Genomic DNA, 71,548 nt, shown 5'->3' with positions numbered 1-71,548 from the left:
AGTATACATAATGAACCATCTCAGGCAACTCTATCCTCATGCTTGAATGTTAAGCTAAAATACCTTTGTTCAGCTCACAGGAACATCCTGACCCAGCCCACCTCTGAATGGCTTCAGGTAAGAAGGAATTACTGTATCCCCTCCCAAATATGGCCAAAACCAGAAGATATTTGCAACAATTTATGTCCATGGGGTCACAAAGAGTCAGCAGACATGACTTAGCAACTGAACAAGAACAACAAATAACCTATATTGCCCATCTTATAAAATTCTCGTTTCTTCGAGTTGCCAGTCCAGGTTCGATGCACGATACTGGATGCTTGGGGCTGGTGCACTGGGACGACCCAGAGGGATGGAATGGGGAGGGAGGAGGGAGGAGGGTTCAGGATGGGGAATACATGTATACCTGTGGCGGATTCATTTTGATATTTGGCAAAACTAATACAATTATGTAAAGTTTAAAAATAAAATAAAATTAAAAAAAATAAAAAGATAGAAAAAAAAAATTCTCGTTTCTCACATCATATTAAAAAGCAGAGACATTACTCTGCTGACAAATGTCCGTATAGTCAAGGCTATGGTTTTTCCAGTAGTCATGTATGGATGTGAGAGTTGGACCATAAAGAAAACTGAGCGTGAAGAATTGATGCTTTTGAACTGTGGTGTTGGAGAAGACTCTTGAGAGTCCCTTGGACTGCAAGGAGATCCATCCAGTCCATCCTAAAGGAAATCAGTCCTGTATATTCATTGGAAGGACTGATGCTGAAGCTCCAATACTTTGGCCACGTGGATATGAAGAACTGACTCATTTGAAAAGACCCTGATGCTGACAGATAGAAGGCACGAGGAGAAGGGGATGACAGAGGATAAGATGGTTGGATGGCATCACCAACTCAATGGACATGAGTCTGAGCAAGCTCCAGGAGATGGTGAAGAACAGGGAAGCCTGTTGTGTTGCAGTCCATGGACTTGCAGAGTCAGACACGACTGAGTGACTGAACAGCAAACTGCCTCTCCACTGACCTTCTGCATCCCCCGAAAGGAGTTCGTGGTGGAGATCAGGAATGAGGTACTCCGTGCTCAGGGGAAAAATAATTGGCAGAACAGGCCTTCAGATAGTTAGATATTTTCAGAAGAAAGTCCAAATTCTTGCATCTTCTCATATATAGAAAAGCATTAAAATTACTAATGGTGACATCTTCTTTGGCCATTGAGATGAGAAATGCTTTTGGAAGTAAAAATGGAGTAGCTATGTCAGACTCAGATGCCATCAACCATTAATGTGGGTACCTTTATCAAGTTTATGATTAACCTCCTTATCTGAACCTTTATTTCTTGTCTTGTTCAAAATGTGTTGTCCTGAAGATTGAGAAAATTGTAACCAAACAGTACCCTATGGAGCCTTGCCAGGACAGGCCTTCCCTATATCCTCTGCCGTAGCTCCTCTCCGAAGTTCCCAGATAACAGTATTTGATGCACATTTCCTGGGTTGTTTTACAGATGTGAAAGTGAAGTGAAGTTGCTCAGTCGTGTCCAGCTCTTTGCAACCCCATGGACTGTAACCTACCAGGCTCCTCTGTCCATGGGATTTTCCAGGCAAGAGTCTGGAGTGGGTTGCCATTTCCTTCTCCAGGAGATCCCGACCCAGGGATCAAACCCAGGTCTCCCGCATTGTAGGCAGATGCTTTATCATCTGAGCCACCAGGGAAGTCACAGATGTGAAAACCCCCCACCAAATGGAAGATATTAACTACTTAATGACCATAAGCACATAGCCCCAGGCCTCCTGGAGCCTAAGGACTGATAATGTTAACTCCTGTGACACCACCAATCAGAGAATTGTTCACAGGACTGATCACACACCCTGCACCCCTCAATCCCTCCCCTGGCTTTTAAAAATGTTTTGCTAAAGCCCTTCAGGGAGCCATCTCTTCTCCTTTCATTGCCCTGCAATAAACCTTTCTCTGCTTCAAATCTTTCGCTGTTTTTGGTCTCACTGTGTGTTGGGCACATGAATTTGCATTAACAATCTCACAGAAGGTGCTGAAGCAAATAGACAATCTATTAGAAACAGAAAGCTTCTATTGCCCAGGCTGTTCAGGGAAATTAACTTTTTATTCAGTAACTCTACTTCTGGCTGACAATAGTAACATTTTCAACTCCCAGATGGCTTCAAAATAAACAAAAAACAAAATCCTATAGTGATGATATTATCAGTTGATCAGCTTAGACTACTCTTGGTAATTTCATTTCCCTGCCAGTGATCAACTTAGGAAATAGCTGTGGGTCCCAGTTTTGAAATGAGGTGAAGCCTAAAGTGTTCTTCTCAAAATAGACCAAAAAGAAGTTTGTCCTTCCTCTTCTTCTCCTGGTGGTTATGATTAGATATGATTTGGGGAAAACTACAACCTGCCTGGAGATGAAGCCAACACAGCAGGAGGGGGCAAGGGTGGAGACAAAGAAACTGAGTCTCTGACCAACTCCCTGCACCCAGCTCCTGTTATGGACAATTACACCTCCTTTTTCTTTCACGTGAATCTCCACATCTGGTGGGGAAGCAGGGTGGGGTGCATGGGGGCAGGTATGATTTCCCAGATTTACTGAAGTATTACTGACAGGTTAATCTTTATATATTCAAGGTTTTACAACAAAATGGTTTTGATCTGCATATACATATGTATTAAGTGAAATCACTCAGTTGTGTCCGACTCTTTGTGACCCCATGGACTGTAGCCTACCATGCTCCTCCATCCGTGGGATTCTCCAGGCAAGAATACTGAAGTGGGTTGCCATTTCCTTCTGCAGATGTTCCCAACCCAGGAATCAAACCCGGGTCTCCCACATTGCAGGCAGACGCTTTACCATCTGAGCCACCAGGGAAGCTCATACATATGTATTAATTACCCTGAGGTCCTGAATGAACTGGTATTCCTCAGTAGCAGGTTTTCTGACATGCAAAAATGCGGCTTTATAGAGAAGTCCCTGGCAGTCCAGGAAGATCCCACAAGTGGCAGAGCAGTTAAGCCCACAGCCACAACTGAAGCCCTAGAGCTCCATGCTCCACAACAAGAGAAGCCACCGCAAGGAGAAGCCTGCAAAATGAATTGAAAAGTAACCCCCACTCTTGGCAATTAGAGAAAACTTGAGTGCAGCAAGGAGGACCAGGCACAGCTAAAAATAGAAAATAAATAAATAATAAAATGGGGACTATTTTTTAAGTTAATTTATATTTAATTAGAGGATAATTACTTTACAATATTGTGATGGTTTTTTTTTATCATATATTGACATGAGTCAGCCATGGGTGCCCCTATCCTGTGAGAAAGCCCTTCTCCTGGATTGCCACTTAGAGCAGAACGTTCCAGAAGAAACACCTAAGGCTTCTTGTGTTTCATGACATCTTCCTCCTTACCTTTCATCCCCTGGACATATCCCAATTCCTGCAACACCGCTCACTGGAAAGTGATGTCACCTGTAGGTGGGGTTACCCTAAGCAAGGAGGTTGGATTGGGAACTTCACCAGGGACTAGGCACCCAGGGGACTCCCTCAGACCCAGGATACTGAGCCTTGGGACCCAAGCCTACCCAAGTTCCAGGGATGTCACACCAGCCCTGGTCACCATACCTAAGGGGAATAGAGCCAGCATTTCTTTTCCACTTTTTTAAGATATAATTTTTCCTTAATTTGTTTATTTTTAATTGAAGGATAATTACAATATTGTGTTGGGTTTTGCCATACATCAACATGGCTCAGTCATAGGTATACATATGTCCCCTCCCTCTTGAGCCTCCCTCCCGCCTACCACCTCATCCCATCCCTCTAGTTGTCACAGAGCCCTGGTTTGAGTTCCTTAAGTCATACAGCAAATACCCACTGGCTATCTGCTTTGCATAGGCTAGTGTATACGTTTCCATGCTACTCTCTCCATCAGTCCCACCCTCTCTTCCCCCGTGTCCATCAGTCTGTTCTCTATGTCTGTGTCTCCATTGCTGCCCTGCAGACAGGTTCATCAGTACCATCTTTCCAGATTTTATATATATGCAATAATATACGACATTTATTTTTCTCTTTCTGACGTACTTCACTCTGCAGAATAGGCTCTATTTTCATCCACATCATTAGCACTGACTCAAATACATTCCTTTTTCTGGCTGAGTAAAATTCCATTGTGTATATGTACCACAACTTCTTTATCCATTAATCTATCAATGGACATCTAGGCTGCTTCCATGTCCTAGCTATTGTAAATAGTGCTGCAATGAACATTGGGATATATGTGTCATTTTCAATTCTGGTTTTCTCAGGGTATATGCCCAGTAGTGGGATTGTTGGGGAATATTGAAGTTTTATTCCTAATTTTTTAAAGGGATCTCCATGCTGTCTTCCGTAGTGGCTGTCTCAGTTTACATTCCCATCAATAGTGCAAGAGGGTTCCCTTTTCTCCATACCCTCTCTAGCATTTATTGTTTTTAGATTTTTTGATGATGGCCATTGGGACCAGTGAGAGGTGATATCTCACTGCAGTTTTGATTTGCATTTCTCTAATAATGAGATGGTGATGGAAGCCATGAAATTAAAAGATGCTTGCTCCTTGAAAGAAAAGCTATGACCAACCTAGACAGCATCTTAAAAAGCAGAGACATTACTTTGCTGACAAAGGTACGTCTAGTCAAAGCTATGGTTTTTCCAGTAGTCATGTACGAATGTGAGAGTTGGACCATAAAGAAAGCTGAGTGCTGAAGAATTGATGCTTTTGAACTGTGGAGTTGGAGAAGACTCTTGAGAGTCCCTTGGACAGCAAGGAGATCCAACCACTCCATCCTAAAGGAAATCAGTCCTGACTATTCATTGGAAGGACTGATGCTGCAGCTTAAACTCCAATACTTTGGCCACCTGATTCAAAGAACTGACTTATTTGAAAAGACCCTGATGTTGGGAATGATTGAAGACAAGCGGAGAAGGGGACAAGAGAGGAGGATGAGATGCTTGGATAGCATCACCGACTCAATGTGAATGACTTTGAGTAAACTCCAGGAGTTGGTGATGGACAGGGAGGTCTGGCATGCTGCAGTCCATGGGGCTGCAAAGAGTCAGACACAACTGAGTGACTGAACTCTTCTGAACCTTTGTTGGCAAAGTAACGTCTCTGCTTTTTAATATGCTATCTAGTTTGGTCATACCTTTTCTTCCAAGGAGCAAGTGTCTTTTAAAATAGATGTCTTGTAAAATAGACAGATAAAATAAGGGACAAATCTTGAGATTTGTTTGATGGGAGCTGGCTTACTAAACCCCAGGCTTAACAACATTCCAAGTTTCACAAGACAAAACAGATAGCATTAACGTGAAACCAGAGCTGCAATTTGGTCACAGATTGATGAAGATATCAGTTTGCATTCTGGGGTTAATAGCAGGAACTCTGAACTGCAATCTTTGATCTCTCACCCATAGAGCGGACTTACAGCCGGGGACCTTTTCCCAATTGGGACTCCAGATGTGCTGTGACAAGGGACTTCCCAGCACTCTTTGAGTCTGGATGTTGGTCAAAACCCAATTTAGTGATGTATCCTCTGCTGTTTCTATTTCTCTTTTCTTTTACTGTTAGTATATTGAAAATCAGCTAGATAATTCTCAAATAAATATTGGTATTATTTATTTGTATAGAACAAGTGGCTTATTTTGTTAACAAATCCTTTGAACCTGAAACGAAAGTGAAAACTTTCAACAAAACAATAGCCCCCGCTGGGAGGTTGTTTGTATTTTTGATGGAGCTGCACGAGCTGTTTGTCTGCATTGCAGACCAATTCGTTGTGGGTATCTTTGCCAATATTTTTCCTATTCTGAGGTTTGCCTTTGTCTTTCCTTTAGGGTTTCCTTTGCTGTGCAAAAGCTGTTGAGATTAATTAGGTCCTGTTTTCTTATTTCTGGCTTATTTTCCATTATCCTAAGAAGTGCATGTAAAAAATATTTGATGTAACTGATGGCAAAGTGTGTCCTTCTGAAATATTCCTCCAGAATTTCCCAGGATCTGTGCTTATACTTGGAACCTTATATTACTTGGAGTTTCTTTTGGTGTATGGTGTTAGCAAGTCTTCCCATCTCATCCTGTTTTTCATGGTTTGAGGAACCTCCACAGTGTCATCCATCATGGCTCTTACCAAGTTCCATCCTCAACCTCAATGGAGGTGAGTTTCCTGTTGTCCACACCATCTCCACAACTTACTGTCTATGGAGGTTTTGACAATGGCCATTCTGACGGGTGTGAGGTGATACCTCGTGGTACTTTGGATTTCCGTTTCTCGAACACAGCGATGTTGACAACTTTTTGTGGAACTTGTTTAGAAGGGTGTGATTGAAACTCACCTGTTGGAACCAGTCTCTTGAAGGTCTGCCCAAGTTGGACTTCCTTTTCGCAGACGAGCTCTAGGACACTTTGTGAGGGGAGATGTTTCTTACTGGCTGCCCTTCGGGCCTTGTGAATATGGAGTGCCGGTCCACACACCTTTGCAAGTGGTTTTATGGCAGAAAACCACAAGGCCACCGCATGTCTTCAGGCCTCATGCTAATTCTTTTTTTCTACTGTAATTTCATTGTTACTGTGTGTTGGAGTAGAGTTCATTTGTATTGTCCTGTTTGTTTCCGGGGTACAAGAACTTGATTCAGTTCTGCTTAGACTCCTCTGTTCTCTTCCAGGTTCTATTTTCCTGTGAGGTGATTACTGTGTGTTCTCTAGCCTTCCGTGTGGTATTCAGTAGTCCTCTTGTCTTCTCCATTTGATATCTGTTAAAGTGAAGAGGTTCATTCCAACGTCTTAATTGCTTCTTCTGCCCTAACATTTTCTTTTTAAGAATCAGAAGTTGGTTTTGTAAGTTTATGAGACTTTCTCTTGTGTAAACGAGTCCCTTTGTATGAATTTTGAGATTCCACCAGTCAGGGTTATAGTATGTTATTTTTGTCTCTGACTCACTTCCTTTAGAGTCCAGTCTCTGGGTCCATCCATACTGTGGCCACTGGCATTATTCTGTGCTGTTTTATGACTTAGCAGGATTCCGGTGAAGAGACGTACCTCTTGGACTTCAGTTTCTGTTTTTAGACAATTGGTTTGATTCCAGTGTCTTGGTTCTTGTAAATCTTACTGCCCTGAAAACAGAAGTGTGCGTGTCATCTCAAATTCTGATTTTCTCTGGATCTAAGCCCAGGAGTGGAAGAGTAAGATAGCCCAATCAGAAGTGTCGGCTAAAATTTATAGTCCCAACCTGGAATGCTATGCTATGCTAAGTCACTTCAGTCGTGTCCGACTCTGTGTGACCCCATAGACGGCAGCCCATCAGGCTCCCCCGTCCCTGGGATTCTCCAGGCAAGAACACTGGAGTGGGTTGCCATTTCCTTCTCCAATGCATGAAAGTGAAAAGTGAAAGTGAAGTCGCTCAGTCGTGTCTGACTCTTAGCGACCCCATGGACTGCAGCCTACCAGGCTCCTCCATCCATGGGATTTTCCAGGCAAGAGTACTGGAATGGGGTGTCATTACCTTCTCCAAACACAACCTGGAAGGAGTTATTTTATTTGGTGGGAATGTTTAGGACTCTGAGCCCAGGAGATAGCACCTCAGTAGCTCTGAGAAAACTGCTGCAAGGAGTCAGGAGGGTTAAGTCAGGCTACATGAAAATTTGTAACAAAGGCAGCAGGCACTCTGAATATCAAAGATCAGGTATCAAATTAAGGGACTTAGCATTCTGTGTATGGGAAGATGCAAGCCTCTGGGCTCGCTGAATTTGTATGCATCTCAGCTATCTGGGGCGAATCACGTTTCCTTGTTCACCATGCTTCTCGCATTCCTCCAGCTCCTCAGCAATCACCATGATGGGGTGGCAGCCTCTGCAGGCCTGCAGTTTGGGGAGCCCTCATTCACATTTGGAGGCCAGAAGCTGTTGATGGCTGGGACATTTCTTGTTTATTAATATGGCAGGAGGTATTTTCATTTCACGGGAGGTTTTCCTATGCTTAGTTTTTTTGTTTGTTTGTTTAAGAAATCCTATGCTGCTTTGCATAATTCCTGTACCCATTTACATTCCAGCAAAGAAGGAAGGTGGATTCCTTTTTCTCTGAGCCCTCTGTGGGACTTAGTTTCAGTAGATCTTTTTGATACTGGTCTTTCTGAGCAATATGGGGGGTAATCCCTCACGGTGGGTTTGATGGGTCTCACTTTAGGAGGTAGTCATGTGACGTATGTTCCCAAGTGTTTTGGACTTTAGACAGTGTGAATACAATGTACCTCTTGAAACTGGGTCCCACTTTGAATTCTTTTTTGATGATTTTCTCAGGGATGTTACTTGAAGGGCAGGTGCCATTTACAGCCTCTCAGGCCTTTTGAATAAAATTAGGCTTCTCTGGTGGCTCAGTCAGTAAAGAATCTGCCTGCTATGCAGGAGACCCGGGTTCGATCCCTGGGTCGGAAATTTCCCCAGGAGAAGGAAATGGCAAGCCATAAAGAGTTGGACACGACTGAGCACTCAACCACCACAGACTTTTTGAATAGAAAGACTCCTTGAGAACAGGTTTCAAGGTTGTTTTACTGGATGTAGCCACAAGGTGGCAGCAGCTCCTCATGTTCCGCTCTGGTTCCTTGGGCAGACAGAGCCTCAGGGAAAAGCCTGTGTGTGCACGGATTTTCAACTAGAGTGGAATACTTGGACCACCTGATGCGAAGAACAGACTCATTGGAAAAGACCCTGATGCTGGGAAAGATTGAAGGCGGGAGGAGAAGGGAACGCCAGAGGATGAGATGGTTGGAAGGCATCACCGACTCGATGGACATGAGTTTTGAGAAAGCTGTGGGAGTTGGTGATGGACAGGGAGGCCTGCCGTGCTGCAGTCCACGGGGTCGCAAAGAGTTGGACATGACTCAGCGACTGAACTGCACTGAACTGAACTGGGCCAGGAGAAACACCAAACACGCAAAGGTTTGTGTTTCATTACTTCTTCCCCTTTACCCTTGATCCACAGGACACATCCTAACTCCTATTCCCTGGGCCGGGAAGATCCCCGGAGAAGGAAATGGCAACCCACTCCAGTATGCTTTCCTGGGAAACCCCACTGACAGAGCAGCCTGTCGGACTACAGTCCATGGGATCACAGAGTCGAACAGGAGCACACACGCACTACGGGGAACGCAAACCTGGTTCGGTAACACATGTAACTCAGATAATTAAGAGTCGCAGTGTCTGTGAATTCCTAATACCGAGCCTAGTGTGTTTTAAATGCAGATAAAATGCTCCTATTTCTCACGCAGCTCGGAGGAGCTCACTGAAGGGTGTTGCTGCCTACACCAAGGGGCAGTTCATATGCTCATCTTGGTGTGTAAATAAATAAAGCCCAGGTGAATCCATGTTAAATGTTACAGTGTAGAGGGATTAACTTTTATTATTTATGTTGTGTTTCCAGTAACTATTTGCTCCAGGAAAAACATAAACAATTCTGAATAATGAACATTGGGTATCTGATTAGCTATTACTTCTGAAATCCACGGTTTCTCTGATGGTTCCAGGTGGCTTCTGAAGTGGGTAAATTGTGAACATGAAGAACCACTTTGACCCACATCCTAGTAAACAGGCAAAGCTAGTGAAAAATATAAAGAAAAAAAAAAGAAAAACACAGACCATTGCAGGTCCTAGAAATTGGCCAGTTCTTCTCCCATCCCCAACTTCATGTTAGAGGGCTCAATTCAAGGGTAAAGTTAAAGGTGCCATCTCCTGTCTGTCTCTTTGGAAGCAGGAAATAAATCTCTCCTGTGAAAGGAACACTCTGGGAGCTGAGTGAGACCTGATGGTGGAGGGCTGCAGGCCCAAACATCAAAGTGATTAAGCTAACCAGGTTAATGCAAATGATTTTCAACCCTTAAGCTAGATATTTGAGTATGTCATCTATCTCCTGCATGGTGTAATGTTGATTGTTCTCAGTTAATGTCTCTATCTGATCATGTTCAACAGGTCTACCCACACTGGGGCTTCCTCATAGCTCAGTTGGTAAAGAATCAGCCTGCAATGCAGGAGACCCAGGTTTGATCCCTGGGTCAGGAAGATTCCCTTGAGAAGGAAATGGCAACCAACTCCAGTATTCTTGCCTGGAGAATCCCACGGACAGAGGAGCCTGGCGGCCTACAGTCAATGGGGTCGCAAGAGTCAGACACGACTTAGAGACTAAACCACCACCACCACCAGCCACATATGGAACATCGTCCAACGAGAAATCTCCAGCATAAAACTTCACAAACCACTTTGGACCCATTGAAACAGTGAAACAGTGTGGGCTCCGGAGATGCCGGGAGCTCAAAAAACTGGCAGAGGCAGGAAGGACCCTTGGCTGGAGCCTCTGAAGGCACTGCAGCACTGGGAAACCCTGACCTCAGACATCTCCAGGACTGAGTGGACAGGCTTCTGTTACTCGGAGCATCCGTGTGTGGTCATTTGTCACCGCTGCCCCAGGAAGCTCATGCAGCTGGTGGGAAGTTCCCTGCCCTGATCTAAAGCTCCCTCCCATTAGGGGCAGCCCCCTGCACCTATGCTGTTTGCACTAACCGTGAGGCTCACGCTGAGCCCCGGCTCCCCTTCTGGGCACTTTGGAAGGTGAGGGCAGACACCACCACATGACCAGCTTCCAGCTGGGAGCCAAGTCTCTGGTGAGCTTCCCTGAGGGGACAGGGGTGCGGGTGACTGTCAGGGTTCCACCCTTCATCCCTGGGGGAAGAGACACCCTAGACACCCTTGATGGAGGACAGGCAGGATGCAAGGTGAGTGACCAGTGCCTCCCCACTGCGCCCTGAGGCCCGTCTCAGCTGTGGGAACACTGGCCTGTGCCGAGCCCTGGAGCCTCCCTGCAGGTCCCAAGATGAGGTGGCCCTGCAGACCCCGCGCCTTCCTCCACATCCAGTAGGTGGGACACACCTTCTCTTTGTCACTCCAGGAACCCTGCAAACTCCACCCCTTCCTACATTTCTAGTAGGTGGGATACCCCTTCTTGCCACTCCAGGAGTGGTTCTGGAGGCGATATGTGAGTGGTTCTGGGGTTTGCAGGCTGAGCCCCTGTCGCTGTGCTCCCCCTTCCCCACAGGAGCATGCAGAGCAAGCTGTCTGCCCTGCTGCCTGAACGCCCCCTCCACTCAGTAGTCTCAGGAAGGATCGGGGCTACAGTAGCAGCATCTGGCACCTCCTTTAATAAGAGTGTCCTTGTTCACAACCGTTTAGCCTTGTTCACACATTTAGTGGGACGTAACAAAAGCCTTTAAGGTAAAAGGTCTAGAGAGAAGAGAGGAAGCTACAAACAAAACCAGATGGAACCAGCTGGGACCACAATGGCAGCGAATCTGACTTCCAACAGACCCCGAGTCTCATTGTGTGTTGATTTTAGTGTATTATTGATGTAGGGGATAGATGGGCTCCAGATTAGACATTTATAACTGGTCTCCTGTAGGAATTTCATGGGACACAAAGAAATGGGCTTCAGGCTGGATGCTTACAACTTAGCATGTCTGAGAGAAGTGATAGGTGGGCTTCAGTCTAGGTATTTACAATCAGCCTCCTGTTTGCCCTCTGAAATGGAAGTAACAGCAGAGAGTAAATAGCTAGTGTTTGTCGCTTGTAAACACCTTAAGGTAATAATCATGGCAAGGACAAAGAGGGGGCAAAAGCCTGTATGAGTAAAGGATTAATGCCCCCTCCCCCTAGTCTTTTGGGACCGGGAGACACTATTACATGCACAGAAAGGCTTCTTATGGGTCAGAACTCAAGAGATAATGCCAGGCCCTAATGAGTCTTGCTCCTCCCAGAAGCCTCCACTTTGAGATCCATCTTGGCTGCAGGGTAAGTGTGCACCCAGGGGAGTGTCCCAGGGTAGGTCAAGTGTGGGAAAAGAAAGCAGATAATGGGGCTAAAGGAAGACAAAGACCCGGAAGAACTGCCCTGTATAAATGACTTAACTGCCTCTTTGCTGTGCTCACCCTACTTGAGGGGGGCCCACACGCTTTCTCTGCCTCGCTTCTGTCTTAAAAAACCATTCTCTATGTGCTCTCCCACTTGGTATGCTGTGTCTCTAATAATAAATTTTATACCTGCATTTACAGTTTCTGCCTCCAATGTAAAAACATTTTTCACTGGGGGCAAAGATCCAGGGAAAAATAGCCTCTAGCCTCTAGCCTTGCTGGTCTGATGGCTAGCATTCCTGGTTCTCATCCAGGACTTCCCAGGTTCAATTCCTGAGCAGGGAATTAAGATCTCTTCACATTACTGCTCAATACTAACTTGATCATTATATTAAGTGACACACCAACCATTGGCCATGACCCAACATTAAGAATCAAAAAAAATGTAAAAAGGAGGTGGCACCCCACTAACTCGGAAAAACTGATAGCTTACAGTGAAGGATTCGTGATCTCCGAAGAAGATTTAGCTTTGGGATCAGGGACCAGACTTGATCACACAAGAGTCTGTGTAGCAGAGTTTTATTAAAGCGAAAAAGAGACAGAAAAAGCTTCTGACACAGACATCAGGAGGGGGATGGAGAGTGCCCCCGCTTGCTAGTCTTAGCAAGGGAGCTATATACTTTTTCAATTGGTTATTACAATAAATCAAAAGAATGTCTCAAGGTTGTAAAGATCTTACTAGATCCACTCCCACAATTTACATTTTAAGACAGGATTAGAACTAACAATAGAAAGATCTTACCAGACACTCCCATAATATACATTTTAAGATAACAGGATTAGTTAGAAGGTTTTCAAGAAAGAGAAACTGTCCTCAAGGAGGATATATTGTTATTATAAAATCCTTAGTACATAGGGAGAACAAGATGGCAGAGGAGTAGGTGGATGTAGAGTACATCCTTCTCCACGGATACATCAGGAATACACCTCCAGACACAGAAGTGCATGCAGAACACCAGCTGAGAGTGGACAGGAGGACCTGACCAGCGGAAAAGAATATATAGACGCACGCAAAACTCAGTAGGATGAAGGGACTAGGGGAAAAAACGGGAGTGTTGTTAGGACTGGACCTGCCCTCAGCAGGTGGGGAAACTGAAGCAGGGGTCCGATCCCCACAGCGGGGCAACTGTCTGAGTCACAGGAGAAACATTTAAGGCTGAGAGTGAAACAGCTGATCTGTGGCAGCCTAAATGGAATGAGAATCAGACAGTCTTTGCTACAGCCATACATACACCACACAGGGGTACAGGTTCCCTGGAAGGCACAGCAGCTAGGACCTGGGGTTTAGGGGTTATGGAGCAATCCCAGGGAGAGGGCTGCTGTTGACTGTGGAGAGACGGATTGAGGGGATGTGAGGGAGGAGTCTGTGGTGGGAAATGCCTGTGGAGGAAAGCCAGGCAGCCATGGAAGCCAGGCGATACTGCTGAGTCACGCGTGGGGGATGAAGCCATCACCGTAGCCTCTCTCCCCACTTGCCAGCAACGGCAGCTGAACAAAAGAGAGGCTGACCCATCAAACGCCTGACACACTGAACCACAGAGTAGGACCCCACCCAGGGTGCTCCTTTAAGTGCCTGACGTGCCAATCTATTGAGTAGGACTTCAGCCAGGGGGCCTCCCTCTATGTGCCTGATGCGCGGAACAACAGAGAAGGACCCCGGGCAAGGGAGCCCTCTAAGTGCCTAAACAGGTGGAGCTACAGAGAAAGACTGGCCAAAGAGGCCTTCTGATCGCCAGCTACAAGAGGCTTGAAAACAGACTCAGATAGGGCCATAACTCCTGTGGGCGGGGGGCCATTCCTGCACACTTGGCACCACCAGGGTGCCTACAAGCCAAGCAGCTGCGCCACCTTCACACTCAACTTTCACTGGGGCATAGCATTTTTGCCACAAGACAAAAAAAAAAAAATCTCGTGTCTATGCATGTAGGGTTGCTTCTGTCATGTCCGACTCTGTAACCCACACTTCTAGGATCCTACAGAGCAGGGTCTGTGTGGCTGCTCTGTGGCTTCTCTAACAAATGACCCCAAGCTGGGTGGTTTAAAACAACAGGAATTCATCCTCCCACAGTCCTGCAGATCAGATGTCTGAGATCAAGGTGGTGCAGCCCTCCAGGGGCTCCAGGATGGGGTCCTTCCTGCCTTTTCTAGCTTTGAGGGCTCCAGGAGTCCCTGGGCTTGTGGCCCCCTCCCTCCCATCTCTGCCTTCCTCATCATGTGACTTGTCCTCTGTGTCTGTGTCTCCCTTCTTTTGTCTCTTACAAGGAACCTGCTAATTGGATTGAGGGCCACCCACACCCAAGATGGCCTCACCTCAACATCTTTAAATGCATCTACAAAGGCCCTATTCCCAGATACGGTCTTGTTCACTTGTTCTGGGGGGACACATCTTTCGGGGCCACCATTCAACCCATTGAAAGTCGTGCCTGACTCTGTGTGACCCCGTGGGCTATAGCCTGCCAGGCCAGAATACTGGAGTGGGTAGCTATTCCCTTCTCCAGGGGATCTTCCCAACCCAGAGATCAAATTCAGATCTCCTGCATTGCAGGCGGATTCTTTACCATCTGAGCCACCAGGGAAATCCACTACAAAAGAGTCTAAATATTAATACGAATTCTTGCACCTTTTTAAAGTCCACTGAAACCCTGAAGTAAAACTACTTTACTTTTAAAAAGTGCAGGGTTGTTCCTTTGTAAAACACAGTGTCAGAGTTTGAGACACCATCAGGAGACTTATGAGCCCAGTGCTGCTGTGGCTTCATCAGAGGGGCTCAGGCCCTGCCCACATCCCCACTGGGGATGAAGTCCATCAGGGCACTGGGGTCCACAGACTTCAGGGAACACTTTGCCCTCGGGACTGGTCTCCCTTCTTCCAACCAGCTGCTGGTCAGAGGCCCACATTCTCACATCCTGATTCCACCCCCAGAGCCTGAGGAATAGTCCAGTGTATAGACGGACCACTCAGTCTTCACATTCCTGTTGCTGGACATTTTGGTGGACTCTGTGTCTTGGCTATTGTAAATAGGGCTTCCCTGAAAACAGGGGTGCACGTGTCATTTCAAACTGTGATGTTCTCCAGATCTGAGCGCAGAACTGGGGTTGCTGGATCCCTTGGCTCCTCTGTTTACTTTTTTCAGGAATCTCCATGCTGTTTTCCATCGTGGCCACACCCTTGGGCATCCCCACTCAGAGTGTAGGAGGATTCCATTTTCCCTGAGTTCCTCTGCAGCACTTCTTGGGACATCATTCTGATGATAGACATTCTGGCCGGTGGAAGGGGATTCCTCAGTGCAGATCTGATTAGCATTTATTTAATAATGAGTGGGTCTTCCCTGGTGTGGCTCAGCAGTAAAGAATCTGCCTGCAATGCAGGAGATGTGAGAGATGCAGGAGATGCAAGTTCGATCCCTGAGTCAGGAAGATCCCCTGGAGAAGGACATGGCAACTCATGCCAGTATTCTTTCCTGGAAAATTCCATGGACAGGGGAGACTAGCCAGCAAAAGTTGGTTGCAAAAAGTCAGACGCGACTGAGCAACTGAGCACAGTGATGAGCGGTGTTTGATTCATTTATAGCTAGCCGTATATATGTTCTTTTTCAGGTTATTTTCCTATATAAGTTATTACGGAGTGTTGCAGATGGTTACTTGTGCTATGCAGTGGGTCCTTATGGGTGATTTTTATAAAGAGCAGGTGTGTGGATGTTAATCTGAACCAGCTCATTTCTCCCTGCCCTCCTCTTTTCCTCCTTGGGAATCATAACTTTCTTCTTGGGAACCGTAAGTCTGTGAGGCCATTTCTCTTTGGCAAAGAAGTTCATCAGTCTCCATTTTTTGGATTCCACCTAGAAGTGACACCACATGAATCTTTCTCCCCTTCTTCACTTACAATGATCTCCTCTACTTTCCTCCCTGTGGCTGGAAATGTCATTATTTGGTCCTTTTTAATGGCTGAGTAATATTGTATTATGTCTAGGTGCCCCATCTCCTTTATCCGTTCATCTGTGTTCTGCACTTAGTTTGCTGCTGTGTCTTTATGGTACCTAGTGCAGCTGTGATCATAGGGCTGCAGACGTCTTCTCAAATGTTGGGTTTCTCCATATCTACACCCAGGTGTGGGATTGCTGGATCCTATGCTACTTCTATGTTTAGTTTTTTGAAAGAAACTTCATACTTTTTGCCTAATGGGTGTACCGATTTACATTCCCACCAAGAGTGCAGGGGAGTTCCTTTCTCTCCGCACCGTCTGCAACATGTATTGTTGGAGATTCTCTGAGATGGCCATTCTGACTGGTGTGAGGTGATAGCTCCCTGGACTTTTGATTTGCCTTCCTCCGACTTCCCTGGTGGCCCAGATGGTAAAGCGTCTGCCTACAATGCAGGAGATCTGGGTTCGATCCCGGGTCGGGAAGATCCACTGTAGAAGGAAATGGCAACCACTCCAGTACTCTTGCCTGGAAAATCCTATGGATAGAAAAGCCTGGTAGGCTACAGTCCGTGGGATCGCAGAGTCGGACGACTGATCGACTTCACCTTACCTTACCTAACTATTAGTCATACTGAGCATCTTTTCAAGTGTTTAATGGCCATGTGTATACCTTCTTCATGAAATGTTCATTGAGATCTTTGCCCCATTTCCTATTGGGTATTTTTGTTTTATTTTTGATATTGAGCTGCTTGATACGTTCTGGAGATGAATTCTTTGTGGGGCTCTTTGTTTTGAAATATTTTTCTTTCCTATTCTGAAGGTTGTCTTTTTCTTTCATTTGGGGTTTCCTTTGCTGTGAAAATGCTGCTAAGGTTAATTACATCCCTTTGGCCTATTTTTATTTTATTTGTTGTTACTCTAAGATGTGGATCCAAAAAGAACTTGCTGTGATTTAAAACAAAGCATTTTCTGCCTGTATTTTCCTCAAACGTTTTAGAGTGTCGTCCTCACTTAGAGATCTGTAAATAATTTAGAGCTTATGTTTGTGTACGGTGTTAGGGAGTGAGAAATGGACTATTTCCTGCTGTATCAGTAAACAAGGATATCATAGTCTTCAGCAATTGCAGCCCTGCAGTGAGCCGGTGAGCCCTCAGAGAAATCAGGAAGAGGAGAATATCTGCTCTCTAGCAGCCGTCAGACTGCAGACACTCCCTAAGGTGAGCCCTGAGGAAAGGAAGCTCAGGGTGTGAAAACAGGAGGCTGACCCCAGACAGGTGAGGTGCATATGAAAGGAATGGTTTCAGTGAGCCTCGACTCTTGCATCCTCCCATACACAGAAAAGCACTAAATTCCCTGACTGGGGATATATGGTGTTCTTTAACAATAAGCTTCTGGTATTCAGACTACCTGCCCTTGTTTACAAAGTTCTCTGTAACCTGATTCCTCTCTTTGCCTCCTGGGTGCAGGTCTCTCAGGGTTATTGAGATGGTGTCTCCTGGGCTTGAAAGTCCTAAAAATCCCCATCGAATAAAACATAACTCTCAACTTTTAGGTAGTGAATACTTTTTAAGTCGACAGGAATATTGTAATTTTGTTCCATTTCCATTGTTTAAGGAACTGCCACGCTGTTTCCATGGGCTTCCCAGGTGGTGCTAGGGGTAAAGGACTTGCCTGCCAACATGGGAAACATAAGAGACGTGGGTTCGATCCCTGGGTGGGGAAGATCCCCTGAAGAAGGGCGTGGCAACCCACTCCAGTAATCTTGCTTGCAGAACCCCATGGAGAGAGGACCCTGGCAGGTTACACTCCACAGGGTCAAAAAGAGTTGGACACAACTGAAGTGACTTAGCACACAAGCACACTGGCTCCATAGTGGCTCTTCCCAATCTTTGTCCTCAGCACAGCATGACTTCTGTTCTCAGTAGGGCCTCACCGTCACGCTCACTATGACTTGACCCTCGTTCTAAGTATGCTCTGATTCTGGTCCTCTCTATGGCTTGACTCTCAGTTCAGTTCAGTTCAGTTCAGTTGCTCAGTCATGTCTGACTCTTTGCGACCCCATTAATCGCAGCACGCCAGGCCTCCCTGTCCATCACCAACTCCTAGAGTTCACTCAAACTCATGTTCATCGAGTCGGTGATGCCATCCAGCCACCTCATCCTCTGTCGTCCCCTTTTCCTCATGTCCCCAATCCCTCCCAGCATCAGAGTCGTTTCCAGTAAGTCAACTCGACTCTAGTCCTTTCTTAATCCTGAATCTGTTCTTTCTCTGGCCTGACTCTGTCCTCTATGGCCTGACGCTTTGCCTCACTACAGCCTGACTCTGCCTCACCGGGCCATGAATCTTGTGCTCCCTGGAGACTGTTCCTCACTGGACTCTGATTTTGGTCCTCACCACAGCCTGACTCTGGTCCTCTGTACAGCGTGACTCCCGTTCTCAGTAGGGCTTGATTGTCATGCTCACTAGTACCTGACATTCATTCTCAGCGTGCTGTGATTCTGGTCCTCTCTAGGCACTGATTCTTTTACTCACTGGGCTCTGATCCTGGTCCTCTCTACGGCTTGACTGTCATCCTTTCTACATCCTGAGTCTGGTCCTCTCTACATCCTGAGTCTGGTCCTCTCTATGGCCTGATTCTTGCCTCACAAGGGAGCGACATTTTGCTTCACTTGGCCTGACCGTTCTCTACTGTGCACTACTCTTTGGCTCATTATGGCCTGAATCTTTGCCTCATTGGGACCTGACTCTGGTCCTTAAATAGTGGGTCTTCAAATAGTGAACTCTGGCAATGGACATCATTATGGCGAGAACCTGATCCTCACTAGGCTCCGAGTCTCATTGATTCCAGCTTGTGCTTCCTCCAGCCCAGCGTTTCTCATGATGTACTCTGCATATAAGTTAAATAAACAGGGTAACAATATACAGCCTTGACATACTCCTTTCCCGATTTGGAAATGCTGCTTCCTGACCTGCATACAGATTTCTCAAGAGGCAGGTCAGGTGGTCTGGTATTCCCATCTTTTTCAGATTTTGCACAGTTTGTGGTGATCCACACAGTCAAAGGCTTTGGCATAGTCAATAAAGCAGAAATAGATGCTTTTCTGGAACTCTCTTGCTTTTTCAATGATCCAAAAGATGTTGGCAATTTGATCTCTGGCCTCTGCCTTTTCTAAATCCAGCTTGAACATTTGGAAGTTCACGGTTCAAGTACTGTGGAATCCTGGCTTGGAGAATTTTGAGAGGTACTTTGCTAGCCTGTGAGATGAGTGCAACTGTGTGGCAGTTTGAGCATTCTTTGGCCTTGCCTTTCTTAGGGATTGGAATGAAAACTGACCTTTTACCCTCTCAAAGTGAAACTAACACATTCCCCTGCCTGAGGCTGCCATTCTAGGGGGCATTTGTAAGGATTTTTAACTTTGTTTCCTCACCTCCCCACCATCTCTGATTTATAAAAGAGCCTGGCAACCAGGCCCTGAGAAGATGGTTATTTCAAGGCCTGCCATCTTGGTCAGCCAGCTCCTCTATTAAAGTCTCTTCCTTGCCTCAACCCCTCCTCTCTCAAAGTCATTGGCCTGTTTTGTGGTGAGCAGAGCAAGCAAGGGCTCGGGAACAGAAGCTGTGCTGCAGTGTACGCTGGATGAATGCACGTTTTCATCAGTGGTTTTCTCAGAATATAGCCAAGGTGTGGGGCTGTCAGACCTTAGTTTTGATCTGAGGTTTTTTTTCAGGCATTTAGAGACTGTCCATCAAGCTGACTGTTGCCAGTGTATATTCCCACAGAGAGCTTAGAGGCATTCTTTTTCCTCCAGGCTCCCGCCTGCATTTATTGTTTGTAGATTTGTGAGGATGGTGATTGTGACTGGTGGGATTTATTTCCCATGGTCGTTTTCATTGGCATTCAGGCAGGAATTTGGGATCCTTAGTTAGCATCTTGTCCTGTTGTAGAAGTTTATTTTGTCTTTTTTTTTTTTTTTTCCTTTGGTGTCAGGACACTTTAACTTGGACAACTGAGTTCCTGAAAGTCAGTCGTGCTTGGAGTTATTTCTCCAACGCACTCCCCAGGACATTTCCTGAGGGCATCTGTCATTAACAGAATCCCAGCCCTTGTGAACTGAGATGCCAGTGAACACCAGAGATTAAATTTTAGTTACAAAAATTGTCCACAAGGTGGCAGCAGTGTTCAGTCCTACTTCCCTTGTGGCTCAGTTGATAAAGAATCCACCTGCAATGAGGGAGATCTGGGTTCGATCCCTGGGTTGGGAAGATCCTCTGGGGAAGGGAAAGGCTACCCACTCCAGTATTCTGGCATGGAGAATGCCATGGACTGTATAATCCATGGGGTCACAAAGAGTTGGACACGACTGAGCGACTTTCCCTTTCACTTTAGGGAAAGTTGTGGCAGAAAGCAATGAGAAACTAAAGAGCCTCTTGATGAAAGTGAGAGTGAAAAAGTTGGCTTAAAATTCAACATTCAGAAAACTAAGATCATGGCATCTGGTCCCATCACTTCATGGCAGATAGATGGAAATTTTCAAACAATAGAAACAGTGACAGACTTTATTTTCTTGGGCTCCAAAATCACTGCAGATGATGACTGCAGCCATGAAATTAAAAGACGCTTGCTCCTTGGAAGAAAAGCTATGACCGACTTAGACAGCATATTGAAAACCAGAGACATTACTTTGCTGACAAAAGCCTGTCTATTCAAAGCTATGGTTTTTCCAGTAGTCATGATGGATGTGAGAGTTGGACCATAAAGAAAGCTGAGCACCCAGGAATTGCTGCCTTTGAACTGTGGTATTGGAGAAGACTCTTGAGAGTCCCTTGGGCTGCAAGGAGATCCAACCAGTCCATCCTAAAGGAAATCAACCCTGAATATTCATTGGAAGGACTGATGCTTAAACTCCAATATTTTGTCCACCTGATGCAAAAAACTGACTCCTTAGAAAAGACCCTGATGCTGGGAAAGATTGAAGGCAGGAGGAGAAGGGGACGACAGAGGATAAGCTGGTTGGATGGCACCACCGACTCAGTGGATGTGAGTTAGAGTAAGCTCCAGGAGTTGATGATGGACAGGGAAGCTGGGCATGCTGTGGTCCATTAGGTCACAAAGAGTCAGACACAACTGAGCAACTGAACTGAATTGAACAACAGAAGGATGCAATATTTTTACGGAATCCACTTTATTGAAATATTACCACACCGTGAGCTTTTTGTTGGTTTTGGAGATGAATTGCTTGTGGGTATCTTGGTTTGCAAATATTTCTTTGCATTCTGGGTTGCCTTCTTCATTTCTGAAGGTTTCCTCTTTTGGACACCTGCTTTGAAATTGAAGCAGGTTGCACTTTCCTGGTTTTGGTTTATTTCCCATTGCTCTAGGAGATGGATTTCAAAATATCTCGCAATGAAGTCATCCAAACCCAAAAAGACCTTGTAGTTTATATCATCACATGTCCTGTCTATATTTTTTTCTTAAGACTTTCATAGAATCCCTCCTATCCTTTAGATATTTATGATTTGGAGCTCATTTCGTGTATGGTGTTAGTATTCAAACCTCATTCTCATTTTCTTTATTTTAATAAGCCTCCCACGATCCTTCACAGTGTCTCTTACCAATGTCTATTGCCAGCATAATATTCTCTTTTCTCCACGCCTTCTCCGTTAGTTGGGGTCTGTCAAGCTTCTGACAGTGGCCATTCTGAGTGCTGTGAGGTGGATTCCTTCCTGTGGATTCAAAATGCGTTTCTCATATTTAGCGAAAACTGACCTCTTTTCATGTGCTTTCTTTTCAAGGGTGAGTTCATGTTACCTCTCGATGCAGCTTCCTGTAACTTGGCCCTGTTTTAATTGTTTTCTGATGACCATCCCCAGAACATTTGTTGGGATCAGCTGTTTTTGACTTCTAGACCCTTTGACCTTGAGAGTACTCAGTGTTCATCAGCACAGCTTTTCAAGCTGTTGTTCCAGAAAATGGCATCAAGACAGCAGCATTACTCAGCCCCACACATTTACCCCTATCCCTCAGTCATTTCAGTGTGATTTTATACTGGAATAGAAGTGATTTGTGATTTTATGTGTGTTTCAGTTGTACAGGAACTTGATACACTCATGGATGAACATTTATCTATTTTCTTTCAAGTTCTTGCTCTCATCTAGGTGATTATAGTATGTTCAGTAAACTTCCACCTGCTATTCAGTAGGTCGTTTTGGATCATCTATTCGATACATATATGTGTGCCTATGTTAATTCAAATCTCTTCATTTACTTCACCTGTACTGCAGATTGAGGGCTCCTATAGAGGGCAACAGAGAAGGCAATGGCACCCCACTCCAGTACTCTTACCTGGAAAATCCCATGGACAGAGGAGCCTGGTGGGCTGCAGTCCATGGGGTCGATAAGAGTCAGATAAGACTGAGCGACTTCACTTTCACTTTTCACTTTCATGCATTGGAGAAGGAAATGGCAACCCACTCCAGTGTTCTTGCCTGGAGAGTCCCAGGGACGGGGGAGCCTGGTGGGCTGCCGTCCACGGGGTCGCACAGGGTCGGACACGACTGAAGCAACTTGGCAGCAGCAGTGGAGGGCAAAAGGCACTCCAGGAATGTCATGGGGTCACAGTGCCTGCCACATCCTCCCAGGACCCTGAGCCCCAAAACAATCCAGCCTGGGACTCAAGCCTCCCCAGTCTCCAGAGATATGATACCAGCCAAGGTAATCATGGGATGAGGGGAAATAGAGTCAGCATATGTTTCTATATTTATTGTTTATCTAGTTATTTGAATTTGAGTATATAGGTGAATTACAAGTCAGTGGGTGTTTTTGGTTTTGTTTGTTTTTTTTTTAATTCATAGTCACTTGATTCTCTCACACATTGATGTGTATATGCTATATTTCAGGAAATGGTCCTGTACAGATTACGGCAGAAAGTGGAGTATCACTCCTGGTGTTGCCCAGTAGGTCCTTGGGGCTTATTTTCTAAACAGTAGTGTGCACATGTTAGACACGTAGCTTATTTCTATATGCCCAACAGCTGTCCTTTCTGCTAACAGTAAGAGAGATGAGTTTTTCTCTAAGTCTGTGAAGTGTTTATCTTGGCTCAAAGAGCTCCTACGTATTCATTTTTAGAATCCGCCTACAAGTGACGTCATATTCTATTGTCGCTCCCTGTCTCTGACTTCACCTGCTCTGATCATCTCTACCTCTTGCCGGTGCCTGAATACAGCACTGTGTCATTCTTCCTAGAGGCTGATTCACATGCCATTGTGTGTATAGAACCCATTTTCTTTACTCATTCCTGAGTCCTTGTCCGCTTAGGTTGCAGCCGTTTCCTTCCTTTGGAAACCGGTCTGGCAGGGATGGCATGGGTACCCTTGTCTTTGAAAATGTTTCTTCTCCCTGTCTGTGTGCCCAGACACGTGATTTCTGTTTCCTGAGGCACTTCCATGTTTCATTTTCTAAAGCTCCTCCGTATTGTTCTTTCTAGTGGAAGAACCAATGGAGATTGTGAGTAATCCCATCCAGAGTAATTTCTTGATGGGAGTTTCTATTTCTAAACTTCCCATTTTTATTTTGTGAACCTTCATTCTTGATTATTTCTTGTGTTTTTAGTCATCCATCCACTCTTTTTCAGCTGTGGTACAGTTGATTCACATAACTCTGTTTGCTTTGAGATACAACAGAGGGATTCAACATTTTCATGGAATAAAATTATACCATTTAAAGATACTGCAAAATCATGGCTATATTTCTCTCTGCTGCATATGATATCCTATTATTGTTCTTAAATTATACATAATGATTTTTAAGAAACTTAAATAATTAAGAAATTATTTTTAATCTCTATTTCAATCTGGCAATACCCACAATAAAATCCCCACAGGTATCCATTCATTTCTGGATTTGTGAGTCTCTTTCTCTTTCATAGATAAGTCCATTTGTGTCTTATTTTAGATGGAAATTAAGTGTGATTTCCTACGGCAGTTTTCTCTGTGTTTCTGTGAACCTTACCTTAGATGAGAACATATAAATAAATTCTCCTGAAAGGAGTAAAATGTTCAGGAATAGTATAATGTGAAAAGGACTTTTGTCCACCTTTCAGCCCGCAGAGTTTCCAACCTGGAATATGAATTTTTCCATATTTTAACCCAGGAATCTGAGGCACAGAATTTCTGGCCTGAAATATGAACTTTTCCATATTTCAGCTTGGGAACTGGGGGCACATCACCACTTCTGGTTAATTGAATCTGCTTAAAGCTTTTCCTCTGTAATGAAGTTTGATGTCTTCTCTGCTTTTTTACAGCATGGTTTTGACATGTTTCTTTTGAAAATTATTTTACTTTCCAGTCATTCCTAGCGTATAAATAAGTGTAAGCAGCACTACAAAGTACTCCCATTTGCCATATCACATAAAATACTCTGGTGTGTTTTACCCCATACTGGGATACCCTACCAGGGAAGAAGCACATGGACCCCCAGAAAGGAAATTTCATGGTTCCACCTTATAATCCTATCCACAGGCCTCTTCAACCTTCACCCTTGCCCCAGCTATATGGAAGTCTTTTTCCCACATTGATTCCATTTTCTTTCTCTGTAACTACTGATGACACCGTCCCTCCTTTTCAAAACCTTTGTGGACTTATAGCACACAGGATGATTAGGACCTGGGTGGCCTTTTGAGTGTGACTTGTTTGACTTAATCTCTTCCATGTTCATCCATGTTGTAACATGTATCATAACTGCTTCATTCGTCATGGCAATTAGAAATACATCATATTGAGCATTTAAACCATTTCAATATACAGTCTATAGCCTTAATACACTCACTTTGCTGTATACATATTCTCACCATCCAGCTTCACAACTTATTCATTTGCCCATGAAACGATTCAATGTCTCTACATTTTTGCCAACATTTTGCTAGTTTTCATTTTCTTGGTTGTAGGCTTTCTAGTGTTGGAGGGTATGGTGTTATGGTGTTAATTTGCATTTACATCTTTAACATCTTTTTACTTGCTTGTTGACCATTTGTATGTCTTATCTGGAGAAGACATATAAAAAGGTCTATTCAAGTCCTTTCTCCATTGAAACACGTGTGTGTTTGTAGGGGCTTGCAGCGCACCCTGGCCCAGGCCAGGTCTGCCAGGCGGTCGGTCCTCTGGCCACCATTGGTCTCAGTGAGCCCAGCCTGGCATGGTCTCCATGAGGAGGAAATTCGGTCACCTGGGCATTCTTAGTGGCATTACAGGGGCTCCACTTCCTCCCTGTGTCTTGCAGGAGAAGTCACGCCAGGCCCCAAGTGCCCCAGCCCGGCAGTGCAGTGCAGGAGTGGATTGGGGGGTAGGAGGGAATCTGTGGCTCCACGTGAACGCAGTCTCTCCCCTCCACCTCTCCCGGAAGTGGGCACTGGGGCAGAGGGCACCTGGCACCCTCTTGGGCGTCTCCTCCCAGCTCCTGCAGTGGGTCCCAGGTGAACTGGCAGGAGTTTCAGGAGCCAGCATGCAGCGGCTGCAAGTGCCCATTTAGTGGGATCCCAGCTCCTGATTGGTATCCGTGCATGTAGCAGAGGAGTGTGGAGCACAGGTAAGGGGACTGGGGCCAGGTGGCAGAGGGTGGAGCAGGGAACCGCATATCACACCCTCCCTGTTGGCACAGTCTCAGAGCCCCCTAACCTGGTGGTCGCAGAAAGGGCTCGCCTTTGGAGTAAAGGCTTTGAGGACATTCCCAAGCCTGTCCCCTCGCATAAAGCTCTGTCCTGAGCAGTTTTCCCAAGCAGCCTAGGGCCCCCAGTGAGGTCTCTGCAGACCCTGAAAGGGGCCGTTGCTCTGAGACAGTCACTCTTGGCCTTTGGGAAGTCCAGGGGTTTATCCTGCCTGGTGATTTCACCTGCTGGGACCCCGCAACCCCCACTCTGGCTGGCTGGCCTAGCCCTGCTTCCGGCACTTCTGCAGCCCAGTGGGCCTTTGGCCACCTTCTGGGATGGGGAAGGGAAGGGTGCCCGAATTGCACCCTGGAAACTTGCTAGGGTGCAAGGATTTAAAAACCTGGTGACCACCCAGGCAGAAGAGAAGGGAGGAGGGCACCTTGCTGCCCTTTCATGGTGGAATCAGTGGCTGTCCTGCTGAGAGGGGGCCTTTCCATGGGACCCTGTGCAACGAGTTTGGTGTCTTGTAACTGAATAATTAGAACGTTTAAAATTTTTTAATTACGTGGTCCTTTGATTTAAAAGCAAAACTCCTAGAACCTCTTAAGTTTTTTGTAAATTGAAGTCTAAAAACTGAAGGCTGATTTTCCTTCCACTGTGGCATTCTATGAAGAAATGTGCGTTTTTTGAGAAAAGAGTCAAGAAAAGGGAAGGAAGCAGAAAACCCAGAGGTGCCCCTGTAGTTTGGCAAAGGCCATGGGAGGTCATTTGTAAATGCTGCTGGCTGTTGGGAGGCAGTCTCTTCCTGTGGCTGATGGGCACAGAGCTCTGTTGGATTGTCCTTTGCATGGCTATTCTTGTTTGTGGAAATCCAGCTCAGAGCCTTCTCGTGATGCGTAAGAATTTCCCAGACTAGGTCCCCAGGAAAATCCCGCAGGGCCAAGGGTTCCTTCCTTCATTGTTATTTGTTTGTTTGACTGAAAACCAGCAATGACATATTTTTCTTTCAATCTCATTTCTTTAAGTCTGATCTATCATCCAGGCCTTAGAGTAGACCTGGGTGATATTTCCTGTCCCCCTCAATAGGCTTGGGTTCTAGGAAAGAATTATAGTCAGATGTCCATGTTTTTACATGTGAGGATACTGAGATCCAGAGAGGGTGGAGGACTGTCCAAAAGAGAAGGGCATATCCATCCAGGAACCCTGGCTCCTGGGTTCTTAATGAGCTTCCTACCCAGCATGGTCATTAATTGGCAAGTGTTGACATTGAGGATAAACTATTGGTGAAAATGTAAAAGGCTTTTTTAAAGAATGTGCCTACCAGCTGTGCATCTTATGGAGTATTTTCACCATATCCCCAACCCTGGGAGAGTGCTGGGCACAGGGCAGATGCTTCACAGTTTTTATCGAATAAGTTCAGTTTCACATAATTATATCCACAGTGTCAGCAACACTATTAGGCATATTAGAACAGTGGTCTTTTCAGTTGGAACTTCACAGATCAGTAAAGAAAGAGAACTGTTTTTATTAGGAGGACTGTAACAGAAAGGTTTTAAGTTTATCTCACAAGGATATTTTAAAAAAAAAAGAAAGAAACAAATCTCTCCCATCATCTCCAAGGCCATTGGAGGTCTGTTGAGGACCCAGCACAAGGGAAATTCTACCTCTTGGGACGCCCCTGCTTCAACATCTCCCTAAGCCAGCAACCGGGGACAGCTGACTACACTTGAAGTTCCTTCCTTGACTTCGGGGGTTTTTGTGGAAGACAATTTTTTGACAAACATGGGTGGGGGAAGGCTTTGGGATGATTCAAGTACAGTACATTTAGTGTGAGCTCTGTTTCTATTTCTATGGTCTTCCCTGCTGGCTCAGTTGGGTAGGGAGTCTGCCTGCAATGTGGGAGACCTGGGTTCAGTCCCTGGGTTGGGAAGATCTCCTGGAGAAGGAAATGACAACCCACTCCGGTATCCTTGACTGGAGAATCCCATGGACAGAGGAGCCTGGTGGGCTACAGTTCATAGGGTCACAAAAAGTCAGACACGGCTGAATGACTAACACTTATTTCTATTATTATTACATCAGCTCCACCTCAGATCATCAGGCATTAGATCCTAGAGGTTGGAGGCCCCTGCTTTAGTTCCCTCTTTCATCTTCGACACAGCTCCAGTCTTGCCGAGGTCCAGCCCCGGCTGATCCAGGGTATTCGTAGAAGAGACGGCTAGGCGACCTATTCAAATGTTAATTAGAGATAATAAAGAGTAATAGAATGAGGATAGCTCAGTAGGAAAATTCAGTGGAGAAAAGAGGCTGAGTAGCTTGGTTTACGCGGGAGACCAATAAAACTTCAAGACAAGAAGTTTGCACCACTTACGTAGGCCGCAGGCGTCCTTCCGTTCTCCTGAAGGAGAGGAGACACTGAGGCCTCCCCGGTCGGATCTTAGAAGCCCAGGCATAATTAGCAAGCATGGTGGGTTCCGCGCTCCAGATGGAGACTCAGCTAGAATTTGGGAGAGAGAGTGACATGGGGAGACCAAGTTTCAGTGAACAAGGCCCGCACTTTATTTTCCAAAGTAGTTTTTATACCTTAAGTTATGCATAGAGGATAATGGCGGAAGGGGTAGAGTCATGCAGCAAGCCAGGCTTTCTTCCTGCAAACTTATCATATGCAAAAGTTCAGGTGATTGACATCATCTTCTGGCCTGGAGGCCTGTTAACATTTTAAGAAACTTATTTTTCTCTAAAGGTGATTATTCCAAAGTCAGGCACCAGCCTCCAAAAAAGCATTGGACAAAGCTGCATTTTACATTTCTATACACCCATTATATCAATCAATACACTGCCAAGGACACAGTAGGTAAGGGGTATGGAGACTTAGCAGCAAACATTGGCCCAACAAGTGAAAAACTCTTCACCAATACAATTTCTAATCAATCTTTTAACTACTCAAAGGAATCTGTGTTTAGGCAGTTTAGAACATCTCCTGCCTCTCATAGTTGGGAGGCTCTGAACAATCACATGTGGCCAGAAAAACCCATTCAGGCAGGCTAGAGGATTTCCAAAGGAGTTTGTAGGTTGAAACACTGTCACACCCAGGAATTATTAACTGGAGCTGTAAGCTAACTCTTTTTTTCAGAGAGAGGTAGTGGGGGACAGCCCCCTGTAAAGTCAGAGGTGTAGGTGAAAGCACAAAGCAGAAAGTAGGCAGACTCTGGTTTGGGGGGTAGATGCTCGAGAATTTCCAGGGGGACTCCTGAGGCTCGATCCCGCCTTTGCGTATGCCGAGCCTCCTTCCTCATGACCTTTGTCATGGGCGGAGTTCCTCACGCTGGCTCCCGGCAGTGATAGAATTCCAGTTGAGCTATTCCAGATCCTGAAAGATGATACTGTGGAAAGTGCTGCACTCAATATGCAATATGCACTCAATATGCAATATGCACTCAATATGCAATATGCCGGCTCCCGGCACAGTCTGCTTCCTCTTGTCTTCCACTTTCAGAACTACCTGCTGGGCTTCCCCGAATGTGATATGAGCCTCCTTCTCTCTCTTCCTTCCCTGATCCTGAGTCCCTTCTCTTAACTGGGTTTCCCTGATCTCCATCTATGCACCTTTGCCCCGGGTGGCGGTAGGGGTAAACTCCTGCCCATGCAGGAGTTCCATCCCTGGGTCAGGAAGATTCCCTGGAGGAGGGCATGGCAACCCACTCCAGTATTCTTGCCTGGAGAATCCCATGGACAGAGGAGCCTGGCAGGCTACAGTCTATAGCATTGCAAAGAGTTGGACATGACTGAAGTGACTTAGCACGGCACACACAGAGGACCTTTGTACTCTAGACTCATGTGATTGTTTTGGTTCTTTGGAGTCCCTTGTAATTCCACATGTATGTTAGGGTCAGCTTTTGTATTTCCTCCTAAAGGCCTTTTGTAATTCATGTTGAATCTTCATTTCAGATTGAAAATGCATTACACAGTATTGCCATCTTAAGTCTTTCCATCACTATGGAATATATTTATTTAGGACTTTTTTCAGCCATGGTGTATAATTTCCAGTGTGCCAGTCTTCGCATCCCCATTACATTAATTCCAAAGTATTTTATTAATGTTGATGTTATTGAAAGGGAATTATTTTTTAAATTCCCTTTCAGATTATTAATTTCTAGTGTATACAGACAAAACAATGTAATCATCTATTTTTATCAGTTTGAATAACTTGATAGTTTATCACAAATTTTGGTGATAATACGGCACTACATTATTAGGTTGCTTAGTTTATTCCGGTTTGGCTATTGAGAACTACTTCCATTGGCTCTTTTTTTCATATAACGTTTCTCTTTGTGGGTTTTTTGCTTTGTCTTTCTTTACTTTCTCATACTTTAAGATTGTCCTGGCTCATGTATTTACTGTCTTAATCCTAGTCTCTGTCATTTCTTTAAAGAGCTTCTGTTCTTTTTTTTTTTTTAACATTAAATTATTTTTGGCTATGCCGGCTCTTGTTGCGTCACACAGGGCAGTTGCAGTGAGCAGAGGCTGCTCTCTAGTTGCTGTTCCTAGGCTTCTCATTGCAATGGCTTCTCTCGTTGCAGAGCTTGGGCTCTGGAGCGTGCAGGCTTCCATAGTTATGGTACAGGGGCTTAGCTGCCCCGGCATATGGAATCTTCTAGGACCAGAGATGGAACCCGTGTCCCTTGCATGGGTAGGCAGATTCTTTACCACTGAACTACCAGGGAAGTTTTCTCTTCCCTTTATTAGAGAATGATATTAAAAACATACATGTAGGAAGTAAATATGCTCAGTTGATAATACGTGGAAATATACACATGTATTCCAGCTTCACTTTGAATACATTCAGCTAAAGGTAATTTATGATGATGTCTCCAACCTAATCCGTTGGGACATGAATACTGTATACCTTTCCTTTTGTTTATCTGTAACTTCCCATTCAAACGGTAAGATACCTGGCTTCCACCACTTGTCACGTATTGAATTCAGTGCTTGGCCCATGTGATTACTGAAAATAATTGTCAGACTGTCTTCCAAAGGTGTCTGTGCATGCATTCCACCAGGATCTTTGGTATGTTTTTGTTTGATTGTTTATTGTCAGTATCTCCTCTGTGGCCAGGTATATTTCAGTCTTTACCAATTATTAATGGGTTTGTTTGCTTTAGCGTTCTTGGACCATTTGAGTACAGATTCTTTATCAGATATGCATTTTTTAAAAAATAATTTTATATTTTTGACTGTGCTGGGTCTTCGTGTGTGGGCTTTTCTCTAGTTAACGGCGAGCATGGGCCATAAATAATGGTGTGCGAGCTTCTCACTGCAGTGGCCTCTCTTGTTGGGGGGCACAGGCTGCAGGGCTCAGGGGCCTCAGTAGTTGCAGCATGTGGGCTCAGCGTTGTGGCTTCCGGGACCTGGAGCACAGGTTCCGTAGTTGTGGTGCACAGGCTTAGTTGCTCCCAGCACGTGGGATCTTCCCGGACCGGGGATCAACCCTGCATCTCCTGCACTGGCAGGCAGATACCTTACCACTGAGCCCCTAGGGAAGCTCTCAGCATGTTTCAGAGTCTAGTTTTCCACACACGTATGTGGTGAGAGAGGCCAAGATCAAGAGGTCTGGGAGCTGGGAGTCCTCAGTCACTGTTCTGGCTGTGCCATCCAGAGCTCTGGGGCCTTCGGTGAGCGCCCCAGCTTTCATGGACTGTTTCCTCCCCTCAAAATGCCCTGCTGCTGGACTGTAGCCCACCACGCTTCTCTGTCCATGCGATTTCTGAGGCAAGAATACGGGAGTGGGTGCCATTTCCTTCTCTGCAAGATAGTGTTTTGAAGATATTTTCTCCTGGATTGTGGTTTTCATGAAGGAAGGGGGACCCCTTCCAGGGCTTGGGAGTGGGTCCTTGTCTGACACTTGGAAATGAATTGTCTGAGGAGATGAGCGCTGTCCAAGCAAGAGACTTTATTGGGAAGGGGTGCCGAGGTGGAAGGCAGGAGCATGAGGGAAACAGAGAGCCTCTGCCAAGTAGCTCACAGTCTCAGGTTTTATGGTTATTGGGTTAGTTTCTGGTTTGTCTCTGGCCAGTCATTCTGCATTGGGATCCTTCCTGGGGGCACACACATCACTCAGCTGAGATGGATTCCAGTGAGGAGGATCCTGGGAGGTTGGTAGGACCTCTGGACTGGAGTCTCCTATCTCCTTTTGACCTTTCCTGAATTCTGGTTGGTGGTAGCTTGTTAGATCCTTGTTCTTGTCAGGACCGCCTGTTGTAAGATGATTCCTGCGAGTGGTTTCTCTGGTGCCTGGCAAGGGCAGGTAGGGAGTGGTTCCCTTAACAGTTTGTCTTTTGGTTTTCTTGAATAAGGTCCTTCACAGAGCAAATGTATAAATTTTTAAATGTCAGTGTTTTCATTAATTTATCTTAAAAATTTGGTCAGTTGACTTTTTTGGTGTGTGTTAGAACTCATCACCAGACCAAAAGTCACATAGATCTTTTGTTGTTTTCTAAAATGTTTATATTTTTAAACTGAATTGTGGTGTCAGTGGCAAAGTTTGTGTTTATGTTCATTTCATTCCATATGGTTTTTAAACAGTGATTGATGATTGCTTTACAATATTGATTTGTCATACATCAACATGAATTAACCATGAGTGTATGTATGTGCCCTCCCTCACGAGTCTCCCTCCCACCTCCTACCCATTCCCACCTCTCTAGGTTATGACAGAGCCCCAGTTTGAGTTCCCTGAATCATACAGCAACTTCCCATTGGGTGTCTATTTACACGTGTTGGTGCGTCCATGCTGTTCTCTCTCTAGTTCCCCACCCTTGTCCCTAAGTCTGTTCTCTATGTCTGCATTTCCATTGCTGCTTTGCAAACAGATTCATCAGTACCGTCCTTCTAGATGCCATATATATGCTTTAATATACGATATTTGTTTTCCTCTTTCTGACTTACTTCACTGTTTAAGAGGCTCTAGATTGATCTACTTCATGAGAACTGACCCAAATGCATTCCTTTTTATAGCTGCATTCAACAGAGTTTTTAATTGTTCCTTAGCCTCGTTTTGAGAAGGGTCTGGAGGTGTTCGGCTCCATTTCAGTTTGGGTTTCCAGTCTTAGTGCTCACAGCAGAGCTGGTTCTGGATGAGCCCTCTGGGGTCTGTGAGCGCGGTGCCGCCCGCTCTGCTCTGGTGGCCCACAGGGGGCGCCCAAGCCCACTCTGAGCTGCGGGCACAGGATGTTTGGCCTTCAGACTTGGCTGCGTGAGCAGCCGGCAGGAGCTTTGTCTCCTCAGGACCGTCAGGGCTCAGGCTTCTGGATAACCCGGCTGCGTCCAAGCTGAGAGGAGTGGGGTTGCCTCAGTACCCACCAGCAAGGAGGTGCTGCGAGAGGGAAAAATGTGGATGAAGTAGTTTCCTGTGTCCAGCTAAGTGCTGACCGGAGGTCCATCCCAGAGGACTCAGGAGGGAAAGAGCTCCATGTGGAAAATAGTGGATTTTTAGTTAGATTTCTGTATAATATAGAAAACTAAGATCATGGCATCTGATCACACCACTTCATGGCAAATAGATGGGGAAACAGTGGAAACAGTGACAGACTTTATTTTGGGGGGCTCCAAAATCACTGCAGATGGGGACAACAGCCATGAAATTAAAAGACGCTTGCACCTTGGAAGAAAAGTTATGACCTAGACAGCATATTAAAAAGCAAAGACATTACTTTGCCAACGAAGGTCCGTCTAGTCAAAACTATGGTTTTTCCAGTAGTCATGTATGGATGTGAGAGTTGGACTGTAAAGAAAGCTAAGCACCGAAGAATTGATGCTTTTGAGCTGTTGTGTTGAAGACTCTGGAGAGTCCCTTGGACTGCAAGGAGATCCAACCAGTCCATCCTAAAGGAGATCAGTCTTCAGTATTCATTGGAAGGACTGATGTTCTCGTTTGAAAAGACCCTGATTCTGGGAAAGATTGCAGGAGGGAGGAGAAGGGGACGACAGAGGATGAGTTGGTTGGATGGCGTCACAGACTCAATGGACATGAGTTTGGATAAACTCTGGGAGCTGGTGATGGACAGGGAGCGACTGAACTGAACTAACTGACTGATGATATAGAGGATGACCAGTGATGTTCCTTAGTGTAGGGTGGTCACTGTTTCTTGAGAAGACTGTCCTTTCTTCTTTGCAAGTTTTTGGCTTGATCTTCATGAACTAACTGGCCACACACATGCGGGTTTTCCTGGGCCCTCTATTCTGTTCCTGTAGTCCATGTGTTGGTGTTTGTGCCAATTCCTCACCGTTGTGGTTACTACAGCTCCGGGATGTCGTTTGAAGTCAGAGAGGAAGATGCCTCCAGGTGTGTTCTTCTTAGAGTCTTTTTGGCTGTTCAAGGTCCTTAGTTGTTGCAGGCTAATATTAGGAATGTTTCTATTTCTATGAAAAATGCCATTGGCTATTATGTTGTGATTGCAGTCTGTGCGTTTGCTGATGGCTTTGGTTGGAATGGACAGTCTGCTCATTGTTCCAGTGCTTGAGCATGGAATATGTTTCTATTTATTTGTGTTTTCTTCAGTTTCTTTATCAGTGCTTTCTAGTTTTCTGACTACTGGTCTTTTATGTCCTTGGTTAAGTTTGCTGCTCGATGTTTTATTCTTTTTGATGCAATTATAAATGAGATTTTCTTAGTTTTTGTTTCTGATTATTATTAGTGTATGCAAACACCACTGATTTTTGTATATTGATTTCAAATAATTGAACTTTACTGAATATATTCTAAAAACTTTTTGAGAAGTGATGTGGAAAATTTGATTTGTAAAATCTGTTTCTCCTGCAGTAGGTCATCCAGAGGACCCGAGGCATGACGGCTACTAATAGAGTCTTCCCACAGTGCTTCTTGACAGTGTAGACTCCTGCATGGGCAGTGAGCATCACAACTTCCCTTGAACTTGATCTAGGTAAGTCTTAGCCTCTATAGTTTCATGCTTGTCTTTTATGAGTTTCTTCTGTGTATTAACATGGTTGTTTTGATAAATAATTTACTTTCCAGTAATTTAAAATGTACAAAAAACTCCTAATAATGGTAAAAAGTACTCACATTTACCACATCACCTAAAATACTCCGTGTGTTTTATCCAAAATGGGTGGCATACTCCTGTGGAACCAGCACGAAACCACCGAAATCAGGAAATTACATGGTTTCCACATTATAATGTAATTCACAGGCCCACTTCCACTTTCAGCAATTGTCCAAGTGTACAAATATATCTTTTTTCCCATCCTCAACTAGTTTCTGTTTGGAATGTCACTGAGATCCTGGGTCATTTGGACAACCTTGTGAATTTAAAGCAGACAAGGTGAATATGTGATGTGGGTGGCGTTTTCTGTATGGATTTTTTTCACTAAAGATGTTTGTAGTGTTTATTCATGCTGTAACACATATCAATACTACATTCTTTGTTTTCCATTGTAATTAAAACTAGATAACATGCCATTTACCATTTAAATCGTAAGCATACAGTGTTGTAGTATGAACTACCTTCACTTGTGCAAACCAGTTTAGTAACATATGTCCCTTTTGTGTGCTTTGGAGAAGCCCCGGAAATTGAGTCAGTGCTTGAAATGGCCCAGGATATCACCTTAGATACCATCTTAATCTAAAAACAAAACAAGGACTTCCCTGGTGGTCCAGTGGCTAAGTCTCCTCTCCCAAAGAAGGGGACGCAGGTTCAATCCCTGGTCAGGGAACTAGATCTCACATGCCACAACTAAGAGTTTGCACATCGCAGCTAAATATCTGGCTTGCCTGAAGGAAGGTCAACCCGGCGCAGCCACATAAACCAAAAAAGAAATATTAAAAAAATAAAAACAAGGAAGGAAGGGTATGGTTGTTGTGCAGATTTATGTCTTAGCCTTTCCTTTCGATAAAGAGTTTCACAAGACTGTCTTCCTTCTATCTAGTGTAGAGACAGACTTCCTTTGAAATGAGATTCCTGTTGTAAATGTGATTCACAGAAGAGCCATCTTGACTTGAGTTCCAGAGACGATCATGTGTCCTTTAAAAAAAAAAAAATTAGGTCCAAGTAATTCTCATGCCGAAGAGCTGTATTTCGGGGTAGCATTTGCTCCCCCTCAGTTTGGATGTATCCCCATTTGCTTACACAGTCATCTATGGAAAACAACCTGCTATTTGAAGGTTTGTCGCTATTACAAGTATTGGACACTTTTTCAAAGCCATTTTCTAAATACTAGATGTGCAGTGTTTGATCCTCAGGTGAGCTTTGTTTAGCTTTGGGGAAAAAACAGCTAAGTTGCTCTGGGGCATGTGGGACCTGCCCAGATAAGGGATTGAACTTGAGTCTCTTGCATTGTCAGGCACAGTCTTTAGCACTGACCTCCAGGGAAGGCCCCAGGTTTTGTTTTTTGTTTTGTTTTTTAAGTTTACTGGTTCTAATAGGTGTGTAGTGCTACTTCACTGTAGTTTTAATTTGTAATTTCCTAATGATATATGATTTTTGAGTATTTTTGATATGCTTATTTACTAGCTGTATTTATTTTCTTTGGCCAAGTGTTCAGATCTATAAATCTTTAATGAGGTTGTTTGTTCCAGATTTTTTCAGTATTATTTGAGACAACCCTTTATCAGATATGTATTTTGTAAATGTATCTCTTTGTGGCTTGTGTTTAGGTTTTCTGAATAAGGTCTTTTACAGAGTTTAAATTTTTAACTTTTTAAAGGTCATGTTATGTACGGTAAAGCGTCTGCCTACAATGCAGGAGACGCGGGTTCAATCCCTGGGTCAGGAAGATTCCCTGGAGAAGGCAATGGCACCCCACTCCAGTACTCTTGCCTGGAAAATCCCATGGATGGAGGAGCCTGGTAGGGCTACAGTCCATGGGGTTGCTAAGAGTTGGACATGACTGAGCGACTTCACTTTCACTATGTATTTTATATCCTTTTTTGGATAGACTTTAGATTGTTGTTGTTGTTGTTAAAATTCATAAGCAAAACTGAGGTACTGTAGATACAGCTTTGCATTTTGTCTGTTGAGAAGTTTGAGTGAATTTGATATAAGCTGTAAAATTTCTTTCTATTTTTATTTGATTGCATATGGTTTCCAATTATTTGTATAACAATTTTGAGAGATGTCATGGGAAGTCAGTTTCCCCAAGTGAAACTGCGTCCATGAAACATCAACTCTTTTCAGCCACTGGGAATCATTTTCTGCTTTTTCTGTCTTTGAATTTGACTTGCTTTGAGATGATTCCACTATCTCATAGTAGCGGAATCACAGGATGTTTGTCCCGTTTTGGTCTGGTTTGTTTCACTTAACATAATTACTATAAGGTTCATCCACATTGTAGCATTGTCAGGATTACCTAATTTTAAAGGCTGAATCATATTCAATCGTGTGTATACCACAGTTTGTTTATGGAATTGTCTGCCCATGGACACTTGGATTCCTTCCATTTTTTGGCCAGTGTGAATAATGCTATTGTGAATATGAGTGTAGAAATGTTTATTTTTTTTCAGCCCATTTTTTCAAACCTTTTATAACCTGAATTGGAAATGACATATTGTATGTTAACTTCATTCATTAGTTTTTGAGGAATTTCTGTAATGTCTTGCACAGTGGTTACACCATTTCACTGTATTTTTTGTATGGTAGAATATTGTTGAAGCTTTTGTATGTACCTTATTCTGCATATTCATTCATCCACTGATGGACAGTTGAAATGGTTCTACCTTTGGGCTATTGTGTATAATGTTGCTATGAATGTTTGTGTACCAGTTGTTGTTTAAACATCTGTTTTCAGTTTATTGATGTGTATATCCAGAAGTGGAGTTGGTGAAGTAAACAGTAAGAATATTTTTATCTTTCTGAGGAAATGCCAAACTATTGTACATATAGTCTGTACTACTTTCCATATCCACAAGCAAAGTGTAAGATTTCTGGTTTTCTACATTGCTGTTAATATTTTGATCTTTATTATAATCGTTTAGTGAATGTGAACAAATATTGCACTGCGATTTTAATCTGTATTTCCATCATTACAGACAGGAAATATACCTAAGACAATTTTTTAACTCAAACCTCAGCATCTTGCTTAGTAGCTATAGCTGTTGCATTACCAAACACTACAATTAAAAAAAATACCCAAAATCACTCATCAAAATTCATTAGAACATCACAACCAATTCTACCATGTTAATAAATCCAAGCTCACTACAAATTTATGAAGATTTTGAAAAAAAGAAACTTATAAAATTAACAACAGAATGCAATGAATGTCATCAATATTCTTACATGGAATAGAAACATGACAATCAAATGAAAAATCATCATTGTGTTTTGACTGTAAGAACAGTAATGACCAACATGTGAAAATTCAAGATTTTAATCATAATTGTTAACAGTGTATTTTATTGAGCTACCATCCCCATCAAATATAATAATGAAATTCCGATTGCTTTGTATTTGTTTACTTTTGCAAATGAAATCACAACAGATTTATTTCTAGCAATTCATTATACATGAAATACAAGTCATATGTACCAATATATATCTAAGGATTATCTGTTCCTTGCCTGGAAATGGAAGTTCCATGTTCTTTTTTATTTATTCATGTAGCAAGAACCCTGCGGTGTGGGTTTTACATCTTATTATAATTATAAACATCAGAATCAGCTTACTGTTTCTTCATTAGCCATAGCATTTATATGTTACCTGTATAAATGTCCTTTTGAGGAGAAACAGTTATGTCAAATTTTGTTTTATCCATTCCTCCCATTGGCACTAAGTTAGTCAAAAGAATCAGAGGAGGATTCTGGTCCTCATTCGATTCTTTGCCTTCCATTTTATCCTCCTTTTTTTTTTTTAAATTGCAGTTTTAGCAGTCAATTAACTACTAATCTTTCATGAAACAGAGTCTAGTAATCCAACAAAAATCCCATCCAATTATAGCAAACTTTCACTTCATCCAAACTACAAAGTTGAGGATCCCTTGATTTCTTTGTTCTTATTAATAGTCTTACTAATTCTAATAGTATTCTCATCTGACCCTCTAGGAGACCCACAAAATTATATACTCTAGCTAATTTTTAAATGTAAGACTCTGGTTAACTAGTGTTCAATTATAAAAGAATTGAAGTCAAACAAGACATGGGAATACAGCTTTGTATAGAGGGGTTGGGCTGCCCTGGTGTCTCAGATGGTAAAGAATCTGTCTGCAGTGCAAGAGACTGGGGTTTGATCCCTGGGTCAGGCAGATCCCCTGGAGAAGGGAATGGCTACCCACTCCGGTATTCTTGCCTGGAGAATTCCATGGACAGAGGAGGCTGAGGAAACTGTCTCTGGCGGTGCAGCTCTCAGGGGAATGGGCCGTGTTAGTCACCAGTCCAAGGGCACAGGGCGAGGGGAGGGGACAGGAGGCTCCTCTGGCTCTAGGCAGGACTCGGGGGCAGGCGGGGTTCTAGGGAAGAAAGGCCTGGCTTCATCCCAGGCCTCAGCAAAGAGCTGCCACCTGCCAGGGGGAGCTCTTCTTTGTAACCTTCTGTGTACCTAGGCTGACCTGATCACATGGACTCTTACAAATGCTGATTTGAGGTAATATCCACCTAGGACAGCTCCCAGAGCCTGGCCCTGCCACGTGGGCTATTCTTTCTGCTAGAAGAGCTCGGGGCTCTGCCCTCACCAGCACTAGGAGTGGCAGTGCTGGCATGCTAAGTCGCTTCAGTCGTGTCCAGCTCTTTGTGACACTATGGACTGTAGCCTGCCTGGCTCCTCTGTCCATGGGATTCTCCAGGCAAGAATACTGGAGTGGGTTGCCATGCCCTCCTCTGGGGGATCTTCCCAGCCCAGGGATGGAAATAGCATCTCTTAGGTCTCCTGCACAGGCATGCAGTTATCACCTAGGAAGCCCCTAGGAGTAGCCGAGCCCATCTTTTCTCAGGCCCCCTCACCACCACCCCAGCCTCCTGGGAGTACCTGGGGGTGGGGGGGAGCAGGCAGTTTCCAGCTGGAGCCACCTGGGTTGCCCAGGCTTTCTATAGTCAATATTCACTTGCTCTGTTCTTGGGACTTCAAGTTTCTTCTTTGTCTCAGTAAAGGTGTAAAGTTTGTTTTGGCCATGATATTGTCTTTGTCATTCTATGTATTGACCTGGTCTATTACAATCATTGAAAACTTGTCTTGTTTGCATTTTCTTTAAGTTAGAATGGTCAACCAAATAGTCATCTCCCAGAAGGTGAGGGATCAAATTTGCAAGGTAGCTGTTTTCTCAGAACACTTGATTAATCCATTATTATTGGGCCCTCTTTCTTTTGTTTCCTAACATATAGCTGATTTACAATGTTGTGTTAGTTTTCAGTATACATCATAGTGATTCAGTATTTTTGCAGGTTATTTTCTATTTTAGGTTATTACAATATATTGAATATAATTTCCTGTGCTATACAGTAAATCATTGTTGCTAATCTATTTTATGTATAGTAGCTTGCACCTGCTAATTCTATATTACTGATTTATCCTCCCCTTCTATTCCTTTTAGGAACTGCATATTTGTTTTCTATGTTTATGAGTCTGTTTCTCTTTGGTATATAGAGAAACAGTATTTGTATTTTTTGGTATTTATATTATTTTTTAGATTCTACATATTGTTTGTTCTACAAACAATATTTGTCTTTCTCTGATTTATTTCACTAAGTATAATATTCTCTACGTTGCTACAAATGGAATTCTTTCATTCTTTTTATGGCTGAGTAATTTTCCACTGTATATATGAACCACATCTTATTTTTATCCATTTATCTGTTGATGGACACTTGGGTTGCTTCTGTATGTTGGCTACTGTAAAGCTGCTATGAATATCAGGGTGTGTGTATCTTTTCAGATTTTTTTGGATAAATACCTAGAAGTGGGATAGCTTGACCATATGTTAGTTCTTAATTTTTTGAGGAATCTCAATACGTTTTCCACGGTAGCTGCATCAATTTATATTCCCACGAATAGCACGCAAGGGTTCCCTCTTCTCCACATCATCAACCAACACTTGTTATTTCTTGTCTTTTTATAATAGCCATTCTGACAAGTGTGAAATGATATTTTGCTGTTGTTTTGATTTGTGTTTATCTAATAATTAATGATGTTGAGCATCTTTTCATGTGCTTTTTGGCCATCTGTTTCTCTTCTTTGGAAAAATGTCTATTCAGGTGTTCTGGTTTTTTGATTGGATTGTTTTTTTTTAATTGAGTTGGATATTAACCCCTTGTCAGTTGCATCATTTGCAAATATTTTCTTCCATATTGTAGGCTGTCTTTTCATTTCATTAGTGGTTTCCTTTGCTGTGCAAAAGCTTTTGAGTCTGATTCAGTTCAGTTCAGTTCAGTTCAGTCGCTCAGTCATGTCCGACTCTTTGCATCACCATGAATTGCAGCACACCAGGCCTCCCTGTCCATCACCAACTCCCGGAGTTCACTCAGACTCACGTCCATGGAGTCAGTGATGCCATCCAGCCATCTCATCCTCTGTCGTCCCCTTCTCCTCCTGCCCCCAATCCCTCCCAGCATCAGAGTCTTTTCCAATGAGTCAACTCTTCACATGAGGTGGCCAAAGTATTGGAGTTTCAGCTTCAGCATCAGTCCTTCCAAAGAAATCCCAGGGCTGGTCTCCTTCAGAATGGACTGGTTGGATCTCCTTGCAGTCCAAGGGATTCTCAAGAGTCTTCTCCAACACCACAGTTCAAAAGCATCAATTCTTCGGCGCTCAGCTTTCTTCACAGTCCAACTCTCACGTCCATACATGACCACTGGAAAAACCATAGCCTTGACTAGATGGACCTTTGTTGGCAAAGTAATGTCTCTGCTTTTGAATATGCTATCTAGGTTGGTCATAACTTTTCTTCCAAGGAGTAAGCATCTTTTAATTTCATGGCTGCAGTCACCATCTGCAGTGATTTTGGAGCCCCCAAAAATAAAGTCTGACACTGTTTCCACTGTTTCCCCATCTATTTGCCATGAAGTGATGGGACCAGATGCCATGATCTTCGTTTTCTAAATGTTGAGTTTTAAGCCAACTTTTTCACTCTCCTCTTTCACCTTCATGAAGAGGCTTTTTAGTTCCTCTTCACTTTCTGCCATAAGGGTGGTGTCATCTGCATATCTGATATTTGTTAATTTACTTTTGCTTTTCTTTCTTTTCCCATGGGAGACTGATCCAAGAAAACATTGCTACAATTTATGAGATTGTTTGCCTATGTTCTCTTCTAGAAGTTTTATGGTTTCATGTCTTACATTTAAACCATTTTGAGTTTATTTTTGTATATAGGGTGAGAGAATGTTCTATTCTCATTGGTTTACATGTAGCTGTCCAGTTTTCTCGCACTCCTTGTTGAACAGATTGTCTTTTCCCCACTGTATATTCTTGCCTCCTTTGTCATAGATTAATTGACCATAGGTGCGTGCATTTTTTTGGCTCTCCATGCTATTCCATTGACCCATGTGTCTGTTTTTGTGCCAATACCATGCTGTTTGATTACTGTAGGTTTATAGTACAATCTGAAGTCTAGAAACTTATTGCCTATAGCTTTGTTTTTCTCAGGATTGTTTTGGCAATTTGGAGTCTTTTGTGGCTCTGTATAAATTTTCGGATTACTTGTTCTAGTTTTGTGAAAAAAAAGTCTTGGATATTTTGATAGGGATTAAGTCTTTAGATTGCCTTGGGTGGTATGGTCATTTTAACAATATTAATTCTTTGACACCATGAACACAGTATATCTTTCCATCTGTTTGTGTAGTCTTCAATTTCTTTCATCAGTATCTTACAGTTTTCTGAGTACATGTCTTTTACATCCTTCAATAAGGTTCCCTAGTAGCTCAGCTGGTAAAGAAACTGCCTGCAGTGAGGAGACCCCAGTTCGATTCCTGGGTCAGGAAGATCCCCCAGAAAAGGGATAGGCTACCCATTCCAGTATTCTTGGGCTTCCCTGGTGGCTCAGATGGTAAAGAATCTGCCCACATTACAGGAGACCTGGGTTCAACCCCTGGGTTGGGAAGGGAAGGGAACAGCTTCCCACTCCAGTATTCTGGCCTGGAGAATCCCATGGACTGCATAGTTCATGGGGTTGCAAAGAATTGGACACAACTGAGCAACTTTCACTTTCATTCCTAGGTATTTTATTCTTTGTGATGCAATTGTGAAATTGTTTCTTTCTCTTTCTGATAGTCTGTTGCATCAGTTTTGCTTTTAACATACTGATCAGTCAGGACCTATAATTATCATGAACTATGGATGTGAGAGTTGGACTGTGAAGAAAGCTGAGTGCCCAAGAATTGATGCTTTTGAAGTGTGGTGTTGGAGAAGACTCTTGAGAGTCCCTTGGACTGCAAGGAGATCCAACCAGTCCATTCTAAAAGAGATCAGCCCTGGGTGTTCTTTGGAAGGAATGATGCTAAACTCCAGTACTTTGGCCACCTCATGTGAAGAGTTGACTCATCGGCAAAGACTCTGATGCTGGGAGGGATTGGGGGCAGGAGGAAAAGCGGATGACAGAGGATGAGATGGCTGGATGGCATCACCGACTCGATGGACGTGAGTTTGAGTGAACTCCGGGAGATGGTGATGGACAGGGAGGCCTGGCGTGCTGCGATTCATGGGGTTGCAAAGAGTCAGACACTACTGAGCGGCTGAACTGAACTGAACTGAAAGTCCACACTATTCTGACTTCCTTAATTTTTCCTACTATTGTTTTCCTATTCCAGCATCCTAAACTATGTTTCAGAGAAGGCAATGGCACCCAACTCCAGTACTCTTGCCTGGAAAATCCCATGGGCGGAGGAGCCTGGTAGGCTGCAGTCCACGGGGTCGCTAAGAGTTGGACACGACTGAGCGACTTCACTTTCACTTCACTTTCATGCATTGGAGAAGGAAATGGCAACCCACTACAGTGTTCTTGCCTGGAGAATCCCAGGAATGGGGGAGCCTGGTGGGCTGCCGTCTATGGGGTTGCACAGAGTCAGACACGACTGAAGCGACTTAGCAGCAGCAAACTATATTTAATCATCATCTCACCCTAAGCTCTTCTTGGCTGTTGCAGTTCCTTAGACGTTCCTTGTTTTTTATTACCTTGATAATCTTAAGGAGTACTGGTCAGGAATGTTATAAGATACCTCTCTATTGACATGTGTCTCACATTTTTCTCATGATTAGACTGGAGTTGTGGGTTTGGGGAAAGAAACTGGAGAAGTACTGGCCATCACATCATATAAAATGTGTGTACCATCAACATGACTTCTCTTGATGTTGACCTTGATCATTTAGCCAAAGTAGGCTTGTCAGATTTTGCCACTGGAAAGTTACACACACATTCCTTTGCAGAGAGCAGATTTGAAAGTCAGTCACTCTGTGTTCACACCTAATTAAAGCAGAAGTAATCAGGTTCCACCTCCTGGAGGGCAGAGGATCTATATAAATTACTTGTAAATTTTCTGCAGGCAAGCTTGTTTATTCTCTGTCACTTATTTGTTCAATCATTTATTTGTATCAATATGGATTCCTCTCTTACTAATCTTTTTCAAGAACCAGCTTCTGGCTTTGCTTTTCATATTTGTGTTTTGTATTCCATTGGTTTTTGCTCTAATCATTTTATTTCCTTAATTGTTGTTTCCTTAAGATGATTCTGTTTTCTCTAATTTTTGGAGTTGAATGTTTACCTCATTTGTTTCCTTCTTGCCGGTAACTGCAGAATAAGGAGGAATCAGCAGCTCCCCCCCCGACCCCGCCCCAGAAGCCCCCTCTACCCACCCAGGCATCCTCGCTGGAACTCTAGAAACAGCCAGGTTGGGTGTGAGACCCTTGGCTTGTTCTGACACTGCCCTCTCTCCAGGGACGTGAGCTCCTTCACCCTCCTGACTGTCCTCCTCAAGGAGTCTTCACATTATATAAACATCCCACTCTCTTTAAATTTCCATGAGACTTGTTTTGCCGTAGAAATGTTAGGGGAAACATGCTGACTGAAACACCCTCCCTGGCCACGTGCCATAGTAACCATTTGTGTGAGTTATTTTATAACAGGACGTCCTGGTGAGGAGCTCAGAACTAACAAGTCACCACCAATGGGAAAGGTCAAAAGGAGAAGCCACGTGTCCAACCACCTCCCAGAATCCTCCTCGCTGGCGTCCATCTTGGCTGAGCAACGTGTGCACCACCAGGAAGGACCCTGAGTCAGAATGATTGGCCAAAGACAACCTGGAAACCAATCTCATCACCATAAAACCCGAGACTGTGAGCCACGTGGCACAGCAGTCCCCTGGGATCCCTTACTCTTCTGCTCTCCTCCCAGGAGCCCCTTCCCAATAAAGTCTCTTGCTTTGTCAGCATGTATGTCTCCTCAGACAATTCATTTACATGTGTTAGACAAGAGCCCCCTTTTGGGCCCTGGAAGGGGTCCCCCTTCCTGCAAAGGAAAGACAAGAGTCACTTTCTATTGACCTTCTTTAAAGGCTTGGCAAGAATCCCACAGCCCTGACAAAGACTCTGTATTGCCCCTGATGGTTTGGCCTTCATGCCGTCTTGTGGGCTTATGATTTTTTTTCTATACTTTTTAGAAAAGTACATTTCCAAATGTGCTCAATTCTTAGTCCCAAGAGGTGATCCCAGAGTTAGCCACCAGGTAGAGGACAATCTTATCAATTACACTTCCAGCTGGTTCTGTAAAAGTAACAGGAAAGGCTTCTTGCCTCAGAGTTTTAACACTCTTTCCGAAAGCACTCCAAATTTTTACATTTTCTGTAGATAACCATATTTATAAAGGGGATAGGTAAAAGTAAGACTGAATAAGCTTATTTATTCACATGATTTAGCAAAACCACAATATTTATCTAATTATCTTCTCAGGAAGGTGAAACTTAAAACTCCTGTGAGCAGCCCCTGAGAATTCCACACCTGCTCCCAGCTTTGTCCCAAAGCCAGAGCCCCAGAATGTCTCCGGGAGGGAGACCCTGGTTCTTCCTTATCCTTGATGAATTAATGTTTGTTTTTTATTCAACAAAGGAAAAACTTAGATCTCTGACAGAAATATATCAAAAGGGATGTCCCCAAAAGTCCTTTGAATAGGTGACATGAAATTACGTTGGTGATGACTAGGTAATAACCCACACAGCTCTCTCACCTCTGCTCTCAAGAATATCTTTCCATGGGCAACACAGAAATTCAATGCAGGACTGGGAAGAGAGCTGGATGATGAAGACGCCTTCCCTCATTTGCACTTGAAATAGACAGTCACTTCTCTAGGCTCTGCCATTGGAGAAGGCAATGGCAACCCACTCCAGTACTCTTGCCTGGAAAATCCCATGGACAGAGGAGCCTGGTAGGCTGCAGTCCATGGGGTCGTGAAGAGTCGGACACGACTGAGTGACTTCACTTTCACTTTCACTCTCTAGGCTCTGCTAGAGCCACATTATCAGGCCCATCTTTGTGCCGGATGAAGGAAGAAACTCCAGATGGGTGCTTGGTTATGAAATGTGTCAACTCAACCATCCTTCAAGAATGAACCCCGGCCTGGACTTCCCTAGCGGTCCAGTGGTTAAGACTTCATGCTGCCAATTCAGGGGGTGTGGGCTTCGATCCCTGGCCAGGGAACTAAGATCCTGCATGCTGTGGCGTGCAACCAGAAAGAAAAAAAAGAGTGAATCCCTATTGAGGGTAAAGCATGAGACAGAAAGCCCTCCTCCGCCTGCCAGCACCACGGCTGGACCTCAGCTGAAGAGAGCTGCCCCCTACGGGCCTGTGCCCACCTACGGCATCCCTGCCCCCTTCCACTGCACTCCCCCCCTCCCCTTCCCCAGGAGGCATCCTGAGTCTGATACCTGACCAGGCAGGGGTGACTGGCTGGGGGGCCGGCTAACACTACCACCTGGTCTACATCTAAGCCCAACAGCCCCTCTGCCCCTCCTGCCTCTCCCCTCCACTGGTGCAGGACCCAGAAACACTTCCTAACATCTGCACATTATCCATCTCAGATCTGCTTCCATAATTATCTGCAATAATCATGTCAGGAGTGATCCCCAAACAGCAGGCAGTAGGATGGGTTTCTGTGCTGGAGCACCACTGCCTGAACCCCTCGCTGGCAAGAGCACAGGTCATGATCCAGTAGGGAATATCCATCGCTGGTCAAGGTGAACCATGTTCAATGTCAAGGAAATACGGCAACAGGGGAATTAGAACTCTGTTAAGCTTCACTGAAGTTCTGACCAAGAAGAGTAATTCTGGGGCATCCCAAGCCTGCTGTCTGCCACATGGTGGATTCTGAGAAACTGAAGCTCTAATGAATTCCCAGGTAGTGCTTATACTGCCTTGGGGTACCACACTTGGAGAGCGTCTGCTCTAGGAAACCAATGAAAGGCTGAATGCAGTTAACACAATTATAGGCAAGTGTGAGTGCCAGAAGCCTCACTGCTAGAAAAGAGGTTTTCACATGTGGCAGGAGAGCAGAGAGAGCTGAGGCCAGGCTTTCAACCAGAGAGTAGCTGAGCTCCAGGGTGGAGCTTCCACTGCAAGAAGGATGGTTCTGCCAAGGTTGAAAACCCATGGGATCTTATGTCTGCGTTGATGCCCCGGAAAATCTTTGTGTTCTCAGTTCCTCCAAGCCTGCAGGAATGGCCCAGCCCTCCATCCTTATTAAAAGGTAACATCTTCCACTTACTTGAGGACAATACAGAGATAACACGTGCCTCCCTCAAAGTTCCCTGGATCTGCCCCACAGGCCGTAAGCCAATAACTAATCACAGCCTAGCTAGGCATGTGCTACCTGTTAAGTTGCTACAGAAACCAGCCAGCTTGTGCCAGGAGGAACCTTGAGAGGATGCAACAGATGAGATGCTGATGGTATCTGATGAAGTGTAAGCAGAACATAAGATTGGATGTTCAGTTCAGTTCAGTTGCTCAGTCACGTCCGACTCTTTGTGACCCCATGGACTGCAGCATGCCAGGCTTCCCTGTCCATCACCAACTCCCAGAGCTTATTCAACTCATGTCCACTGAGTCAGTGATGCCATCCAACCATCTCATCCTCTCTCAGACCCTTCTCCTCCTGCCTTCAATCATTCCCAGCATCATGGTCTTTTTTCTAATGAGTCAGTTCTTCACATCAGGTGGCCAAAGTATTGGAGTTTCAGCTTCAGCATCAGTCCTTCCAGTGAACAGTTAGGACTGATTTCCTTTAGGATTGACTGGTTTGACCTCCTTGCTGTCCAAGGGACTCTCAAGAGTCTTCTCCAACACTACAGTTTAAAAGCATCAATTCTTTGGTGCTCAGCTTTGTTTATGGTCCAACTCTCACATCCACATGACTACTGGAAAAACCATAGCTTTGGCTAGATGGACCTTTGTTTACAAGGTAATGTCTCTGCTTTTTAATATGCTGTGTAGGTTGGTCATAGCTTTTCTTCCAAGGAGCAAGTGTCTTTTAATTTCATGGCTGCAGTCACCATCTGCAGTGATTTTGGAGCCCAAGAAAATAAAGTCTGTCACTGTTTCCATTGTTTCCCTATCTATTTGCCATGAAGTGATGGGACTGTATGCCATGATTTTAGTTTTTTGAATGTTGAGTTTTAAGTCAACTTTTTCTCTCTCCTCTTTCACTTTCATCAAGAAGCTCTTTAGTTCCTCTTCACTTTCTGCCATAAGGGTGGTGTTATTTGCATATCTGAGGTTATTGATATTTCTCCCAGCAATCTTGATTCCAGCTTCTATGAGAACTGGATTAGGGAGAGTTTATCCATTGGTGAGCACTTCTGCAAGATAGAGGATTTCATGCCTGACAAGGGTCCTGAAAGGCAATCTTACTACTAGGATGGCTCCCAGAAACAGAAAACAATAGATCACACTAAGCGGAGTGTAAAGCCCAGCAGGTACCAAGATGGAAGAAAGAATCAAAAAGCACAAAGTCAGGCAATGGAATATTATTCAGCCATTAAAAAGAACACAATCCTTCTCAGAGAGACAGCTGCATTCACATGTTTGTTGCAGCACTATTCACAGTAGCCAAGATATGGAACCAACCACAGTGCCCACCAGTGGATGAAAGGCTAAAGAAGCTGTGGTGTGAACAATGAAATTTTATTCAGCCATGAGAAAGAATATCCTGTTATTTGCAGCAATGTGGATGGACCTGTAGCACATGATGCCAAAAGAAATAAGTCAGACAGCGAAAGACAAGTACTGTATGGTATCACTTACATGTGAAATTTTATTTTATTTCATTTTTAATTTTTTGCTGCCCTGGGTCCTCATTGCATGTGGTGGCTTTCTCTAGTTACAACATGAGGGCTTAGTTGCCCCACGGCATGTGGGATCTTAGTTCCCCAACCAAAGGACTGAACCTACATCCTCTGCAGTGGAAGGCAGATTCTTAACCACTGGACCACCAGGGAAGTCCCACAGGTGGGGAATTATAACAAGCTGCTGCTGCTAAGTCACTTCAGTCGTGTCCGACTCTGTGTGACCCCATAGATGGCAGCCCACCAGCCTCCGCCGTCCCTGGGATTCTCCAGGCAAGAACACTGGAGTGGGTTGCCATTTCCTTCTCCAATGCATGAAAGTGAAAAGTCAAAGTGAAGTCGCTCAGTCGTGTCCGACTCTTAGCGACCCCATGGACTGCAGCCCACCAGGCTCCCCCGTCCATGGGATTTTCCAGGCAAGAGTACTGGAGTTGGGTGCCATCGCCTTCTCTGTTTAACAAGCTAAACTCATGCAAACAGAGTGAAATGCTAGTTACCAGAGGCCGGGGGATAAGATAGATACTGTTTAAGAGTACGTACAAACCTATGAGTAGTAAATAAGCCACAGAGATCTATCACACAGTATAATGAATATAAACAACAAGACTGCACTCTAATCAAACTTGCTGACACTAGAACTTTACAAAGAAAGGTTTCTGTGTAAGGTAATGGAGGTGGCTCAGGTGCCATGCTAAACTAGGGTCTCTGAGGGCATTTGGGGTGGTGATCACCTTCTCCAAACAACAGAAGCCCAGAGATGCCACTCAGCCCTCAGAAGCCAGGAAGATTCGATTGTGGGTGGCCAGGTCCAAGGGTCCAAGGTTCTATCCAGGGGAAGATGGAATATGGCATCTCTAGGGATACTGCATAGTCTGTACATAAAATATCAAGCTAGGTGACCAGGAGGCTGAGGGCGAGAGACACAGTAAAATGCTTTGCTGTTGCCCAACTTCCAGACTAAAGCCAGTTTTCAAACTGACCTCCAGGAAGGAGGACCTGGGAACACTGTGACAATTGTAGACGGTGATTCCCTCCTCCTTCAGCTTGAGGAGCCTGTAGTCACTTACGCAGGTAATGGACCTTCCAAAAAGAGAAATGCCCAAACATCACAGGCAACTCGACCCAGAGTCCTAGATGACACTGATACCTACGGGCTCCTCACGGCCCCCCTCCTGGAATGTGCACCTGTGGGAGGCAGGTGACAATTGGAGTCCTGCCCACATGGGTCCACTGGAGCCATAGCCCACCTGGTGGTCGTCTTCCAGCTCCTGTTTCCCAGCATATAACTGAGATGTTCACACTTGAGGCTGGCACAACTCCATCACCAGAAAGTTAAAGGAAGTTCCAAGAAAGTTAAAACACAGACGACAGTACTCTACCCCCACACCTCAGTAGGTCTGGAGTGGGTTCTGAGAACTTGCATTCCTAACAGGCTTTGGGGCTTCCCTGATAGCTCAGTTGATAAAGAATCTGCCCACAATGCAGGAGACCCTGGTTAGACTCCTGGGTCAGGAAGATCTGCTGGAGAAGGGATCGGCTACCCACTCCAGTATTCTTGGGCTTCCCTTGTGGCTTAGCTGGGAAAGAATCTGCCTCCAATGAGGGAGACCTGGGTTCAATCCCTGAGTTGGGAAGATCCCCTGGAGAAGGGAAAGGCTACCCACTTCAGTATTCTGGCCTGGAGAATTCCATGGAGTGTATAGTCTATGGCGTCGCAAAGAGTCGGACACAACTGAGTGACTTTCACTTTCAGTTTTCACTTAGGGGACTTGAGAGCAGAAAAGGACTGGCAGGTTCAGGCTGTGATGCAGGCAGCCCTGCAGATCCTATAATGTGGGGTATCAGTGGTGGGGAAACAATGCCACTTGGAGCTGATGGAAAACCCCAGTAGGCACGTCATAATGCAGACCCTATGGGCCTGGGCCACAGCATCTGCACTGCAGACTCACACACCTTTTGAAAAGCACTCCTGGCATGCTGGCCGTGGTGATGGCTGTAGGGTACCATGTGACCATGCAGCACACCCAGAATCCGGGAGCTGGGTCCTCTCAGACCCACCAGGCCATTAGATCAGGTGGGCCACGTAGCTGTCCCTCATGAGATGGAAGTCGCATAGCTGGGGTGAGTGGTACAGCTGGGAAGTCAGCAAGCAGGACCAGAGGGAACAAGCAGCTGCTGGAAGAGGCCTCATCATCCTTCTGCTAACACCTCTGGCTGCATGGGGTGGCCATTAAAGACAGTGAGGGGGGAAGTCGTCCCATGGCAAGAACTTCAGATGGTGCCCCTGGTCATCCACTGTGTGCTGAGTGGCCAAACTTAAAACACATATAGCCTCATCAGTTCAGTTCAGTTCATAAGCAGTGGCAATGTCCTCCCTATTAACTGGGAAAAAGTCCATCCCACCAGCAAAGGGCGGCCAGAAAATAGGAGGTCTGGGTAGAGGCAAGTGTTTGGATCCACGCATGTGTAGGCATGCTTTTCTGGTGTTTGTTACCCACCCGCCAGGCCAGGCAGACTAACCAGCTCGGGTGGTGCTGTGATTGGCCCCACAGCGTGGCACCGTGCTCACGGGGAGAGATCAGCCCTGGAGAAGGGAGTGATGCCGTGTGTGGACCTGTGCGGCCTGGAATCCCGGTCGCCCAGGCTGGTCTTGTGACCACCCCTGCCAAGTGCTAGTCCTGTCAGCAACAGAGCAGAGCTAAGTCCCCAGTGTGGCGCCACTCCGAGAAGACCACCCCATCCCTTAGGGGAAAGCTGACTACATCGGACCCCCTTCTCCTCTTGAAAAGGGCAACAAATTGTTCTGACAGGAGGAGGTGTGTTTTCCAGATGGGATTTCACCCCCAGGAGCTCAGCCAGCATCACCAATACAGGACCCCGGGTAACACCACCTCCAACCCAGGGACCCACCTTATGGCACAGGAGGAGCGGGAGGGACACATGCCAGGGACCACTGGTCCCATCAGACGCCACAGCTGCAGGGAGCTGCCAGGCACGCGAAGTGACAGCACGGCCACAGCTCAAGTGCCGGCTCAGAGATGACCGGCTGCAGAGTGACGCACCTTCCTCCAGGAAGCCGTCTGTACTTACAGCAATGACGTGGCGGGGTCGGGGGGCGGGCGGGGGGCTGTCACTGGCAGACAGAACACAGGCTGAGGACCAGGGAGGGGAGAGTGACCCACCCTGTCCAGGAGACCCATGTGGGGGGGATCGGTGCTTCCAGGCCCTGCAAGCTTGGCGGAAAGGGTACAAAGACTGTCTTTCTGTGTGGGAATCTATAATTAAATTATTAAGATTTTCTACTAAATTCTAGGTACAGGCAGAGCTCAGAAATACTTGGTTCAGACCACTGTGATAAAGCAAATACTACAATAAATCACACACATGGTTTTGGTTTCCCAGGGCATATAAATCTTCCATTTATACTTCTCTACGTGTGCAATAGCATCATTCTAAAAAAAAAGTACATACCTTAATTTAAAAATACTTTCTTGCTAAAAACTGTTAATCATTACCTGACAACAGCAGTGTTTCCACAAACTTTCAGTTTGCAAAGAAACAGTATCTTTGAAATGCAATAAAGCAAAGCACAATAAAACAATGCATGCCTGTAAATTATACACCAAAGACAAAAGCTAAAATAGCGTGTGTTTGTCCTGGGAGACTGTTCTGAATGGAATTGTGTCTCTCCCAAAAGGTCCTATGTTGAAGCCCCACCCCCAATGTGACTGTATCTAGAGATACGGGCTAATTAGGGCTACGTGAAGTCATGAGGGGGAGCCCTAATCTGAGAGGAACTGGCGTCCTTATAAAAAGAGACCCCAAAACAGTCTCACGGCCCTCCCCAAGCCCGCCACCTCTCCAGTTCATCCAAGGCCATTAGGATCCAGTCTCCAGAACTGTGAGAAAGTGAATTTGCTGTTTAAATAGTCAGTCTGTGGTATTTTGTGGTGGTAGCCTGAGCTGATAAGTACAGAATGTACTTATACAAGAATGTTCACTATAGCATTTATTATAATAGCCAGAAACTGGGGTGGTGGGGGGAGGAGGGAACTCATCAGTATTAGAATGGATGAATGACATGGTATAGTTATACAAGGAAATACTATATAATGAGGAAAATGAATGAAACACAAGCCCAGGCAACATAATGGATAAATCTCACAAAGCATGCTGAATACAAAAAAGTGTTGTTAGTCACTTAGTTGTATCCGACTCTTTGCAATCCCACAGACTGTAACCCACCAGGCTCCTCTGTCCATGGAATTCTCTAGGCAAGAGTACTGGAGTGGGTAGCCTTTCACTTCTCCAGGGGATCTTCCTGACCCAGGGATTGAACCCAGGTCTCCCACACAGCAGGCAGATTCTTTACCATCTGAGCCATCAGGGAAGCCCAAAAGTGAACGCAAATACAAAAAAATGGACTTGAAATCATACATGTACTTTTCTACTTTTTCATAGAGTAAAAGTTACATATAATGTTTAGGAATGAATGCTGTGATGATAAAATTATAAATAAAAACAAGAAAGCGATTATCCAAAGATTTTGTTAAGAAGGGGAGCACCTCAGAAGGGCACAAGGAGGAGCCCATGTGCTTGTGGACAATGGTCTATTTTTTTTAAACCTTGATGGTTTCTACATGGATAATCACATTGTCATAATTCACTGACCTCTACATTCATGCTTTGTGCACTTTTCTACTTGTGTATTATATTTCATAATTTAAAAAACTGTGATATTTCCAGGAATAGCCAAGTATCAAAAAACAAAAAACACCCAACAACAAACACTGTTAGGAAGAATTCATCCTACAAATGTCTTCTCATATACATTGCTTATCGTAGCAAAAGATTAAAAGTAAACATCAACTAAGACTAATAAAAATATGTCATACAACATCTATACACTGAATATTATTCATCATTTTTAAATGGCTTATTTGTATATGTCCAGATATGGAATAATCTCCAAAATTAACAGATCGATATGTGAAATGTGTTGTCACATATTAAAATATATATGCATAAATAAAATAGGCATTTATAAACATATTTCTTTGGAATTTTTAGCATCTTGTGGTGCCAAAAAGTAAGGGCGTGTACACGATTTTTAAAAGGATGTATGCATATTGAAGGGCTTCCCAGGTGGCACTAGTGGTAAAGAGCCCACTTGCCAATGCAGGAGACATAAGAGAAGAGGGATGTGTTCCAGATATAGTTTTGCCCCCAGGACAAAATACTTTAGCAAGAAAGTATTTTAAAATTAAGGTATGTACATTTTTCTTAGTGCTACTGCACATGTATAGAGGCCTATGGGGAAGATCCCTGGAGGAGGGCATGGCAGCCCACTCCAGTATTCTTGCCTGGAGAATCCCATGGACAGAGGAGGCTGGTGGGGTACAGTCTATTGGGTTGCAAAGAGTCGGACACAACTGAAGTGACTTAACACACACACATACACATTGAAAGGACACACCACAGAAACCATTTTGGAACAACTCTATCTCTTCCAAAATACTTAGTAATTACAAGGAGGAAAACAGTGAGCTTACAGTGGAGAATCCAGGCAAATAATTTCTTAGCCAAGTGATCAGGGTTACCTTCACCACCAGCAGCTCACACAACATCCTTCATCCCCAGATATAATGTCATAAGGACACGTGATCACAGCTCTGTGGCCTCTTTCCCAGCACTGCATTGCCATCTAATCATGAAAAAGCATCAGACAAGTCCCAACAGAAGGACATGCTACACATGAAGCTACATCCATATATGTATGTATAAAATATGCACATATAGACAGAGATAAAATCTGAGTAGAGGCTGGGTGACTGAGGGTCAGGAAGTGAAGGAAGGCTCACCTTCTACCATGTACACTTTTGCATCTTCTGAATTTTCAACCCTAGGCGTGTGTTACCCCCAAACTAAAGTTTTAAGTAAAATCTATGAAAAGTTGAAGACATAATGAGTGGCTTGCTAGACTTCACTACAAAAAAGCACTCAGCCTAACAGTTAGCTGAGGTTTCACAGAACTAGACTGTGAATGGAGCTCCAGTTTCCTTCCAAAATCCATTCAACACCAACATGTATACTCTGTGATGGTTTTATTTCTCTTTTGAGGTCTTAAAAGTGACTGTAACCGAAAGAAAGCATGAATATATTTCCTGATAATATTATTGCAACTCTCAGAATATATAGAGCAAATTGCATCCCGCTCAGGTGTTAAAATAAGTATAGAAATAATGAGGAAACTCATTTTAAAGTCAGGATATTATCATGTCTCTAATTTTAATGAAACTGTTATAATCTATTTTGTCCTCACTATAATGATAAAGGGGCAAGTGGTCCACTAGATGCCACTCCCAACTCTGCTACTCATAGCCTATGTGACCACAAACAGGTTGCTTATTTCCCTGTGCCTGAGTTTCAAGGGAATAATCCAAAGACCTATCTTATGTCATTGTTTTGAGTATTGATAATATCACACATCTAAATTAGAACAGGACCTGACCCTTCAGCTTTCAGATTTAAAAAATCTATCTTTTAAATGTTCTATCTACTTATAGATGTTTTTGACATTTAAGAGGATCTAATACATTAAATTCTGATTTAATCAAATGTTGCAAGTTTCATTCAATATATTCAGTCATTTAAACTTTTTAGCAAATTACATTTGTTAAAGTGTAAGTTTGGGTTTATTAGTTATGAAGGTAATAACAAGAATTTAGTGTTATTTTATTAGATTACTATTAATTCTGAATCAAAGAAGGTACAAGTAGGAGTTTTCTTTCTCTTCAGGCAGAGGGAATCTCTCCAGGGAGCATCCTGAGGCCTCCTACTCCATAATCTCCTCCCCCCCTAGAAGCTCATCCCCAACCACCCCCACCCCCTACAAACCACCCCTCCCCACACACACCCGCCCCGGGGCGGGGGGGGGGGGCGGGGGGGGGGGGCGGTCGGGGCTGCATCTTTCTGCCTCTGCCTTTCCCAGGTGGGGGGCCTCCATACCCCCACCTGCCTCTAGGTTGGGAGCCTCTCCCTCCCCTGCATCATTCCCATCCCACCATCCAGCCTCTTCCTACAGCAAGTAATAAATTCACCCTTGACCCAATGCCGTCTCCATTGCCAAATATTTCTGTGTTCCCCACCTCAACAAAACTTGCCCAGGTTTAACTATCCAGGGACATTGGTTCTGCTTACCAAACCAGTCTACCAGACAGACTCCAGATACATTTCAATTCACTCCCAATTGGCTTCTAAGAGCTCACAGCTGCAACTGAGCTGTTCCTGAAGAAGCTGGCAGAGAGCTGGGGGCACACAAACCAAGGTGCAACTGTTCGTCCTTACCTGCCTGGGTTGCTCAGCAGCACCCCCCAAACAGGCACCTCCCTCCTTGGAGCTCCGCACTCTTCCTGGTAGGGACCCAGGCAGGAAAGGAGAGCTCCATCCAGAGTGGGAGTTGTTGGGGGGGGGGGACTCCCAGAAATTTTCTTTTCTCCATCATAACCTGGAAAGAACACTGACAGGAAGGAAATCAACAAAGACATTTATTATAAAACCATAGAAAATTTCCTTAAAAGATTGAGCTTGCAGTCACTCGAAAGGGACAGAATTAAGAACAGGTGCCCCCATCCCTACCCTCCTCGGCATCTTTCATGGTGCCAAAAGAACTGGATGGAGCCTTAGCCTCCAGACCTCCAGGTCAACATTCGCGCAAGCCGTGCTTTCCCTGTCTTCTGGATTAGGGGGCCGGGGTCGGCCCCGCCTTAACCCGAGCGCCTCCAGGCACGCGTAGAATTTAGCAGCTGTCTGGTCCGAGCTCTGGCTAAAAAGAAAGCGACTGGTCAAATGCAGGCTTTGTGAGGTCCATCAGAATCACCTGGAGGGCTTGTGAAAACCCAGATTGCCTGGTAGCCCTCTCAGGGATTCCGGTTCTCTGGGTCTGGGTAGGGGACAGAGTTTGCATTTTTAACAAGTTCCCGGGGGACGCTGATTCTGCTGGTCCTGCTGTCCTCGGATATCTAAGCGCTAGGGCAGATCTACGAGGGAGATTTGGCGGGAGATGTCCCCTCAAGATGCTGCCCGGGGCTCTCACCTGGAGTCGCAGATGCTCTAGATTTTCACCTGCGGATCTAGCCGCAGGCCATTCGCTCTCCCTACTCAGAAGCCGGGACCCACACCGGAGGCTTTTAGACTGAGTGGCTGTTTTCAGAACTGTCCCAGAACCTCAGACTAAGGAACCGGAGGGAGGTCCACCTACCCAGACCGCTGGCCGAAGGAAGCATTCCTGGCCAGGGCTCCTGAAACCCCTCACCTCGATTTCGGCGGAGCCGAAGCTGGAAACACATTGCCACGATGAGGAACTTGGTCACATACTGGTAAAGGGGCGATCCGATAATGAAGACCAGGACTCCGCATCCTGGGACTGCGCTGACCACGAGGGAGACCCTGAACCACCCGTAGAAGGCCGCCAGCATCTCGCTGTCCTGGCCTGGGAAGCAAGGTTCGGGTCACGGAGGAAAGGGGCCCTTGGGTGAGTCTACCCAGACCGGCCCCTGGACGGTCTAGGATTCCAGGAAACCTCAGGGGCACTGGACCAAGGACCTAACCCCCATCCCCACCCCAGGAGTAACGGGGGCGCACGGGATGAGATGCAGCCTGCAGGACTTCAGAGGGCGCGAGCTCCGGGCTCACTCACCAAACAACGCTTGTAACATCCACAGCTCAACATAAACGACTTCTAGGATGTGATCGGCGCCTCTAACCCCTCTCAGCCTTTGGGCGCTACGAAGCGCCAGGCGCCGGAGGGACGCGGGGAGGAACATGAGGCAGGGCGGTCCGGAGCGAGCCCGGCCTCTTAGGCTGCCCAGCCCCGCCCCTTCCGCGCGCCCGGACCCACGTCCCGGGCCTCCAGTGCCCAGCATCCCACATCTCGAATGCAGCATCCATCCTCCGGCCGCCGCTCCGTGTGGTCTGCCAGGTGAAGCAGAAGCTCAGGCGCAGGGATGGTCGCGGGCTAAGGGCTAGAGGATCCTCTGTGGGCTAAGGGCCCCTGAAAACACCCCTAGGCCCTCCAGGCTCAAGTGTGCCACCCCAAGCGTGCCACGGGGTGGTGAGTGGGGAGTGGGGGCGAGCCGGGACGCCGCCCAGGGTCGGGCTCCCTGGGTGACAGGCATAGGGAATCTGGAAATCAGGCCACGGGATGAAGGAGAGCGACTGAAGAATGAAACCCACGCCGGCTCGGAGGAGTCCGCGGTCCTCAAAGCCGCCAGCCTTCTAGAACGCCGTCCTCTCAGGCCCGGGTCTCCCTCCCGGGGCCACAGAAACCATCTGCCCTTTGCGGGACACCTGAGGCCCGGGGCGGAGCCTAGGGTTCCAGCTGGCAGCGTGGCAGCGCTGCACTCCTGGACCTGAAACAGTGTGTCCAGAGGGAAGGAAACCCGCAGGCTGTGAAGAAGATCGCGCTGGACATCTTGGGTCTTCCTCCCGAACGTATCACTCTGATCTAACCTAATCACACAGCTTACAAGAGGGCCATCTGACAGCACACCTGACCAGTCTTCCTCAAAACTGCCAAGGTCGTCAAAACACATGAAAGTCTGGGGAAACGTCACAGTCAAGAGGAGCCTAAGGAGACAATGACAATTAAAGGTAATGTATCCTAGATGGAGTCTTAGGATAGAAAAGCGACAGCTGGTAAAAATGACAAAATCTGAATGAACTGTGGATTATTTAACGTGTCACTTAGAGAGCATATTAAACAGCAGAGACAAAGGTCTGTCTAGTCAAAGCTATGGTTTTTAATGTAGTTGTGTATGGATGTGAGAGTTGGACCATAAACAAAGCTGAGCACCAAAGAATTGATGCTTTTGAAATGTGTTGGAGAAGACTTTTGAGAGTCCCTCCAACTGCAAGGAGATCAAACCAGTCAATCCTAAAGGAAATCAGTCCTGAATATTCATTGGAAGGACTGATGCTGAAGCTGCAATATTTTGGCCACCTGATGCAAAGAACTGACTCATTAGAAAAGACCCTGATGCTGGGAAAGATTGAAGGCAGGAGGAAAAGGGGACAACAGAGGATGAGATGCTTGGATGGCATCACTGACACGATGGACATGAATTTGAGCAAGCTCCGGGAGTTGGTGGACAGGGAAGCCTGGAGTGCTGCAGTCCTTGGGATCCTGAAGAGTCAGACCGAATGAGTGACTGAACTGAACTGAAAGGTGGGGGTAGGGTGGGGAAAATGGGTGAAAGTATAGTTAAAAGGTACAAACATTCAGTTATAAAATAAATCCTGGAGATGCAATGTACACCATGGTGACTATAGTTAATAATGTGCACGCATGCTCACTTGCTCAGTCATGTCCGACTCTTTGCAACCTCAAGGACTGCAACCCACCAGGCTCCTCTGTCAATGAAATTTTCCAGGCAAGAATACTGGACTGCGTTGCCATTTCTTACTCCAGGGGATCTTCCCAACCCAGGGATCAAACCCATGTTTCCTGTGTCTTCTGTATTGGCAGCCGGATTCTGTACCAGAGCCACCTGGGAAGCCCTATAATTAATAATAATGTACTCCATATTTGAAAATTGCTAAAGAGGTGATCTCAAAACTTCTTAAGAAAATTTTGTAACTATGTGTGGTGATGGATGTTTACTAGACTTCTTGTCGTGATCATTACACAAAATATACAAATATCAAATTGTTACATCATACACCTGAAATTCATGTTATATGTCAATTATATCTCAATTGTAAAGACATTAGAAAATGATATCACAAAGTTATTAAATGGATGACAGACTTGAAGAAGATACTTGAATGCCAAAAAACCCCCACAAAGTATTGATATTCTTCCAAATAAACAAAAACCCGACAGAGATCCCAACAGAAAAATGGACAAAGAACATGACTTGGCAATTCACAGAGAAGGAAAATAACTTACCAGTATATGCGATGATCTACCTAACTACTGAGAAACATATATTAAAACAACAAGATACAGAAAAACAAAGTCAGAGAACTGACACTCCGTGACTTCAAGACCGACTGTAAAGCTACAGTAATCAAGACAGCATGGTATCTGAAAAGAATAGACAAATAGGTCAATGAACAGAGTCAAGAAATAGACTCACCTGATTTTTGACAAATGGAGCAAAGGCAACACAATGTAGAAATGATAATCTTTTCAACAAACAAAAAAAGAGTGAGCGAGGGAACCTAGACAGACCTCACACCCTTCACAAAAATTAACTCAGAATGGATCAAAATACTAAATGTAAAATGCAAAACTATAAGGCTCCTAAAAAATAACATAGATGGAAGCTGTTTGTCAAAAATATCAAAAGGCTTTAGAACAGGAGCTGGGCATTCAACTCACAGCTTCAAGTGGGTATATGGAGGATACCATTATCAATCACACCAGCTGTGCCAACTTCTGGGTTAACTCTGTTAAGACAAAACCTCCTGGCTGGCTTCACCCTTTCTGCTTTGCTCTGAAGTCTCCCAAAAGCTCCTCTATGCAGTACCAGTTGGGTTTGTTTTTTCCTCCATCAAACCTCTTGGAGTGTCAGGGACCAATAAACAGAAGGCCAGTGCTGGAGAATCCCCTGGTAGGTGGGAAGCGCTGAGGAATTGCCAGTCATCTCATAGATGACCTCTGCCCCCAAGTTCCCACAGTCAATCTTTGGGATCTGAGGTAAAACCACCCTACCCAAACCGCATGTAGTGCTGGAAGTTTGCTAACTTATCTCTAATTCTCTTAAGATGTTTTAAAATATGGACCACAATTTTCTTTAAGGAATAATTTGCTGCTGCAGTATTGAAACTGTGAAAAATTGACATTCGAAGAAAAATAAGTTATTGCTACAGGACTGAGGGGGGAAAAAAAAGTAAAGAAACTTAAAATCTGTTATCAAAGTAGTTCAACATTTTAAGAAAACTTGTCCTCTTCAAGAGAAAAGTCAACTTCAAGTTTTGCACCAGCTTATTTTTAAAATTCATTTACTCAGTTAATTTATTTTAAACTTAGTCCTGACTACACACAAAACTCTTTTCTCAGGGTCCACTTCCCACAAATCTTCCACTGCTTTACTTATTTTAGCACAAATCTAACTTTCAAGTTTTTTAATATCTGGAGAGATTATTTTTAAGTAGACTTTCCTAAAATATACTTATTCCTAAAGAATTCACCCAAAACTCTTCTCATTTGCATTTTCTTTCCTTAAAAGTTTCTCCACACTGAATTACTTTCCTTGCTGACAAATTTGTAACAGATATAACAAGGTTTTATTTAGCTTATATAAACCCAGGCACAATAAAAGTTCTTATGCTTAATGTGCATGACTCTAAAGACAGTCTATATTAATTAGATCAAAAAACTTAAACAGATATTAATGCTGAATATTTCCCAGTCCACATGAACCCGAAATTCATTTAGCTTAATATCATTTGTATTTAGAATTGTTGATTTGTAAATATTTACTTTTCTTAAGCCAATTAAATAGAGCTCGTTTACAAATTAACCTCAGCAAGATTATCCAAAGACAAAGGCACATACTGAAACACATATATCCAGACAGACACAACAAATCTCATAGCTTCATTTTCTATCTTAGTCAGAATCAGCTGTCACAGTATGAAACCCACTAGTCATAAATAACAAAGGGAATGAGTTAAATTTATAAATAATTTTTTCCCTCATTTCCCCTGCCCCCAGTCTCAGGAATCAGTCTCAGGAATTAGAGATGATCTAGATAACATAGATGATCCTGAGAGCTCTGGTCTCAAGGCACAGGCAGAAAAAAATCAGGACTTATCCCTCTAGGATCAGAATTAGTTTTTCCTCCAAGCTAGCTTTCTCTACTTGTTGGGAATTAAACAGGGGTCAGTTAACCTTCAGTTGGCATTGTGTACTTAATTGGTGCAACTGAAAGTTCATGATTTTCATAAATCCACCCTTTTCCTTTATTGGTTTTGAAAGTTGATCAGCCGGTGTAACAAGGTCATCTGTGTGTAACTTGGACTAACCTAGAGCGTATCTTTTGACTAGAGTAGTCAAATCTTCATCTATACCTTCTAAAAAGGCAGGGTTATGCAAAGGATTGTTTTGATGGTTAGAAAATGATTTCAGGTGTCAAGGAAGCATGTTGCTTAAAAGTTAATTTCAAACCTTTCCTAATAGTCCAGAATTGATTCATCTGACTTTTGCTTGTACTGTTGAATCTCTGTCCAGTCCACTGTTTGGGGAGAAACACTCAGATAAATTCCAGTAATTTCTGAGCTAATTTCTTCCAATCAGGGTGAGAATGAAAGTGGTTCAAATCCATTAAGGGATCTTTTCATCATGCTTTCTTTATTCATTCCCTTGCTTTGCTTTCAGAAGCTAACAGTTGTATTAATTGATACAGATCTGAAAACCCAGGCTGGTAGGTCCAGATGGTTAACTCAGATTCCTTAGCAAATCCCAGTGGGTCCTGACACAGATCAGGAAATTCCTTGGCTAAAGCTCTATGTTCTGCTTTGGTCCAGGGTGTGTTCATAAGCACCAAGGACGATTCATCTCTCCCTGTAATAGGTTTCTCCTTAAAGAGAGCTATAATCACTTCTGATTTTTTTCCCCTTTACTGGGGAAGTGGGAGCAGCAGGAGGCGGAAAAGTTGTTGGAAGAGAAAAAGAAATAGCACCTGGGCCATGCAATTCAGATAGAAGAGGATGTGAGCAAGAGCAGAGGGAGAGACCAAGTCAGAAACAGTGCTAACAGCCTTTTTTAGTTTGATACAGTTTCAAGCAATTTACTATTTCCTGCAAAGAAGTTACTCTAGCATTTCCTTTCTTGGAAGCTTTTAGATACTAATTAAAGGAAGCATTCCATTCAGTGAGTTTGATCTTACAGCCAGCTTTTTCTAACTGTGCACACAAAAATAGCAATTTTAGAATATCAAAAGAAACCCCAAATTGGGCCATTTTAGGTTGCAATCTTCTTCAGTATAATTTCCCCAAATAAGTAGATACTTGCAAATATGAGTTTTGCATGTACATAAACCTGGCTGGAGTGTTAATGGTTTTCTGGCTTTCTGATGCCCCTTGTTTCCTTGTTTGAGAGGCTCCATTTCCAATTTTCAGTTGAATTTGTCAGATAAAATTTACTACTGAAATGACCCACCCAGAAATGTGGCAGGTCAGCATGCTGCTTGTGAGTTCAACTCCTCTAGCTTGTCACCCTAGAGTAGTTTCCGCCTTCATATTGGTTTCTCCCTTTGGCGGTTCTAAGACCACCATGGGTCTTGGATGGCTGAATACTCAATTCTTATTCACAACCCCCTGAGGGTCAAGTGTTTTAATTAATACATGGTTTTTCCTATGGGACCACTGCATGGTATGAGGTCTCTGTCTCCACCACTGCCATAAATTTCTCAATCAACTAAGAAAGCTGTAACTGGCTGTGGGGAGCTGTCCCCTTTTCTTTGGAGCAAAGGTCTCATGTAATATCTTTATTTTTATCCAGACAAATTCTATTACAGCAGCTAAATTGAGGAAATGCATCAAGTCAGTCAGCACAGACCAATCAGTCTCCTACATCTGAGCAAACCTGGGTATATTTCAACCAGTCCCACCCGTATCTTTCACCTGGATGGATATTCTCCAGTATCTTTCAAACAAGCCCCAACCAGTATCAGTCCACTGGGTGGGTATTCCCCTGAATATTTCAACCCTTCCCCTAGTATCTTTCAACTGGGTGTATATTCCTGGTTATCTGTCAACGAGGCCCTTGCCAGTATCTTTCAATGGAAGAAGGCAGGTACCTACTTATTTATTTATTTACTGCCAAATAAAACCCAGGATCATCAACCAACATGAGAGATCCAAGAACCAGAGGAGACTCACCCAAATTTGTCTGGACCCTCTGAGGAGGTAGATGGGTACAAGAGGCCTCTGCTGGTACCAAGGCTCCAGTTCTTAGAAGAGGTTCCTGGTGTCCTCCACCACCGTTTCAGGTAAGTGCCAGGTACACTGAAGCAGAGGTACCCAAGGCCCTTCCTCTGGGCTTTCTGAAAGCCAGGGCATGCCCTGGTCAACTCCACTCGGACTTCCAGCCGTACAACCTTTGGCATGGCAGTGTGAGCCCAAGGAGCCCCCGGAGCCTGTCATTGGGCCCTGTCCCCAGAGAGAGTCCACAGGGTCCCTCATCAGAGTCAGAGAGGAGGCTGCAGAATCCTGGGGCTGCTGCTACATCAAAGGCCGTCCTAGAGACACCCGCTCGGTCCTCTGCTTCCTGAGAGAAAGGCCCGGCAGCTAGCTCCTTGGCTAGCCTTAGCCGGGGCCTGGGCGCACGACCTCCCAGGAACTTGGCGCTTGTGGCTGAAAACACCTTTACCCGCACCGAGCAAACCCCACCCCTCTCACCTCCGGATGCGCCCCGGCGCGCTCGCAACTAGCCCAGCGCCTGCACCTCGTCTCCGTGAGCCCAACCCGAGGAACGTACAGGTTCCATCTCCCGGGCCCCGCGCAGGCGAGTTCCTGCGCCCCTCCCTGGGTGGCTGCGTCCGGAAGTGCCTTCCGGCTCCAGCTCCTCAGCTCCCGAGGATTGGTTGGGCCTTCGCGAGCCGAGACTCCCCGGGCGGGCAGAGCGGCGAGTTGAGGGCCGGAGACCGGGGTGGAGGAGCTGGCGGAACGCTGTTCCGGCGCCCGCAGCGGGAACTTGGAGACGCTCGGCCCCCGCCCTTCCACGGGCGCCCATGGTGATAACCTTGGCGTGACACAGGGGTGTGCCCGCGTCGACTACAGAAGTTCGTAGTGCCCCTTAGGAAGAACTCGGAGACAGGGGAGCGAGCGGGGAGCCGCGCCCTGCAAAGTGCCGGCTCAGGGAGGGCTGAGCGGAGCCCTTGGAACCCAGCGAAAAGCACAGCTCAAACACAGCTAGCTCAAAGTCCGTCCTAAAGGAGATCAGTCCTGAGTGTTCGTTGGAAGGACTGATGCTGAAGCTGAAGCTCCAATACTTCAGCCACCTGATGCGAAGAGCTGACTCATTTGAAAAGACCCTGATGCTGGGAAAAATTGAAGGCGGGAGGAGAAGGGGACGACAGAGGATGAGATGGTTGGATGGCATCACCGACTGTATGGACAGGAGTTTGGGTAAACTCCGGGAGTTAGTGATGGACAGGGAGGGAGGCCTTGCGTGCTGCAGTTTATGGGGTCGCAAAGAGTTGGACACGACTGAGCGACTGAACCGAGCTGAAACTCCAGTAATGGCGGGACCAGGGGCCCAGACTCCAGGTCCACGCCGGGAAAAGCCCCCACCCAGCTCTCCCGCGGAAGTCGGGCTCCGACAGCGACGCCCCGACGTGCGTCCCCGGCGACCTCGCGAATGCGTGGGCTGCCGCCACCACGCGAGCCGGCCCGGTTCCCGCGACAAGGGGGGCCCGGCAGCCGGCCCGCTTCCATTTGTCTTGTCTCTTTTGTCTTGGATTTGGCCGTGTGCAGACCCAGAAAGGACCAGCTCTTTCCGGGGCGGGGGTGCGGCGGGTCTGGGAAGACCAGGGCGGGCGAGCCAGTCCCGCGCCACAGGTCAGAGCGACCCCGCCTCCCCAGGTGCCAGGCAGCCGCCCCCAGAGCTGGTTTCCGACTCCAGAGCAATAAGGCGCACAGAAACCCCCTCTGCCACTGCCCAACCTCGTCTGTTTCCAGGCCCTCATGACGTTGGGGCTTTCTGTTTCTTGGATCTCAATGTAACCCTCCGGAAACGGAGCGCACTGAGTCTGCGTCTTGGAAACTGCCTGAGGGGACGATCTGAGAGAATCTGGGGAGAACTTTCTCACAGAATGCATTGAACTCTGTATCTTATATACAAAGGATTTTTATGTTGCTTCTTACAGTTCCATCTAGGGTACTCAGTCCACTTTTACTATCAGATTTTGTTGGCTTCCACTTGTATCCTGCCTTGAACAAAACAGGATAAATCATTAGACTCATTAATCATATTTGAGAGTGTTTCCTTTATAGATACAAAGACATTGAAGGAAATAGAGATAAAAGGGCAGGAGAATTTTTAATACTCTGGCCATTTACCGACCGATTGCTTTTCAAAAAAAAATGTCCTTTGAACATCTGAAGAAAATGTATGTACTTGAATGCTTGAATGTACAGAAGAGTCTCTTAGGCATCTCATTGAGATGCAGGTTCAATCGGTCTGGGGCAGACCTTAAGATTCTTCATTTTTAAGTTTCTCGGATAGTGCTGATGCTGCTAGTTAATGGATCACATTTTGAGTACCAAGGCCGTGGTCCTATAGATACCTCAACTACCTGCCTCTAGAAGATAAAAACCAACCCATAGAAAAATGTGAGGTAGTTTTCTAGTGCACCTTGTCTCAAGCTCTGTAGTAGCAGCATGTGCTGGGCTCCATCCCTTTTCAACTGGAGGGGATTCTTTAAACAGCCTGCCTTACCCCACCCCACTCCCCAGCCAGGTCCCTCCTTCCAGTCCACAAATGAAAAGGAGATTATTCACTCCTGGTAATCAATTGCCATGCAGGGATGTGAATCCTGAATTGCCAGGTATTCTGATTTTTTTGTGAAATCATTTTTATAATGTTGGCACCTGATTCAAAAGGTAGAACCTGGAACTAACACAACATTGTAAATTTACTATACTCCAATATGAGTATAGTAAATAAAATCATGGCATCCAGTCCCATCACTTCATGGCAATAGATGGGGGAAAATGGAAACAGTGACAGATTTTATTTTTTTGGGCTCCAAGATCACTATGGACAGTCACTGCAGTCATAAAATTAAAAGACACTTGTTCCTTGAAAGAAAAGCTAAGACAAAGCTAGACAGCATATTAAAAAGCAGAGACATCATTTTGATGACCAAAGTATGAATAGTCAAAGCTATGGTTTTTCCAGTAGTCATGTATAGATCTGAAAGTTGGACCATTAAGCAGACTGAGTGCCAAAAAATTGATGCTTTTGAACCATGATGCTGGAGAAGACTCTTGAGAGTCCCTTGGTCAGCAAGGAGATCAAATCAGTCAATCCTGAAGGAAAGCAACCCTGAACATTCATTGGAAGGACTGATGCTGACACTGTAATACTTTGGCTACCTGATGCAAAGAGCCAATTCACTGGAAAAGACCCTGACTGGGAAAGATTGAGGACAGGAGGAGAAGGAGATGACAGAGGATAAGATGGTTGGATGCCATCTTCAAGTCAATGGACATGAGTCTGAGCAAACTCTGGGAGATAGTGAAGGACAGGGAAGCCTGGTGTGCTGCAAGACTTAGGGTCGCAAAGAGCCAGACATGACTGAGCAACTAAACAACAATACTCCAATATAAAATTGGGCTTCCCTGGTGGGTCAGATGGTAGAAAATCTGCCTGCAGTGCAGGAGACCTGGGTTTGGTCCCTGGATCAGGAAGATCCTCTGGAGGAGGAAATGGCAACCCACTCCAGTATTCTTGCCTGGAGAATCCCATAGACAGAGAAACCTGATGGGCTGCAGTCCATGGGATTGCAAAGAGTCAGACATGACTGAGCAATTAACACTTTCACTTTACTTTCTTTCAAAATAAAATTTTTTAAAAATTTTAAATAGAAGGAAAAGAAAATGGTGTGGTTAAAACAGGAATCACAGTCCTGTGGAAACTGGTTAGCAACCTCCAAAGAATGTTGTGCCTTTTAGGTACACCCGTATTCTCAGGCTCTAGGAACCAGTGTGCTTCCAAAGGTGTGCAATGCCTCATGTTTAATTCCTCATTGCTTCCCCTCTATCTCAGATGCTCCTGGCCTTCAGAGACTCAGAACCCGCTTTGCTTCCATCTGGTCCTCCATCAGCTCTCTCCAAGGCTTAATGCAATTCCTAACAAGCTTCTTTTGTAGCCTAGAGTATTTAAAATTTATATGGAAACACAAAAGAACTATTAGTTGAACAGTTAACTATTAGTTGAACAGTTTTGGAAAAAAGTGTTCAGTGTGCCTGATTTAGTTTAATTATTATTATATAGTGATTAATACTGTGATAGTGATTGAGACTGTGCAGTATTAGCAGATTAAATGTAAAGTATAAAGCTATAAAACCTTTAGAGGAAAATGGGAGTAAATCTTTGGGAACTAAGGCTAAGTTAAGAGTCCTTAGACTTGTCGCCAAAAAGTTGATCCATAAAAGAAAAAAAAAAAACTGATCAATTGGACCTCACCTAAAAGTTTTGTGGAAAAGTGTTCATAAGATGAAAAGGTATGGGAATTTCCTGGTGTTCCAGTGGCTAGGACTCTGTGTTTTCACTGCCAAGAACATGGGTTCAATCCCTGATCAGGGAACTAACATTCCATATGCAACTTTTAAAAAAATGCAACTACAACTGAGAATATTTCCAAATCATATATCCAACAGAGTATTAATATCAAGAATATACAAAGAGTTCTCAAAACCCCAGTGTGAAAAAGTCAGTAGAATTAGAAAATAAGCAAAAATACTTCAGTGAAGAGGATATACAGATGGCTAATAAACACATGAAAAAATGTTCCTCATCATTTACTACTAGGGAAACATAAGTCAAAACAGTATACAACTATCAGAATGACTAAGATAAAAAAATCATAGACAACCTCAAAGCTGATGAGGATTCAGAGAACTAGATCACTCATACCCTGCTGGTGGAGCATAAAATGGTACAGCAGATTTGGAGACAATCCGGTGGTTCTGTAAAAGATTAAACTTAGAGTTAACACAGGACCCAGCAATTCCTCTCCTAGCTATACACCTAAGCCAAATGAAAACAGATGTCCCCACCAGAACCTGCACATGAATGTTCATAGAAGCTCTACCTGTAATAGCCAAAAGCTGGAAACAACACAGTTGCTTCAACAAGCGAATGGATAAATGGATTATGAAACTGCAGTCCATTTATACCGTAGACTATTAGTCAGCAAGAAAAAGAAACCACTGATAGAAGCAACAACCTGGATGAATCCCCAGAGAATTATGCTGAGCGGGAAAAAGAAGCCAACCTTCAAAGTTCACACACTATATAATTCCACTTATATAGAATTCTTGAAATAACAAAATTGTAATGAAGAACAGGTTAGTGGTTGCCAGAAACTGAAGAGGAATGGGGCCAGAAGGAAGTGGAAAGAAAGTGAAAGTTGCTCAGTCAAGTCCAACTCTTTGCGACCCTATGGATGATACCCCACAATGCTCCTCTGTCTATGGGCTTCTCCAGGTAATAATACTGGAATGGGTTGCCATTTCCTTCTCCAGGGGATCTTCCTGACCCAGGAATTGAACCCAGGTCTCCTGCATTACAGGCAGATTCTTTACCATCTGAGCCACCAGGGAACCTGAGAAGGAAGTGTGTGGGGGGGGGCTATAAAAGGGCAAGATGTGGCCACTTGTGGTGACGGAAGTGTTGTCTTGACTATGTCAGCGTCAGCATCCTGGCTGTGACACGGTTTTGCAAGATGTTACGACTGGGGAGAAACTGAGGAAGAGTGTGTGGAAGATACTACAACTGCATCAAATTTCTTTTGAGATAATCTACAATTATCTCAAAAAAGTTTAATTCAAATTATAAAATGAGAGGGACTACCTGGTGGTCCCGTGGCTAAGACTCTGTATGCCCAATTCGGGGGCCAGGGTTCAGTGCCTGCTCTGGGAGCTAGATCCCACTCGCTGCAACCAAGAGTTCAGATGCCACAAGTTAAATGCCATGTCCTGCATGCCACAACTAAGACCCAGTACAGCCAAATATATAAATACTTTTTAAATAAAATCCAAATTAAAAAAAAAAACTCAAAATCTGTTTGATTGTAAGTCCTGATGTAGGGATCCCTCTTTAGCTGCCATACACCATTATGTCCTGCTGGTATTGGAAGCTGGAGAGTTAAAAGTTAACACAGTATTAGAAGTCCTAACCAGGGCAATAAGGCAAGAAAAAGAAATAACAACTATCTAAATTGGATAGGAAGAAGTAAAACTGTTACTATTTGTGGATGACATGATTTTAGATAAAGACTCCATCTAAAAACTGATATAAATAATAAATGAAGAGAGTATAGTACACAATCAACCTTCAAAAATCTGTTGCATTTCTATACACTAACAATGAGCTAGCAGAAAGAGAAATTAAAAAAAATAATCCCATATACGATCACAACAAAATGAAGACAACATCTATGAATAAATTTAGCAAGGAAGTAAAAGATTTGTACAATGGAAATTATAATATACTGATGAAATAAATGGAATAAACAAATAAATGAAAAGCTATTCTGTTCTAATAGATTGGAAGAATTAGTATTGTTTAAATGTCCATACTTTGCCTAAAGCAAATGACTGACTCATTACAATCACTATAAAAATCCCAAGGACATTTTTAACAGAGATAGAACCAAAAATTCTAAAATGTATATGGAACCAAAAAGATTCCAATTAGCCAAAGCAATCATGAGGAAAAAAAGAACAAAGCTGGAGGTATAATAATCCCTGATTTCAAACGATATAACAAAACCATAGTAATCAACACAGCATGGTATTGGCAGAAAAGCAGATACATAGATCAATAGAACAGAATTAAGAACCAAAGAAATTAACCCACATGTATAAAGATGATTAATTTACAGCAAATTAGCAAAGAACATAGGATGGAGAAAACAGACTCTTCAATAAAAGGTATTTGGAAAACTAGAGAGACACATTCAAAAGAATGAAACTAGACAACTATTTCATACCATATACAAAGATCAACTCAAAATGGATTAAAAACATGAATGTAAGACCTGAGACCATAAAACTCCTATAAGAAAACATAGGCAGTACATTCTTTGACATTGGTCTTAGCAATATCTTTATAGATTGTTTCCTTGGGCAAGGAAAACAAAAGCAAAAATAAACAAATGAGACTACATCAAACTAAAAAGCTTCTGCACAGCAAAGGAAACCATTGACAAAACAAAAAGACAACCTACCATATGGGAGAAGATATTTGCAAATGACATATCCAATAAGGAGCTAATATCCAAATAAATCAAGAATGCACATAACTTAACAACAAAAAAACAGACAACCCAATTTATAAAATGGCAGAGGAGATGAATAGATATTTTTTCCAAGGAAAGCATACAGATGGCCAACATGTACATGAAAAGGTGTTCAACATCATTAATTATTGCTGCTGCTGCTGCTAAGTCGCTTCAGTCGTGTCCAGCTCTGTGCAACCCCATAGACGGCAGCTCACCAGGCTCCCCGTCCCTGGGATTCTCCAGGCAAGAACACTGGAGTGGGTTGCCATTTCCTTCTCCAATGCATGAAAGGGAAAAGTGAAAAAGTGTCCGACTCTTCGCGACCCCATGGACTGCAGCCTACCAGGCTAATTATTAGGGAAATGCAAATCAAGGCTACAATGAAGTATCTCCTCACACCTGTTAGAATGGCTATTATCCAAAAGTGAAGAAATAACAAGTGTTGGCAAGTATGTGGAAAAAAGGGAACCCTCACACAGTGCTGGTAGGAATGTAAATTGGTGCAGCCACTGTAGAAAATGGTATAGAGGTGTCCAGCTATCCTACTTCTGGATATTTATATAAAATAATAATAATAATAAAACGCTAATTCAAAAAGACACATGCACCCCTTTGTTCATCACAGTATTATTTACAATAGCCAAGATATCAAAACAAGCTATGTGCTCATCAATGGATGTATATACGGCCTATATATATAATGGAATATTTGTTGTTGTTGTTCAGTTGCTAAG

The 71,548-nt window shown here is 44.5% G+C and overlaps 1 protein-coding gene and 2 long non-coding RNA genes across 8 annotated transcripts; 2 read left to right on the top strand and 1 right to left on the bottom strand.

Moving 5' to 3' along the window:
• Nucleotides 1–8,824: 8,824 nt before the first annotated feature.
• Nucleotides 8,825–11,371, top strand: LOC123327804. The gene is made up of 2 exons (XR_006542506.2): nt 8,825–8,959; nt 9,986–11,371. It is a non-coding gene; the product is annotated as an uncharacterized LOC123327804 (long non-coding RNA).
• A 22,295-nt stretch (nt 11,372–33,666) lies between these two features.
• LOC123327882 lies at nt 33,667–44,892 on the top strand. The gene is made up of 2 exons (XR_006542559.2): nt 33,667–34,474; nt 44,588–44,892. It is a non-coding gene; the product is annotated as an uncharacterized LOC123327882 (long non-coding RNA).
• Nucleotides 44,893–46,153: 1,261 nt separating this feature from the next.
• Nucleotides 46,154–63,975, bottom strand: KHDC1 (KH domain containing 1). Of its 6 annotated transcripts, none has more exons than XR_006542505.1 (5): nt 59,741–59,755; nt 57,491–58,419; nt 57,107–57,283; nt 56,140–56,617; nt 46,154–46,168 (listed from the first exon to the last, which is right to left on the bottom strand). XR_006542505.1 is itself a non-coding variant. In XM_044924517.1 (3 exons), the coding sequence occupies exons 1-3, from the start codon at nt 63,906–63,908 to the stop codon at nt 56,559–56,561; spliced, it is 459 nt and encodes a 152-aa protein (XP_044780452.1). In that variant the 5' UTR covers nt 63,909–63,975; the 3' UTR covers nt 56,323–56,558. The 6 variants fall into 6 exon arrangements, 4 of the variants coding, with proteins under 4 accessions (XP_044780452.1, XP_044780451.1, XP_025150668.2 ...); XR_006542504.1 differs by lacking the exons at nt 46,154–46,168; nt 59,741–59,755 and adding exons at nt 53,153–53,167; nt 59,931–60,077; XM_044924517.1 differs by lacking the exons at nt 46,154–46,168; nt 57,491–58,419; nt 59,741–59,755 and adding an exon at nt 63,682–63,975 and having other exon boundaries at nt 56,323–56,613.
• Nucleotides 63,976–71,548: the final 7,573 nt, after the last annotated feature.

Source organism: Bubalus bubalis, chromosome 10, assembly GCF_019923935.1.
Source record: "Bubalus bubalis isolate 160015118507 breed Murrah chromosome 10, NDDB_SH_1, whole genome shotgun sequence".
Lineage (NCBI taxonomy): Eukaryota > Metazoa > Chordata > Mammalia > Artiodactyla > Bovidae > Bubalus > Bubalus bubalis.
The sequence above is the reverse complement of the archived record's forward strand: the minus strand, read 5'-3'. Positions and strand labels throughout refer to the sequence as shown.

Coding starts and splice junctions, on each gene's coding strand:
- KHDC1 (XM_044924516.1), bottom strand. CDS start 63,908: ATGCCAAAGGTTGTACGGCTGGAAGTCCGAGTGGAGTTGACCAGGGCA. Junction 57,284..63,681: donor GAGGGTCCAGACAAATTTGG/GTGAGTCTCCTC, acceptor CTTGCTTCCCAG/GCCAGGACAGCGAGATGCTG. Junction 56,618..57,106: donor TCGGCTCCGCCGAAATCGAG/GTGAGGGGTTTC, acceptor CTTTCTTTTTAG/CCAGAGCTCGGACCAGACAG.